The sequence below is a fragment of the Amblyraja radiata genome, chromosome 4 (assembly GCF_010909765.2).
Source record: "Amblyraja radiata isolate CabotCenter1 chromosome 4, sAmbRad1.1.pri, whole genome shotgun sequence".
NCBI lineage: Eukaryota > Metazoa > Chordata > Chondrichthyes > Rajiformes > Rajidae > Amblyraja > Amblyraja radiata.
In genome coordinates, this window is record NC_045959.1 from 103,613,428 (window position 1) to 103,685,516 (window position 72,089).

At 46.8% G+C, this 72,089-nt stretch overlaps 1 long non-coding RNA gene across 1 annotated transcript; it reads left to right on the plus strand.

Moving 5' to 3' along the window:
• The first annotated feature begins 34,337 nt into the window (after positions 1-34,337).
• LOC116971753 lies at positions 34,338-46,745 on the plus strand. Its single transcript, XR_004411612.1, has 3 exons — positions 34,338-34,349; positions 46,567-46,575; positions 46,642-46,745. It is a non-coding gene; the product is annotated as an uncharacterized LOC116971753 (long non-coding RNA).
• Positions 46,746-72,089: the final 25,344 nt, after the last annotated feature.

A 72,089-nucleotide genomic window follows, 5' to 3' on the forward strand; every position in this document is an offset into this window, starting at 1 on the left:
ATATCTCCTCAAGGTATGTCTACTTTGAAGAAGTTCTCCTCCTCTCTCCGGAGACAGTTTCACAACCTCCTCTCTAACTGCACACCCTCTGTGATCCCCCCTGCCCTCCAACTGTACAACCACATCCTTACCCAGACTCGATACCACAGCCCAGTTTCGCTAGCCCTTGCTGTCTCCTCCCCTTCCTTAACCCTCGAGCTGTCTCCTCCCATCCCCCCGCCCTCGGGCTCCTCCTCCTCCCTTTTTCCTTCCTTTTCCCCCCCACCCCCCATCAGTCTGAAGAAGGGTTTCGGCCCGAAACGTCGCCTATTTCCTTCGCTCCATAGATGCTGCTGCACCCGCTGAGTTTCTCCAGCATTTTGTGTACCTTCGATCTTCCAGCATCTGCAGTTCCTTCTTAAATAGTTTTTAGTTTAGTTTAGTTTAGAGATACAGCGAGGAAACAGGCCCTTCGGCCCATCAAGTCCGCACCTGACCGGCGATCCCCGCACATTAACACTATCCTACACACACTAGGGACAATTTTATAGATATACCAAGCCAATTAACCTACAAACCTGTACATCTTTGGAGTGTGGGAGGAAACTGAAGATCTCGGCCACAACCCACGCAGGTCATGGGGAGAACGTACAAACTCCGTACAGACAGCGTCCGTAGTCTGGATCGAACCCGGGTCTCTGGTGCTGTAAGCGCTGTAAGGCAGCAACTCTACCGCTGCGCCACCGCGCCCAAGGTCTCCGTCACTTGCATATAAAATACATGGACGTTGAAAGATATTTTGTCCTTTTGTTCGGAATTTGAATAAATTATACCGCAATTGTAGAGTTTATAACGATGATCTTGATGTAAAAAATAATTCACAAGTAATTTGTATAGAGTCAAGCATTAACAGTGTAGTCTCTTGAAAGTTATCCATTCCAGCAGCCATCTTTTATACCTGACTGGATTAGCTGATACTGTGAAGTGATTCAAGTGAATTCAATTTGCTGAATATGTTCTATTTCATCAGACACCAGGTAATTCTTTCCTAATGGAAGACAAATTGTACCGAATCTATCTAAATAGACAAGTTAATGGTCTTATATAAAGTAGCAAATCAGACTAATCTTGGAAAGGTCAAATCTCTTGTCATGATATCTCTCTTCATGTTAACTCCGTGGAAATGAGCTGGCTATATTTTTCTAGCCGTGCAGGTAAAATACTTTCACGACCCATAAAAATGAACGCATAAAATACAGATTGTGAAAAGATTGGAAATGGTACATTTTGGGGGGGCAGAATAATGTTGATAAATGCAAGCAATACGGTTTTTCGAGCAGGGGAATGAAAATTAATTAGATGCTATTTTTAAGCAAAATACAGGTGCATTTTGATGCCAAGAATGTCAGAATTCTGGTCTTGCCTCCCAAATAATTTGGGTTATTTGCTTTCTATTTGAGGAGACAAAAAATCAGGGTGGCACAGCGGTAGAGTTGCTGCCTTACAGCGCCAGAGACCCGGGTTCGATCCTGACTGCGGGTGCTGTCTGTACAGAGTTTGCAAGTTCTCCCTGAGACTGTTCAGTTCAGTTTAGCTTATTGTCACGTGTACCGAGGTACGGCGAAAAGCCTTTTGTTGTGTGCTAAGCAGAAAGACAATACATGGTAACAATCAATCCATTTACTGAATAGTCTGAAGAAGGGTCTCGACCCGAAACGTCACCCATTCTTTCTCTCCAGAGATGCTGCCTGTCCGGCTGAGTTACTCCAGCTTTTTGTGTCTAACTACTTGGTGTATCACAAGCAATATTGAATGCAGGCGCGTGGAATGTATTCCAGGAGTTGGACATGATTTGTATTTTTAGTGCACATTACATTTAGGAATGATAAACAATGTGATTAGTTTAGAGATTCAGTGCAGAAACAGGCCCTTCGGCCCACCGGGTCCGTGCCAACCAGCACACCAACACTATCCCACACACACTAGGGACAATTTACAATTTCACCGAAGCCAATTAACCTACAAACCTGTACGTCTTTGGAATGTGGGAGGAAACCGAAGATCTCGGAGAAAACCCATGCGGTCATGGGGAGAACGTACAAACTCCGTGCAGGCAGCATCCGTGGTCAGGATCGAACCCGGGTCTCTGGCGCTGTAAGCTCTGTAAGGCAGCAACTCTACTGCTGCGCCAGCGTGCGGCCCTGAAAAGCAATGTTGTTATATGTAAGGCAAAATGGAGAGGCTAACTCTACTGGGTATAACACCAACAATGTTGTTAGGAGTGTTCCGCGGTTAGAATGTGTTAAGAATGTTACGCGGTTTTTATTTTGTGTCTATTTTTTCTTACGAATTATGTCTATTTTTAAAATCTAAATGAAAGTCCCCATCCTCTTGCAATAAGAATAAAATTAAAATTGGGGGTGCCATAACACCTGCTTCCTAATCTGGGCAATTACACTAACATTTGCTGTTGGTTCCTCCCCAGTGCTGTCCCTGCTGGAGTGTGAAACAACAGTGGGACAATATCTCTGTTGCCCAGGGCCACAGCTCCCAAAACACTAAAAGTGTAACTCGGCACCATCTGGTGAGGGAATGACCACCCCGTCCCCCTCTACGCAGCTCTGTCGCCAAACCCCCCCCCCCCCCCCCCCCCCCCGGGAAACACACTTCGTGTCTTCGACTGAAAAAAAAACCAGATCACTTTAAGAAGAGAAAAATATAACACCATGGATGTGGAGAGGATGTTTCCACTAGTGGGAGAGTCTAGGACTGGAGGTCACAGCCTCAGAATTAAAGGACGTTCTTTTAGGAAGGAGATGAGGAGTAATTTATTTAGTCAGAGGGTGGTGGAATTCTTTACCACAGAAGGCTGTGGCAAAGTCAGTGAATATTTTTAAGGCAGAGATAAATAGATCCTTGATTATTACGGGTGTCAGAGGGGAGAAGGCAGGGGAATGGAGTTAGCAGGGAGAGATAGGTCAGCCATGATTGAATGGCAGAGTAGACTTGATGGGCCGAATGGCCCAATTCTAATCCTATTCCTTACGACCTTATGACACCATGACCTGGACTTACCTGCTCGAGTCACAGAGTGACACAGCGTGGAAACAGGCCCTTCGGCCCACCTTGCCCACACTGGCCAACATGTCCCAGCTACTCTTGTCCCACCTACCCGCATTTGGCCCATATCCCTCCAAACCTATCCTATCCATCCACCTACTGAGGCTAAGGATTCAGCTTTCTGGAGATGGATCAATTCTCTGGATTGATCGAACGGGGAAGAATCTAATCTGCTGACTTCTAAACATGCAGGGAAATGCACAGAGGGAAAGATAGGTCAGCCATGATTGAAAGGTGGAACAGACCCGATGGGCCCAATAGCCTACATCTGCTCCTATGGCCTACGAACTTATGAACTCCTTAGCCTCTTGTGCTCCGAGGAATAAAGTCCTATCTTGCCCAATCTTTCCCAATAGCTCGGGCCCTTGAATCCTGGCAATATCCACGTAAAACCTCACTGCACACCAGTAGTTTCTGAAGATGTTAGAGTCCCCCAAACAATGTGGTTGGGGTCACCCATTCAAGTTGAAGATCTGATGTGCCTATTAGCAAACTATACAGTGGAAGTTCTCATCACTGGAGTTAATATAAGATTAAATTTGGCCCCAGAACAATTAATTATCTTATAGAAACTTACAAAATTCTTAAGGGGTTGGACAGGCTAGATGCAGGAAGATTATTCCCGATGTTGGGGAAGTCCAGAACTTGGGGTCACAGTTTAAGGATAAGAAGTCTTTTAGGACCGAGATGAGACAAACATTTTTTACACAGAGAGTGGTGAATCTGTGGAATTCTCTGCCACATAAGGTAGTTGAGGCCAGTTCATTGGCTATATTTAAGAGGGAGTTAGATGTGGCCCTTGTGGCTAAAGGGATCAGGGGGTATGGATAGAAGGCAGGTACAGGATACTGAGTTGGATGATCGGCCATGATCATATCGAAGGGCCGAATGGCCTACTCCTGCACCTATTTTCTATGTTTCTATCGTATATATTCACCATTTAACAGGTGGATTGAAGGGAAATGAATAGAGAAAAATCATGTACCAACTATAGAAATTTCCCCACAACAAAGGCTTTTCACAATTGCCTCAGTACACGTGACAATAAACTAAACTGAACCTTATCAATAATATCAATAATTATGAAAAGGAAAATTGGATTTTTTTTTCTCCATTCAGGTCTTTACAAATGGCAGTTTTTCACACTTTTTAAAAGCAATCAGAAAACATCTTATTCACAAATATCAACTTCAGCTAAATTGGGTTTGGAGACTTATTGTCTGTAACTCGTTTTCAGCCAAGCCACGGCTAACAATGGCCTGTTTCCTTTTTCATTGTTACTTTGTTGCATATCTTTCATTCAGTTGTTCTATATTTCTCCTTATCACCGTCTATATCTCTCGTTTCCCTTTCCCCTGACTCTCAGTCTGCAGAAGGGTCTCGACCCGAAACGTCACCTGTTCCTTTTCTCTAGTTTCTATCCACGAGTAGTTGCTCTACTCAACAGCCAAAAATCTGTAGCCTCCATTTGATCTGGTATTTTGTTGGTTCACATGCTTGATCAATGGTGTTTTATCATTCATGTTTTATTATTATTAATGCTTAGTGTTTACTGAGTCATTTGTAACTGTCACTGTATGTCATGTTGTTACTTGTGGGCGGAGCACCAAGGCAAATTCCTTGTATGTGAATACTTGGCCAATAAACTTACTTACTTACTTACTTACTAGAGATGCTGCCTGACCAGCTGAGATACTCCAGCTTTTTGTGTCCATGCGTGTTTCTTACATGATGCAAAATGCACAATGTAACTTTTGTTCTCTGGTTTTCAGCTGAGATGCATCAGGCAGCCTTAAGGGCCTGTCCCACTTTGCGATTTTATGGGCGACGATGGCTGTCAGTGACTGACGCCCGATGTCACCTGAAAACCGTCAGGTAGTACGAAGGATGTGACACAGCTGCGTCACTCCACGTCACCAATTTCCACGCGTCACCATGGGACAGGGCGCGCGTCACTATGCGTCACCATAGGACAGCATGCGACAGCATACAGCAGCATAGGACAACGCCTGTGATGTCACAACCGTCAAGCGGCGTCAACGATACGGCAAGATACGACAGGTTGCGTCATCTGGGGGCGCGTGACGTCATTTGATTAACCAGCTTCCCTATAAAAGGGGACGCTCCGTGACGCATCTTGACGCATCATGATGCACGACGACGCGCGGTGATGCAAAATAAATTAGCATAGGCAATGACCGTGCGTCACCACGCATCACCACGCATCACCCGCACATCATCGTGCGAAAGGGCATTCGACATGGTAAGGCACGCAGATGTCGGGCGAGGATTTTGAACAATCCTGGGGCGGCAGGGAGACACCGTGCGTTACCGCACGTCACTTCATGCGTCACCACGTGTCACGATCTGACCACGACGCGGCAACCTATTTTTAGGCTGTCGCCTAAAATGTTGCCCAAGTGGGACAGACCCTTTTGTTTAGTTTAGTTTTTAGTATAGAGATACAGCGTGGAAACAGGCTCTTCTGCCCACCGAGTCCACGCCCACCAGCGATCCCCCGCACACTAACACTATCCTACACACACACAGGCCCTCTCATAGATGAACTGAGGCCCAGGCCAATTTCAATTTTTGAGGCCCCCAAACCAAGATCCTTTGAAGCAGACAGGCATGAGGCCCATGCCAAATAGCACTCATTGCACCCCCCCCCCCCCCCGATCGGACCTGCACACACTAGCAACTATTTCCAATTTTACAGAAGCCAATTAACCTTCAATCTGTACGTCTTTGGAGTGAGGGAGGAAACCGGAGCACCCGGAGAAAAAACACCTGGTCACGGGAAAAACGTACAAACTCCATACAGACTGCACCCAAGGTCAGGATCGAACCCGGGACTCTGGCGCTGTAAGGCAGCGACTCTAATGCTGCGCCACTGTGCCGCCCATATTCATTCATGTTTCATTCTGAAACAAATGCATTCCTACCAGAGGACTAGTTAAGTCTCACAGTACTTTACCATAAAATCGATTATCCCCTCAGCTTTAGTTTCTACAGCAAATCGTGTGTGTAAAAGGGACCTCCTTTTGTTTTGCTCACTAACTAGCTCCATGGGTAGTATATATGAAATGCAGATCCTTTGCCAGGAATTTGTCGACACGGATCCTTAAACGAGGGAAAACTGCTTGCCTCTTCCTCCGTCCATCTGTCTGTTTATTCATGTCTGGAAAGAAAACTGAATTCTCATCTGACTGAGTCAAGTGAAAACCCGACTGTACCTGACAAGCTGCAATAGCCTGGCTGTGCTCAAAGCAACAATGCTTCCACTGCAACTGCAGTGTGAGGTGGATGCACAATGTAGAAAAACCATCAACGCTGATCGTCAGGGATTTATTAGTGTGGAGAACGGATTTCTAAGAAAATAAAATATGACACATGATCAGACTTTAGAGAACGGGAACAAACGGGATTCCTGCCTGTATTGATCTTTTTTTACCAAATATGACGTTTGTTTTGTGTGGTATTTTAATTCATCTTGAGAATGTAATGGGTTCGGGAAAGCCACCAATTAGCGAAAGAAAACCCAGAGGTTGCAATTATGAGCCTGTCATCTGCAGCCGACTGCCTAAAATGTATTTGTGGTGTTATTTTCCGCCAGTATTTATAATAAATTAGGACTTTTTTTAAATAATGCATAAGTCCGAAAGATTAGCTAAGCTTCCGGATTTAAATCCATGCTGAGCCTGAATGAGGTTTTTTTTTCTCCATTATATGACCACAGCCCCTGTGATGGGAAAAGCAATGATTATTGATCGGGAATGGGTTTTGCAAACGGTGTACTTGACTGCTATTGGCATGCGCCTCCCGGAGGGGCTGGGGGTGGCAGCGGCCAGCTGGTCCTCATAGACGTGCTCCCTTCCATCTGTACCGCTATATTAGCGAGGTCACCAGGGCTTTGCCTCTTCCCGCATCTCAGGGGGACAATAACATACTAGTTGATTTGTCTGTGAAGTTATACGTATGATTAATAGATGGGATAACTGGTTCTTTGCACTCGTTCGAGCACTTTGGGGGCAATTATCCCGTTCTCGAGCCGGGCAGATTACGGGGCGGATATAATATCCGTACAACATCACAATCGAGATCTTGGCAGAAGCCACCGTCTAGTTTGTCCTCTGGTTGAATGGAGTGTTTTGGTTGATTAGTGGGTGTGTTTTACAGGAACATCGATGATCAACCATATAATTTTTATTTTCATCACAAGTGAGCCTTGTCTCATCACATCACGTGCTGTATGGTTTGCTAATTGTCTCAAAATGTTGCATCACATAATGAGTGATTAGCTGTTGGCAGATTTTTTTAATTGTTCACTAAAAATCTTGGCACGCTCAGCCTGTCCTGAATAATTTAGTGTGCAAAAAAAGTTGGCAGCGGCAGAGACAGAGACAGAATGTGCGCTGAAATCGGCAGCAACCGCTACCTAACTTCCCCGCGCATTGCTGGTGAAGTCGACAGGCATTGATGCAATTGTTAGAATGGATTTACAAGTTTGCAAGTTATGGGCGTAGAGTTTAGGCCATTCGGCCCGTCGAGTCTACTCTGCCATTAAATCATGGCTGATCTCTGCCTCCTCATCCCATTTTCCCGCCTTCTCCCCATAAGGGAGTTTTCATGGATTTTGTGTTTTATGACTGTTGACAAATCAATTTCTCTCCAGGGATAAATATAGTTCTATCATATTGTATCGTATCGTAACCCGTTCTAATCAAGAAATTGTCTATCTCTGCCTTAAAAATATCCACTGACTTGGCCTCCACCGGCCTCTGTGGCAATGAGTTCCACAGATTAACTACCCTCTGACATAGAAACAGAGAAAATAGGTGCAGGAGGAGGCCATTCGGCCCTTCGAGACAGCACCATCATTCATTGTGATCATGGCTGATCGTCCCCTATCAATAACCCGTGCCTGCCTTCTCCCCATATCCCTTGACTCCACTAGCCCCTAGAGCTCTATCTAACTCTCTCTTAAATCCATCCAGTGACTTGGCCTCCACTGCCCTCTGTGGCAGGGAATTCCATAAATTCACAACTCTCTTGGTGAAAATTTTTTTTCTCACCTCAGTCTTAAATGACCTCCCCTTTATTCTAAGACTGTGGCCCCTGGTTCTGGACTCGCCCAACATTGGGAACATTTTTCCTGCATCTAGCTTGTCCAGTCTTTTTATAATTTTATATGTTTCTATAAGATATCCCCTCATCCTTCTAAACTCCAGTGAATACAAGCCTAGTCTTTTCAATCTACACTAAATCTGACTAAAGAAGTTCCTCATCACCTCCTTTCTAAAAGAGCACCCTTTAATTCTGGGGCTATGACCTCTAGTCCTGGATTCTCCCACCAGTGGAAACATCCATTTAATAAGACGTTACCGATTTTCTGCCGTGATTATTGGCAAGCAACGGGCCGGAGCTCTCCCGGAGAACCCATGCGGTCGGGCTGGCTTGCCCGCCAGTAGGCATGCAGTCGGCGGGGTCTCTCCCCTGAACGCTCGCGGTCGGAGGGACCAGGAACCCGCCCGAAGGCTCATCAGTCGGCGTAACCGGGAGTGAGCTGGAGATGTCGGGTGTGAGGAGCGAGGGCCGGTGGGAGGGTGAACCGGGTCAATGCCACCAGCGCCTTCACGGTCGGCTGCTGCAGGAGGCGCCCCCGGGACACAGAGATGGCCGGATGAGGAGAGGAGAGCGACGTTGGTTGGCGGGAACTGCTCCAGTACATCGAGCGCGCGGGCCGACTAGACTTCGGACTTTGAATAATGGCGCCAAAACATGGCGCCGCCTGCATGTGTCATACATGCACCAAGTATTTCACTGTGCAGTTGCACTTGTCACAAATAAAGCACGATTGACTATTGTCTATTGTCTATTGACTATCCGGAGTGATTTATTCATGTTTATTTTAGTGTTCAGCCACAATTTTAATGTTATATTCACCATCTGCAGCCATACTGCTTAAAATATATCGTTCGTAAATTCATAAATTCCTGGAGCAGAATTAGGCCATTCGGCCCATCAAGTCTATTCCACCATTCAATCGTGGCTGTTCCATCTCTCCCTCCTAACCCCATTCTCCTGCCTTCACTCATAACCCCTGACACCCGTGCTAATCAAAAATCTGTCAATCTTCGCCTTAAAAATATCCATTGACTTGGCCTCCACAGCCGTCTGTGGCAATGAATTCCACAGATTCACCATCCACTGACTAAACAAATTCCCCTTCATCTCCATTTTAAAGGTATGTCCTTTTAATGTGAGGCTGTGGCCTCTGGTCCTAGACTCTCCCACTGGTTGTGAATGATTGCAGCAGGATCTGGATCGATTGGCCAGGTGGGTGGAGGAATGGTTGATGGAATTTGATACTGGGAAGTGTGAAATGTTGCATTTTGGGACGTCGAACAAGGGCAGGACCTACACTAAATGGTAGGCCTCTGGGTAGTGTTGTAGAGCAGAGTGATCTAGGAGTACAAGTGCATGGTTCCTTGAAGGTCGAGTCGCAGGTAGATAAGGTGGTCAAAAAGGCTTTTGGCACATTGGCCTTCATCAGTCAGAGTATTGAGTATAGAAGTTGGGAGGTCATGTTGCAGTTGTATAAGACGTTGGCGAGACCACATTTAGAATTCTAGGCACCATGTTATAGGAAAGATATTGTTAAGCTTGAAAGGGTTCAGAAAAGATTTACGAGGATGTTGCCAGGACTAGAGGGTGTGAGCTATAGGGAGAGGTTGAGTAGGCTGGGTCTCTATTCCATTGAGCGTAAGATGATGAGGGGACATCTTATAGAGGTATGCAAAATCATGAGAGGATTGCCACTTTCACTTCACTGCACATCTTGTATGTGTATGTGACAAATAATGTGGACTTGACTTGACTTGGAATAGATCGGGTAGATGCACAGAGTCTTTTACCCAGAGTGGGGGAATCGAGGACCAGAGGACAAAGGTTCAAGGTGAAGGGGGAAAGATTTAATAGGAATCCGAGGGGCAACTTTTTCACACATGTGGGTGTATGGAACAAGCTGCCAGAGGAGGTAGTTGAGGCTGGGACTATCCCATCGTTTAAGAAACAGTTGGACAGTGACATGGATAGAACAGGTTTGGAGGGTTATGGACCAAGCGCAGGCAAGTGGGACTATGGTAGATGGGACATTGTTGGCCGGTGTAGGCGAAATGGGCCAAAGGTCCTGTTTCCACACTGTATCACTCCATGACTCTATGACTCTGGTGGAAACATCCCCTCCACATCCACTCTTTTCAGGCCTTTCACTGTTTGATAAGTTTAAATTAGGCTAATTTAGGTTAATGTTAGTTAATATTGCCACAAAGAGGCAGCAGAACACTCTGGAGAAAGTCGATATGTGACGTTTCGGGAGGGGACCCTTCTTCAGACCCGAAACGTCGCCTACCCATGTTCTCCAGAGATACTGCCTGACATGTTGAGTTTGATTTAGTTTATTGTCACGTGTGTTGAGGTAGAGTGAAAAGCTCTTTAGTCGCGTGTTAACCAGTCAGCAGAAAGACAATCCAGTCGAGCCATCCACTGTACACAGATACATGATGAAGGGAGTTACTCCAGCACATTGTGTCTTTTATTGGTAAACCGGCATCTGCGGTTCCTAGTGACGGCATTTAAGCCAGGCAGGTAAACATTCATTGTTTAGGCTTGGGGTGATGATTTTAAGTCCAATTAGTCTTCAGAAAAATGTTAGTTTTGAAGCTTTGAAACAAGATACTTGTTAACCAACTGCAGATGGGAAAAGTGAAGGATTTGGAAACAGTTTCATACTCAAGAGGGTTTATTACTACACAGGTTCAAACCCGTAATATATAATGTAAACTTTGTCAGTGCTGTAGGTGGCTGCTATTTGTATACATTGTGTATGCAAGCAAAGAATCTCACACATGTGACAATAAAGCATTCCTATTCCTATTCCTCCTAACTTCTTTGCTTTTCATAAGCTTGGGAGTCATGGTTAGATGCCAATGTAAACCTTCAGTATATCATTAGTTTATTCGTTAATTGTAATGGGCCTGTCCTACTTAAACCCCTGTCCCACGGTACGAGTCCATTCCAAGAGTTCACCCGAGTTTGCCCTGATTCGAACTCGGAGATTTACGGTAATGGCCACTCGTCGGTACTCGGGGCTCTCGTGGACATTTTTCATCATGTTGAAAAATCCTCACGATCTTCCCGTGCTTACCTGCCGTTAGCGAGTCTTCCCGAGTACCTGCCGCTCGCGCTAAGAGACGTCCCCGAGCTCCGACGTACCCGCTACGTTCATTCTCCGTGCTTACCACGAGTTTGATTTTTTTTAAACTCGGGAGAGCTCTTCGAATGAACTCGTACTGTGGGACAGGGCTATTAGGCGATTTTTTAGGCAACTACAGGTGACTACAGGGGGGATATTTTTATGTTTTATGTCAAATTCTATAGTGTTGTGTTTATCTTATTTGGGTGCTGCATGGTAACTCAAATTTCACTGCACCAATTGGTGTAAGTGACAATAAATGTCCTTTGTCCTTTGTCCTTGACTAGTTTGTCGCCACATGTTCCCCGGTAGTTCCCGGGAGTCGTCTCCTCAGTCACGCAAAAATTGTCTTTCCGATCGCCGCTAAATTTTCAACATGTTGAACATTTTTTCGGCGACAGTGGGTTTGACGCCAATGAGCGTATCTTGACTTGAGTCCTGACGTGGGCGCTGTCGTAGGTTGTCACCAGGATGGCGTAGGTTGTCGCTCGTTTTTTCAGCGACCTGCTACGACTATGACAGTCGCCGGAAGTTGCCTAAAAAAATCGGCAAGTGGGACAGGCCCATCACTCGCCTCACCAAAGTGGGTAGAGCAAGGGACTGTGCACACAGCCTTGACATGCCTGTGTGCTGGTAGTTATTGAGTTCAGTTCAGTTCACTCATAGTTTAGTTTGTCCTGTGAAAAGCTTTTGTTGCTTGCTAACTAGTCAGCGGAAAAACAATACATGATTACAATCAAGCCATTTACAGTGTACAGATACGTGATAAGGGAATAACCTTTCGTGCAAGGTAAATCCAGCAAAGTCCGATCAAGGATAGTCTGAGGGTCACCAAAGAGGTAGATAGTAGTTCAGCACTGCTCTCTGGTTGTGGTGGGATGATTCAGTTGCTGGGAAGAAACAGTCAATTGCCCAGCAAAATAGTCCGTGCTGCAAATGGGATGTAACAGCCCTTACACAAACCACAAAGAATAGACCGTGTGGAAGATTTGATTGTCATACAGTTCTCCTATTTACATTAATGGATGGATGATTAGGGAGTTGAGACATTCTTATGCAGAAAGGAGCTGCAGATGCTGGTTTACATCGAAGGTAGACACAAAATGCTGGAGTAACTCAGCGGGACAGGCAGCATCTCTGGAGAGAAGGAAAGGGTGACGTTTCGGGTCGAGACCCTTCTTCAGACTGAGAGTCAGGGGAGGAGGAAACTAGAGGTATGAAAAGGTTTGAAACAAACCAGAGCCGGCGCCGATGACCCATGAAAGGTGGAGCCCACAACGGTCCATTGTTGGCTGCAGTTCCTTCTTACACAAATTTGTTTTAGCATTCCAGAGCGGCACGGTGGCGCAGCGGTAGAGCTGCTGCCTTACAGCACTTGCAGCGCCGGAGACCCGGGTTGGATCCCGACTGCGCGTGCTGTCTGTACGGAGTTTGATCGTTCTCCCCGTGACCGCGCGGGTTTTCTACGAGATCTTCGGTTTCCTCCCACACTCTGAAGACGTACAGGTATGTATGTAGGTTAATTGGCCTGGTAAATGTGTAAATTGTAATGTGCAAATTGTCCCCGGTGTGTGCGGGATAGTGTTAATGTGCGGGGATCGCTGGTCGGCGCGGACTTGGTGGGCCAAAGGGCCTGTTTCCGCGCTGTATCTCAAAACTAAACTAAACTAAACTAAATAACAGATAAAGAAAGACAAGCACTTATTCACTCTGTTCTTTATGTACACCAAACCTTGGGAAAGAGAGCAATCGTGCCATCAGTAAGTTTATTGTTTTGTCGTCAGTATACGTCCTGGTGAACAGTAACAGATGGCTGGCATCTGTGGTCAAAGCACGTGACTGAAAATATAATCCCATTGTAGCATGTGATTTAAACTCAATGATATCAAGCCCTGGTTTGTTGCATAAGGTAAGGTTCAGCATTCCCAATCCTGCCTGGAATATGATTTCATCAACGATATGCATGTTTACGCGTTTAATACATATCGCATTAAAGCATCTTCACCACAGATATTCAGATTTCATTCTGCTTAATTTTTCATTACTTAACAATCTCGATATGCAAGCAACCAAATGAACAATATCCAAAACATTGTGGGGTCATTTAAATTCCATGTCATTTTAGTTTAGCTCAGTTTAGAGAAACAGCGCGGAAACAGGCCCCTTCGGCCCACCGAGCCGGCACCGACCAGCGATCCCCGCACATTAACACTATCCCACTATCCCACACACACTGGGGGCAATTTACATTTCTGCCAAGCCAATTAACCTACAAACCTGTACGTGTTTGGTGTGTGGGAGGAAACCGAAGATCTAGGAGAAAACCCACGTAGGTCACGGGGAGAACGTACAAACTCTGTACAGACAAGCATCCGTAGTCAGGATCGAACCTGCGTCTTCGGCACTGCAAGCGCTGTAAGGCAGCAACTCTACCGCTGCGCCACCGTGCCACCCTGATAATCAAGAGCTGGTCAGTATTGGATTTCTCCCTATATGTACATATAAAATTATAATCTCGATCAGGGCGGCACGGTGGCGCAGCGGTGGAGTTGCTGCCTTACAGCGAATGCAGCGCCGGAGACCCGGGTTCGATCCCGACTACGTGCGCTGTCTGTACTTAGTTTGTACGTTCTCCCCGTGACCGCATGGGCTTTCTCCGAGATCTTCGGTTTCCTCCCACACTCCAAAGACGTACAGGTTTGTAGGTTAATTGACTTGGTGCAAGTGTAAATAGTCCCCAGTGTGTCTAGGATAGTGTTACTGTGCGGGGATCGCTGGTCGGCACTGACTCGGTGGGCCGAAGGGCCTGTTTCCTCCCACGCTGTATCTCTAAACTAGACAGCATACTGTCGCAAATGGTACACTGGAATAAGAACTCGTGGGTGTAAATTCCCATCAGGTCAACAATTTCTTTCATGTACACCGTTTAATTTTACCCTATTGTTCCAACGTTAAGACACAGAATTATCCTTCTGAATTATGTCTTTTTTTTCCACAAAGAGGGGGTGAAGGCTATTTTTCACCAATCGAACTGACGCTCAGAAATAGTGCGAGGCCGTTGAAGATAATTGTCCAACACGAGGCAGAGGTTGCAAGTTTCTGACACCTGTTTTCACCGCAGTAAATGGGACGGAAAAGCTGCTGATAATTAAATTCATCATCTGGAGGATTGGGAGAATGTGACCCAATTGAAGTGGGTAGCCATGCACTCCTTTCTTATGCAGGGTGGCAGGGGATTTGTCACCTACTCATCCGCCTTCCAGCTGATCCCACTGACATGATTGCTTTAGAGACCAACCAGCTAGGGATGGCAAGATAGATACACTGCCCGGTGAAATAGTTATCGTCTCATCCGATGAAAGATTGAATAGTCAAGTCAAGTCAAGTCAATTTTATTTCCAAAGCACATTTAAAAACAACTCTCGTTGACCAAAGTGCTTTACATCAGTGCAGGTACTAACGTGCTAAATACAGTGGTACATAGATCTAACAATACATACATAAATACATACATAGAATAGAATATGTTTATTGTCATTGCACAAAACTGAGCAACGAAATTCCATTTGCTTCTCCTCCGTTAAAAGAAATACAACACAACAACCAATACACATATGTACAGTTAATATTAAAACAATAGATACATTTTTAAAAGAGTTTAAAATAATTTAACGGTATTCCTCGAAGTTACTTCTTGCTTCCCAGTGTTCACTATTGGAGTTAAGCTCTTTTACCGCACATGGGTAGAAACTATTTTTTAGTCTACCGGTGCGAGCCTGCAGAGACCTGTGTCGCCTCCCCGAGGGTAGCAGAGTGAAAAGGTGGTTGGCAGGGTGGGAAGTGTCCTTCTTGATATTTATGGCCCTGCGCAAGCATCGGGCCTTGTATATGTCATCCAAGGAGGGTATATGTCATCCATACAGTGCTCCCTCAGAGGACCTCAAGAAACGCTTGTGAGTAGAAATACATTTTAAGTCCAGACTTAACAGAGTCGATGGAGGGGGCGGTTCTGATGAGAAGCGGGATGCTGTTCCACAGTCTAGGTGCTGCAACCGCAAAAGTGCGGTCGCCCCAGAGCTTAAACCTGGACCGCGGGATGGTCAGTAGCCCCAAGTCGGCCGATCTGAGGGACCTGGAGGTGGTGTGGTGGGTTAGCAGATTTTTGATATATGTGAGGGCAAGCCCTTTGTATACATAAAGGAGGAGCTTGAAATTTATTCTGAATCCCACTGGGCGCCAGTGGCGAGAGGTCAGAATCGGGGGGGAAGTGGTCCCGAATAAACGGGAGATTGGTGACCCTCGGACTATCCGTGATCGGACGTTTCCACTGGCGAGAGAGTCCAGGGCTAGAGGTTGCAGCTTCAGAATTAAAGGACGTTCTTTTAGGACGGAGATGAGGAGAAGTTTATTTCGTCAGAGGGTGGTGAATCTGTGGAATTATTTGCCACAGAAGTCTGTGGAGGCCAAGTCAGTGGATATTTTTAAGGCAGAGACAGATAGATTTTTGGTTAGTACGGGTGTCAGAGGTTATGGGGAGAAGGCAGGAGAATGGGGTTAGGAGGGAGAGACTTGAAGGGCCGAATGGCCTAATTCTACTTCTACCCCTTATGACCTCATGGCTTTTCTGTTTTGACCTTGCACTGAATGTTATTCCCTTATCATGTATCTACACACTGTGTTAAGGCGCGATTGTAATCATGTATTGTTTTTCTGCTGACTGGTCAGCGAGCCACAAATGCTTTTCAATGTACCTCGTTACACATGACTATAAACTGAACTGAGCGGAACTTAGCTGGGGTATAAATGCAGAGCCCAGGAAGTGCAACAGGCTTTGAGGGAGGGAAAGTTCAGAGCCACAGTAAGAGTAGTGTCTATAGAGGTTATGCGTCTCAAGGGAAACAATTACTGAACCGTGTCGAATGATGCCCCGGTAGATTTGAGAGTCTGTTCCCTGACGGGATTTGTTCTGCGAACATTTGCGAACGTCACATCTGCAGTGTGTTCTCTGCCATTGCAACATTTACTGCTTGTCTAAATTACGGGCGGCACGGTGGCGCAGCGGTGGAGTTGCCACCTTATAGCGCTCACAGCGCCAGAGAGCCGGGTTCGATCCCAACTACGGGTGCTGCCTTTACGGAGTTTGTACGTTCTCCAGGTGCCTGCATGGGTTTTCTCTGAGAACTTCGGCTTCCTCCCACACTCCGAAGACGTGAAGGTGTGGAGGTTAAGGGCCTGTCCCACTTTCACGACCTAATTCACGACCCTTTTTACTCGTGGACATTTTTCATCAGGCTAGAAAAACACCCCGACCTACTTGATGCCACGAGTACCTACGACTATCATCACGGCCTGCTACGACCTACCTACGACCTCCTACGACCTCCTATGACCTTGTGACGACCATGCTGCCAGTATGAGTCAAACTCGGCAGAGGTCGTGAGTTAGGTCGTGAAAGTGGGACAGGCCCTTTAATTGGGGCTTGGTAGCAATGTGAAAAAAAATTCTCCCGACTGCAGTATAGTGTTAGTGCACGGGGATCGCTGGTCGGTGCGGACTCGGTGGGCCGAAGGGCCTGTTTCTGCGCTGTATCTCTGAAACAAAACTAAATAGAATACTTTGAGCTTCAGGCAAACCTGTGGCCACATGTAGAGTGTGTGAAGGGACTGCAGATTGCTGGTTTAAACAGGGCAGCACACAACAATAAAACATGTCACTGTGCCTCGGTACAACAATAAACCACACTAAACGTACAATGATAGCCAATTGCACCCCTCTTTAGTTTAGCTTAAGATAGACACAAGAAGCTAGTGTAACTCAGCGAGCCAGGCAGCTTCTCTGGAGAAAAAGAATAGGTGACGTTTCGGGTCGAGACCTTTCTTCAGACTGAGAGCCAGGGGAAAGGGAAACGAGAGATATTGACGGTGGTGTAGACAGATATAGAATGGAAGAGTGGTGGGGGTGGGACAAAGCCTGGCAAGTGACAAAACGTGTAGGAAAGGAATTGTAACAAGGTACTGCAGCTTACACCCCAGCGGTATGAATATTGATTTCTCTAATTTTATTTAACCCCTGCATTCCCTCTCTCCCCTCCCCTCCCCCACCCTAGTCATTCCACTGTTCACGTCGTTATCGCCTCTTCCACAGCCAACAATGGACCATTGTGGGCTCTGCCTATCCTTGGACATCGGTGCCGGCTCTGATCCTTTCCCTTCCCTCCAGTTTCCCTAGAAAGCTGAGCGATCACCTGATAGAAGTGTACAATTATAATGGGAGTAGATAGGATGTCTGGCTGTATTCTTTTTCACAGGGTAGGGGTGTCTACAAATAGAGTGCATAGATTTAAGATGAAGAGGGACAGGTCATATAGTCATAGAGTGATACAGTGTGGAAACAGGCCCCTCGGCCCAACATGCCCATGCCGGCCAACGTATCCCAGCTACACTAGTCTCACCTGCCTGCACTTGGTCCATATCCCTCCAAACCTGTCCTATCCATGTACATGTCTAGCTGTTTCATTGGGATAGTCCCAGCCTCAACTACCTCCTCTGGCAGCTCGTTCCATACACCAACCGCCCTTTGTGTGAAAAAGTTATCCCTCAGATTTTCATTAAACCTTTTCCCCTTCACCTTGAACCTATGTTCTCTGGTCCTCGATTCCCCTACTCTGGGCAAGAGATTCTGTGCATCTACCTGATCTATTCCTCTCATGGTTTTATACACCTCTATAAGATCACCCCTGATCCTCCTGCGCTCTAGGGCACAGAGACCCAGCCTACTCAACCTCTCCCTATAAGCTCACACCCTCTAATCCTGGCGACATCCTCGTAAATCTTCCCTGAACCCTTTCAAGCTTGACAACATCTGTCCTGTAGCACGGTGCCCAGCATCGAACACAATATTCTAAACGCGGCCTCACCAACGCCTTATACAACTGCAACATGACCTCCCAACTTCTATACTTCTATACAGGTTTAAAGGGCCTGTCCCACTTGTGATTTTTTCGGCGACTGCCGGCATCATTGACTGATGTGTCAGGTCACTGAAAAATATGCGGGGTGATGCGGCGTGTTGCGGCTCGATGACGTACGATGTGGTGGTGACGCGGCTCGATGACGTACGACGTGGTGGTGACGCAGCTCGATGACGTACGGCGCGCGGTGTTTTTTCAAGTGTCGCAACATTTTTTTGTCGCCGCTGGATTTTGAAATGTTTTTGGCGACACTTATATGACGCCGGCAGTCGCCGAAAAAATGGCCAAGTGGGACAGGCCCTTAAGGCATTTTTATGCAGATGGCGGGTGAGTATTGTAGGGGAAAGAATAGTGAGGGCTAATACCAGTAGATAGGGATGTGGTTGGTGCTAATGTGGTGACAGGGAACCGCAGACAAAGCCTAAAAGTAGAGACTTGAAATGTAGCCTTGATGACACCCATGCTTCAGGAACTTCATTGATCATGTTATAGCCCGCACCCATCATTGTAATCGAAGTCTGAAGAAGGGTTTCGGCCCGAAACGTTGCCTATTTCCTTCGCTCCATAGATGCTGTCGCACCCGCTGAGTTTCTCCAGCAATTTTGTTTACCTTCGATTCTCCAGCATCTGCAGTTCCTTCTTGAACATTGTAATTGAAAATTGGATCTACTGCCATCTAGGTTAGACATCCTTTCCCCATCTACTCTATCTATGCCTTTCATTATTCTGCAAGTCCTCATCTCTCCAGCCTCTCCTTGTAACTCAAGCCCTATAGTCCTGGTAACATTCTTCTAAATCTTGGATGAATCCTTTTCAACTTAATGATGGGGATCGTGCCAGAAGCCTCCTCATGGCGATCCCCAGAAATGACAACACTCTGTGACGCGTTGGGCGACCAATTCTGTCAAGATGTTGGATGACGACAGAAGCCAACAGCGAGCTACGCGTCGTCTGACACACGAGCGAACAAACCTTAATGATTCATTTTATTCTGTTACAAGATACAAGATACATTTACTTGTCACATGTACCAATTTGTACAGTGAAATGTGTGGTCGCCATACAGCCATACGAATAATAAAGAGCACAGGACACGATAGTCTTTAACACAAACATCCCCACACAGTGGGTATGTCAAAGTTTCCCACCGTGAGGGAAGGCTCCAAAATTCAGTCATCCTCCTCTGTTGTCCTCCCATGGTCGGGGACTCCCGAACCCCCCGCTGCCACCGCTACGGGCGGCCCGATGATCAGGCCCGCTCGCCGGGGTGATGGAAGTCCAACGTCGGAACTGGAGGACCCCCTCGGCGGCTTGGACATCCGAATCGGCCACCTCCTACCGGAGTCCGCGGCTCCCGAAGTCCACAGGCCGCGCTGGACGGAGATTCACGCTGGCGGCCCTCGACAAAGGGTCCCCAGGACTCCACGATGTTGAAGTCAGCGCCGCCCGCACTGGAAGCTCTACGAGCCACAGCTCCGATGTTAAAGCAGCAGGCCCAACACTCCGGAGTTTCAACGGCGATCCAGGTAAGCAATCGCCCGTTCCGCGATGTATCCAGCGCTGCGACGCCGTTGCTGAAGCTCTGGTCCGGACCCGGCAGGAAAGGCCGCTCCAATCCAGGTTGTAGGCTGCGAGGAGGGGGTAGGCCGCGACTCAGAGAATAGTCGCGTCCTCACCAGGAAGCGACTGGGAAACAGTTTCCCCCTTACCCTACCCCCCTCCCCCACATAGAAAAGCTAAAGAAATCTCCAAAACAAACTTTAAAACTGACTAAAAAGTTAAAAAAAGAGAGAAAAACATGTAGACTGCAGCAGAGGCTGCCATCGATGTGGCACCCCTAGTGGCCTGTTACCTTTCTGTAAGCTCCCTTCTGTAATCAAGATCTTGTTTTACTGTTCGTAAGGAATAGGAGCAGAATTAGGCCATTCGGCCCATCAAGCATATTCCGCCATTCAATCATGGCTGATCTATCTCTCCCTCCTAATCTCGTTCTCCTGCCTTCTCCCCATAACCCCTGATGCCCGTACTAATCAAGAATCTCTTTATCTCGGACTTTAAAATATCCACTGACTTGGCCTCCACAGCTTTCTGTGGCAAAGAATTCCACAGATTCACCACCCTCTGACTAAAGAAATTTATCTTCATCTCCTTCCTAAAAGAACGTCCTTTAATTCTGAGGCTGCGACCTCTAGTCCTAGACTCTCACACGAGTGGAAACATCCTCTCCACATCCATTCTATCCAAGCCCCTATTCTGTATGTTTCAATGAGGATTCCCCTCATTCTTCTAAACTCCAGGCCCAGGCGAGTACAGGCCCAGTGCCGACAAACGCTCATCATAGGTTAACCTACACATTCCTGGGATCAAGTTTCTCTGTAATCCTGATATCTGAGAATATTAAAGCTGTACCAAAGTCACGCTCAGGAGATCAGCATTGAATGGTCTCCTGGTGTGCACCAGCTTTAATAAATCGCCCACTACTTCGAACAACAACCCCGCGAGGCCTTTCCATTTGCTCCTACAGTGAGTATGTGGAATGAGGAATTGGTACAATTACAGCATTTAAAAGGCATTTGGATTCAATTTGTGATATTTTGAAAAAAAAATATATATATTTTCAATAGCTGCCAACTGAACCCAATGTAAAATGAATAGGAAGGAACTGCAGATGCTGGTTTAAATTGAAGATAGACACAAAATGCTGGAGTAACTCATAGGGACAGGCAGTAAGCATCTCTGGAGAGAAGGAATGGGTGACGCTTCGGGTCGAGACTCTTCCTCAACTGATCAAGAAGGGTCTCGAGCCGAAACGTCACCTATACCTTTTCTCCAGAGATGCTGTCTGACCCGCTGAGTTACTCCGGCTTTTTGTATCTATCCGTGACTCTACACACAAGTTCGGCTTATGCAAAATGCAGGATAATATCATTCATTTGAAAGTGTTCTAAAAGCCATAAATTATAAATTCAAGTGGAACATAAATCATAACTCCCTATAAGTGCTGGCATTGTCAAAAGTACAGTTCGTTTGCAATGGCTGAGATCCAACATTAGTAGAAGGACTAGGTCAGAAGTACTAAGACTGGGAAAAATATGGAAATAGCGCAGGGGTTGTGGGGAGGGGAGGGGGCGGGGGGGGAGGGGAGGGGGGGGGGGGAAGGGATGAATATTGATTTCAATTCAACGTATTATGCAGAGATAAAGACAGAATACATGAATGTGAAATGGGTTTAAATAACTTTGGCATGCCCTGGTCTAATTGTACTCAATTCCCTAATCCAATTAAGCCGCAGATCCTAAAGGATATTAGCACCCCATGCATAGAGAAAATCAACCAGCGCTCAGATAAATGACTCTGTGAGACCCTGCCTCCTAATCGTTAATGTGATCGGGCTTTCCCTGTCTCGTGTTGTCTGCAAACAATCTAGCCGTATTTTGGGGGACGGCACGGTGGCGCAGCGGTAGAGCTGCTGCCTTACAGTGCTTGCAGCGCCGGAGACCCGGGTTCGATCCCGACTACGGGTGCTTGCCCGTACGGGGTTTGTACGTTCTACCCGTGACCCGCGTCGGTTTTCTCCGAGATCTTCAGTTTCTTCACACACTCCAAAGACGTACAGGTTTGTAGGTTAATTGGCTTGGTGTGTGTGCAAATTGTGTAGGGTAGTGTTAATGTACGGGGATCGCTGGTCGGTGAGGCGAAGCTGTATCTCTAAACTAAAACTCAATTAAACTAAACCAAAATGGGTGAACAGAGACTGGACTATGTGCTTTATCCGATGATCAAAGTCCAGTCAAGGTTATTCAAATCATAGCGTCATACAGCATGGAAGTAGGCCCTTTGGCCCAACTCATCTATACTGACCCAACAAATCTGTATTCACACCCACTTCTCCCTTTCTGCCCTTCTACATTCCTTCATCTGGCTTCACAACTCACACATCTTCTATCCTTACCTCGCACTTACAGTTTCTTCATCTCTGGCCTTAATCCAATCATCCACCCATCAAAGGTCCCCTTTGTCTGTATCCACCCATCACTCGCCAGGCTTTGTCCTGCACTAGGCATGCAGGTGCAGCAGGCAGTGAAGAAAGCAAATGGTATGTTAGCATTCATAGCAAAAGGATTTGAGTAGAGGAGCATGGAGGTTCTACTGCAGTTGTACAGGGTCTTGGTGAGACCACACCTGGAGTATTGCATACAGTTTTGGTCTCCAAATCTGAGGAAAGACATTCTTGCCATAGAGGGAGTACAGAGAAGGTTCACCAGACTGATTCCTGGGATGTCAGGACTTTCATATGAAGAAAGACTGGATAGACTCGGCTTGTACTCGCTGGAATTTAGAAGATTGAGGGGGGATCTTATAGAAACTTACAAAATTCTTAAGGGGTTGGACAGGCTAGATGCAGGAAGATTGTTCCTGATGTTGGGGAAGTCAAGGACAAGGGGTCACAGTTTAAGGATAAAGGGGAAATCCTTTAGGACTGATATGAGAAAAACATTTTTCACACAGAGAGTGGTGAATCTCTGGAACTCTCTGCCACAGAAGGTAGTTGAGGCCAGTTCATTGGCTATATTTAAGAGGGAGTTAGATGTGGCCCTTGTGGCTAAAGGGATCAGGGGGTATGGAGAGAAGGCAGGTACAGGATACTGAATTGGATGATCAGCCATGATCATATTGAATGGCGGTGCAGGCTCGAAGGGCCGAATGGCCTACTCCTACACCTATTTTCTATGTTTCTATGTTTCTATGACCTCTCTTTTTGCTTTCCCCACCCCCCTCCCCCACGCCACCATAATCAGTTTGAAGAAACATCCCAACCTGAAACATCACCTATCCATTTTCTCCAGAGATGCTGCCTGACCCGCTGAGTTAGTCCAGCACTTAGAGTCATAGAGTGTGGAAACAGGTCCTCCAGCCCAACTTGCCCGTACCGGCCAACATGCCCCAGCTACACTAGTCCCACCTGCCTGCGCTTGGTCCATAACCCTCCAAACCTGTCCTATCCATGTACTTGTCTAAATGTTTCTTAAACAAATCCCTGCCTCAACTACCTCCTCTGGCAGCTTGTTCCATACACCCACCTCCCTTCCCTGAGGGAACGCAGCCCAGACCATCACACAAACCATCATCCCTTCCATTTGACACTATTTACACCTCACGCTGCCTCGGCAAGGCCAGCAGCATAATCAAGGACGAGTCGCACCCTGGCCACTCCCACTTCTCCCCTCTCCCATTGGGCAAAAGGTATAGAAGCGTGAAAACTCACGCCTCCAGATTCAGGACCAGTTTCTTCCCAGCAGTTATTAGTCAACTGAACCATCCCACCACAACAGGAGAGCAGTCCTGAACCACCATTTATCATTGGTGACCCTCGGACTATCTTTGATTAGACTTTACGGGCTTTAACCTTGCACTAAACGTTATTCCCTTATTATGTATCTGTGCAGTGTGAATGGCTCGATTGCAATCATGTTTCGTCCTTCCGCTGACTGGTTAGCACGCAACAAAGGATTTTCACTGTACCTCGGTGCGCGTGACGATGAACTAAACTGAACTGAACAATCTTTCCAGCTGAAAGATGTCGAACGTTGAATCTTTTTGATTGTATCTGACATCCCCACAACCAAAATCAAAATTCTCCACATTTGCTGCAATGAAGTTAATTCCTTCATTTACTGTCAGGCACTTAGTGGCGAGACTGTATGTTCACAGAAGAACTGACACAAAAGCTTTAATTTAATAATAACTTTTTCTATTAAGCTCCTTTTTACTCTTGACATCTTAATCCGTTTTTTTCTTTTTTTTAACTGCAGCTCTTTATACTTTTATTGTCATTGTGTTATGGGGAATTCATTTGTTTGCTTCAGAAATTGAATTTTACTACTTTCTTCAAAATATAATTGTGATTTCGCTTGATCTTGCCTCTAATGTAATTACAAGCATTCTTTGATCATTCATCATTTCCATGTAATGGTTCTTCAAATTTTTGGCACCGTTTCCATTGAAGGATTAATTTGAAATAAATCAGGAGCCCCAAATTACTTCCCATGCTAATGTTCCCAATAAGCCGCTCCTAATAATCAACACACTGTTCCATCATAAATATTTTTAAATTCCAAAGACAGTATATTTTATTCAGGCATCTTTATATGGGCTCCAAAGACGTACAGGTTTGTAGGTTAATTGGCTTGGTGCAAATGTGAAATTGTCCCTGGTGTGTGTAGGATAGTGTTAGGGTGTGGTGATCGTTGGTCGGTGTGGACTCGGTGGGCCGAAGGGCCTGTTCCCGCGCTGCACCACCGAGCTATGTACAGGTGTCAGAGGTTATGGGGAGAAGGCGAGAGAATGGGGTTACGAGGGAGAGATAAATCAGCCATGATTGAATGGTGGAGTAGACTTGATGGGCCGAATGGCCTAATTCTACACCTATTCCTTATGAGCTTACACCTAAACTAAACTAAACTAAAAATCTGACGATCTCAGTCAGAGAATTTTATATAGTCTTCTTAAAATCACAGGGTGCCTTTTATGTAAGATAAGATTTTATTTATGTAAATTATCAATGTCGATCGATGTCGTACTTCAAGCCGTGTATCCCATTTTAACCTGACATCCTGAGAGGCAGGAAGGCAGAAAGGTACTTAACCCTGGCAGTTAGCCAATGGATATTATTGCATGGTGATCTGACAGAAATACTTGAACGTTCAGCTGAAGTGGTGGGGGAAAGCCTGTCCAACTGCACTGTTCACGGGCTTTCGGCGAATATTTCCGCACCAGACTTCATGGATTATTCATGGAGGTCTCCGAGCTGCACTGAAACCAAAGCTTGGAGGTCATGGGAGGGGGGAAAACAGGAATTTTTAACCAGACTCAAATGATACATTACCCAGATGTTTTGTAATTCAATCGTTTGCGGTTCGGGATCTGTCTGGTTTTCGATGCATTTGTGCTCACTCTTTGCAGAAACGCTAATCCTTTTTCCGTGTGTTAACCTTTATTTCCCCGTCACTCCATTCCGTTGAACTGTTGTACCTTGAACGGAGGTGAGGATCGAACACCGTAGAAAGCATTTTATCGGGATGCATCGCAGTTTGGTTTGGGAACAGCTCCATCCAAGGCCGCAAGAAATTGCAGCCAATTGTGGACGCAGCCCAGATCATCGCACAAACCAACCTCCCTTCCATTGACTCCATTTATACATCACGCTGCCTCGGCAAGGCCAGCAGCATAATCAAGGACGAGTCGCACCCTGGCCACTCCCTCATCTCCCACACCTGGAGTATTGTGTGCAGTTTTGGTCCCCTAATTTGAGGAAGGACATTCTTGCTATTGAGGGAGTGCAGCGTAGGTTTACAAGGGATGGCGGGACTGTCATATGCTGAGAGAATGGAGCAGCTGGGCTTGTAAACTCTGAAGTTTAGAAGGATGAGAGGATATCTCATTGAAACATATAAGATTGTGGGCTTGGACACGCTAGAGGCAGGAAACATGTTCCCGATGTTGGGGGAGTCCAGAACCAGGGGCCACAGTTTAAGAATAAGGAGTAAGCCATTTAGAACGGAGATGAGGAAACACTTTTTCTCACAGAGAGTGGTGAGTCTGTGGAATTCTCTGCCTCAGAGGGCGGTGGAGGCCGGTTCTCTGGATACTTTCAAGAGAGAGTTAGATAGGGCTCTTAAAAATAGCGGAGTCAGGGGATATGGGGAGAAGGCAGGAACGGGGTACTGATTGTGGATGATCACTCATGATCATATTGAATGGCAGTGCTGGCTCGAAGGGCCGAATGGCCCACTCCTGCACCTATTGTCTATTGTCTATAAACCTAAAATTGCATAAATGAATGTCTTTCTCTCTATATAGCAGCAATCTGAAGAAGGGTCTCGACCCAAAACAAGACATATCCATGGTCTCCAGAGATGCTGCCTGATCCATTGAGTCCACAAGTTCACAAGCTCTAGGAGTAGAATTAAGCCATTCGGCCCATCGAGTCCACTCCGCCATTCAATCATTGCGGATCTTTGCCTCCTAATCCCATTTTATTTAGTCTAATTGCAGATTTCCTGCACAATTGATGATAGCTAAAAACTTATTTTAGTTTAAAACAAACTTATAATTAAAACAGTGTAGGAAGGAATTGCAGATGCTGCTTTAAACTGAAGATAGAATGCTGGAGTAACTCAGCGGAACAGGCAGCATCTCTGGAGAGAAGGAATGGGTGACGTTTCGGGTCGAGACCCTTCTTCATTCATTTTTACTACATCCCATTAAATCACTGTCTATATCTCTCGTTTCCCTTTCTCCTGACTCGTCTGAAGAAGACATCTCAACCCGAAACGTCACCCATTCCTTCTCTCCAGAGATACTGCCTGTCCCACTGAGCTACTCCAACATTTTGTGTCGGCTTTATGGTTAAAACAAATATTCTTAGGGGTCTGATGAAGGGTCTCAACCCGAAAACGTCACCCATTTCTCTTCTCCAGAGATGGTGCCAGACCCGCTGAGTTACTCCAGCATTTTGTGTCCAGCTTCGGTTTAAACTTAATCTGCAGTTCCTTCCTACACGCGATCTTCGGAGTGGTCATATCTAATTTTAATTTGTTTTTAATGAAAGTTATGCTGCATCTTCTGTGATCCATCTGCTTAGCTCTCGGTACCAAAATCCTTAGTTTAGTTTAGAGATACAGCGTGAAAGCAGGCCATTCGGCCCACCGATCCACGGCGACCATTGATACTAGTTCTATGTTTTTCTGCTTTCTCATTCACTCCCTGCACACTGGGGGGGGGGGGGGAATTTGCAGAGGCCATTTCATCCTACAAACCCGCACGCCTTTGGGAAGTGGGAGGAAACCGGAGCACCTGGAGGAAACCCACGCGGAGAACGTGCCGTGCAAACTCCACGCAGACAGCACCCCGAGGTCAGGATCGAAGCCAAGGTCCTCTGGCGCTGTGAGGCAGCGGCTCTACCAGCTGCGCCACCGTGACGCCCCTCTTCAACAGCGATGGCTTCCGTCAGTTTGGAGAGTAGCACGAATCACAGTGTACATGTCACTTTGCAAAGTGACTTCAAAGTAATTTGCTGATTAATATAATTGCTGCAGTGAATTGCAATGGTAGATTCATTCCTTTTTATGAAGAGGGATCGACGTATTTTCTTAGATCAGATGTTCCTTGCACTTTGTTAAATTAGTCTGGGGTAGAAATAAAATGGCAATGCAGGCAGCACATATTTTCTATGTCATCACAAAATTATTTTATCAAAAGCGCGAGAAGCCGTGTCATAGAGCAACCAAATCCTCATCATAAATCCACCACCGCTCCCAGAATCTTTGAAAGAATTAGCAAGGAATTGTTTAGTTTGATGAATTTTGTGTCGCAAAGGAAAGCTTCAAGGATGGGTTCAGGAGAGGTCACGGTTCCCCTCGTGAGCCCCGGAGGGGGCATATTTCAGCCGCCACGCCGCTTCAGTGGGACTTGGTTAGCAATACAAAAGGTGGGTGTGGACGGAGGATTAGGGAGATGAAGTTACTGTAGCTACTGATTAGCCTCAGGCTCCGAGGCTCAACATTGGAGGTATCAAAGTGAGGAGCAGTCCCCCCTCCCCCCCCCCACCTTGTCATCTCAGCCCACCACGCCGTCATGTTGTGACATACCTTGGTGAAGGTTATTTCCTCCACTGATGTCGGCGCGGTTAACATCTAGTAACATGCGGAGCAAAGTGGGGAGACAGCTGGTGGCCAGAGCCGCTGTCTCTGTTGCCGCCGTCTTCTTGTGACCTTTGGCAGAGTTAAGTGCCTGCTGTTTTTTTTCCTTTGCCTGGCATATGTCCCAGCTAGCCAGAGCATATGATAGCTCCAAACCTGTGACATTGGTGCTCGCTGCACGGAACAAGTCCCCCTCCCCACGCCAATTCTCAACTTGTGAGGGTTACTGCTCCAGTAATCGCTACAGTTGGTGATAGGGGAAGTTGCATAACTCTCGTGGGAGAGTTCGATTTAATCGCAGATGTTTCAATTTGTGCTATTTTTGTAAAATTAAAAATTAAAATAATTTCAATAGCTGCCAACTGAACCCAATGTAAAATGAATAGACAATAGACAATAGGTGCAGGAGTAGGTCATTCGGCCCTTCGAGCCAGCACAGCCATTCAATGTGATCATGGCTGGTCAATAGGAAGGAACTTCAGATGCTGGTTTAGTTTGAAGATAGACACAAAATGCTGGAGTAACTCAGCGGGACAGGCAGCATCTCTGGAGAGAAGGAATGGGTGACCCTTCAGGTCGAGACTCTTCTTCAGACTGATCAAGAAGGGTCTAGACCTGAAACGTCATCCATTCCTTCTCTCCAGAGATGCTGCCTGTCCCGCTGAGTTACTCCAGCATTTTGTGCCTATCGTCAATGTGAAATTAATATTACTTACAAAAGCTCTTAATATATCAAGGAAATACAACATTTGCTTGATTTATTGAGAGCATTTTAGGTGAATATTCATTTTATATTGGGTTTTATTGAAATTATTTTTAATATGTTTAATTCTTAATTCAAATTGAAACATTGGGTTATAGTTGTTATATATTAACACGCGATGATTCACGATAACACACGACGATTAACACACGATGATTCAAGAAGAGACTCGATCCGAAACGCCGCCTATTCCTTCGCTCCATAGATGCTGCTTCACCCGCTGAGTTTCTCCAGCTTTTTTGTCTACCTTCGATTTTTCCAGCATCTGCAGTTCTTTCTTAAACATGCCATCAAATGCCTTTTTTAACAAAACAATCTTTGAATCAAGGAGTTTAGAGATACAGCGCGGAAACGGGCCCTTCGGCCCACCGAGTCCGCGCCGACCAGCGATCCCCGCACACTAACACTATCCTACACACACTGAGGACAATTCACAATTTTTACCAAGTCAATTAGCCTACAAACCTGTACGTCTTTGGATTGTGGGAGGAAACTGGAGCTCAAACCCACGCAGGTCATGGGGAAAACGTATAAACTCTGTACCGACAGCACCCGTAGTCAGGATCGAACCCGGGTCCATAGTCCATGGTGTAAAAGGCAGCAACTCTACCGCTGCGCCACCATGCCACCAAGTACAAAATGGAAATGTTGCAATCCATGATTTAAGGAACAATTATTTAACGTGGCATCTGAAACTGCCAATTAAATGAACAGTTGCCACATCAGAGTCTGTGGTACATCAGGATTTTATAATGAAAAGACCACCACGTGTGTTAGAATGCAGCTCAGTTCCACTTGAATTCTACACTTACTTTCATTAAGTACTGAAATGCAATAAAGTTGCCGCCCTACAGCGCCAGAGACCCAGGTTCGATCCTGACTACAGGGCATACTGTCTGTAGGGAGTTCGCACGTTCTCCCTGTGACCGAGTGGGTTTCCTCCGGGTGCTATGGTTTCCTCCCACATTCGAAAGACGTACAGGTCTATACATTAAGCGGCTTCGATAAAAATTGTAAATTGTCCCTAGTGTGTGTAGGAGAGTGTTATAGCCCTGTCCCACTGTACGAGTTCATTCAACAGTTCTCCCGAGTTTGCCCTGATTCGGAATCTCGGAGATTTACGGTAATGGCCGCTCGTAAGTACTTGGGGCTCTCGTGGACGTGTTGAGAAATCTTCACGAGTCTTCCCGAGCGTACCGCGTTTCCTGAGTACCTGCCGCTAGCGTAACGAGCCGCTAAGAGACGTCCCCGAGCTCCGACGTACCCTCTACGTTCATTTCTACGTGCTTACCTCGAGTTTGATTATTTTTTAAACTCTGGAGATCACTTGAATGAACCCATACAGTGGGACAGGACTTTTAGTGTGCGGTGATCGTTGGGCCGCAAGGACTCGGTGCGCCGAAGGGCCTGTTACCGCGCTGCATCTCTAAAACCCTAAAAAAAACTAAAGTAAATGCCAATGAGATCTGCTTCTGGATAAGTCACTTTTATGCAGATTTGTGCATTAAAAACAAGTGCTAATTCCTCCGCCTCAGCTCTAAATAATGGCACGGGGTATTCTGCGGGTAACAGCTTTCTACCAACTGATTTAGATGATGTAGAGAGACATTTAAACTTTATTGTGCTCATTAATTCCATTTTGCGCACTTCACATTGCTGGCTGTGTATAATTAAATCCGTATGATTGGTCTTTTATTCATCATATCCACCATCAGCTTAATTATAGTGGATGCTGTTCTGTCATATAAGCGCCACAATGAAACACAATTTATCTGTCATGGGCAGGTTATTCTTTAAAGGGGTCTGCTAACTCCTTCAGGTAACTGTCGCTCAGATTTACTACACAGCATGGTAACAGGGGCCATAATGCTTCATTTGTCAACTTCATTGCTCCACTCAGTTAGACGTGGCTTTTTTTGAAACGGCCAGGACAGATCATCTTAACCCCTTGTTCTGACACCGGCTGATTTATTGGGTCCAACAATGTTCATTCATATGTTGTTGATAACAGGAGCATCTGGTAGGAATTCCAGACGTTTGGACAATACAGAGTGGAAGGCAGTGTTGGCTGTGTTATCAGGCAGTGCGAGGCTGTTCATATGGCAGTCATCTGCTGCAATAAAGGATTTATTAACCCACTTGTTAACACCGGTTAAAATAGGAGATGGAGGATTCTCATGTCACGGTGGTGCAGCGGTAGAGTCGCTGCCTTACAGCGCTCGCAGCGCCAGAGACCCGGGTTCGATCCCGGCCCACGGGTGCTGTCTGTACGGGATTTGTAAGTTCTCCCCGTGGGTTTTCTCCGAGATCGTCGGTTTACTCCCACAAAGACAATAGACAATAGATAATAGACAATAGACAATAGGTGCAGGAGTAGGCCATTCGGCCCTTCGAGCCAGCACCGCCATTCAATGTGATCATGGCTGATCATCCACAATCAGTACCCCATTCCTGCCTTCTCCCCATATCCCTTGACTCCGCTATCTTTAAGAGCCTTATCTAGCTCTCTCTTGAAAGTATCCAGACAACCGGCCTCCACCGCCCTCTGAGGCAGAGAATTCCACAGACTCACAACTCTCTGTGTGAAAAAGTGTTTCCTCATCTCTGTTCGAAATGGCTTACCCCTTATTCTTAAACTGTGGCCCCTGGTTCTGGACTTCCCCAACATCGGGAACACGTGTCTAAACCGTTTATAATCTTATATGTTTCAATAAGATCTCCTCTCATCCTTCTAAACTCCAGAGTATACAAGCCCAGCCGCTCCATTCTCTCAGCTTATGACAGCCCCGCCATCCTGGGAATTAACCTTGTAAACCTTCGCTGCACTCCCTCAATAGCGAGAATGTCCTTCCTCAAATTTAGAGATCAAATCTGCACACAATACTCCAGGTGTGGTCTCACTAGGGCCCTGTACAACTGCAGAAGGACCTCTTTGCTCCTATACTCAATCCTCTTGTTATAAAGGCCAACATGCCATTTGCTTTCTTCACTGCCTGCTGTACCTGCATGCTTACGTTCATTCACTGATGAACAAGATGTACAGGTTTGTAGGTTAATTGGCTTAATGTATCAATGCAAAATTCTCCCGAGTGCGTGTAGGATAATGTTAGGGTGCGGGGATCGCTGGTCAGTGCGGACTGAGTGGGCCGAAGGGCCTGTTTCCGCGTTGTCTCTCTAAACTATACAAAATTCATTAGTGCTTGTTGCTGTGTCATCAATTGCAATTTCTATTCTGCTCTTTGTGGGCTATGTTTTTTTTTGCACAGTATTGTTTTTCTTTCTTGATTGAACTTTTTTCTGTTTGTCCGTGTTCAGAAACCTGTTGTGCTGCTGCAAGTAAAATATTTTAATAGAGTAACTCAGCGGGTCTGGCAGCATCGCTGGAGAAGGGTCTTGACCCGAAACATCTCCTATTCCTTCTCTCCAGAGATGCTGCCTGAACCTGACCCGTTGAGTTACTCCAATATTTTGTGTCTATCTTTGGAACAAACTAGCACCTGCAGTTCCTTATTTCTACAATCTACGTCTACGCCCATGTACGTCTTTGGAGTTGTGAATCTGTGGAATTCTCTGCCACAGAAGGCAGTGGGGGCCTATTCAACGGATGTATTCAAGAAAGAGTTAGATATAGCTCTAAGTGCTAACGGAATCAAGGGATAGGGGGAGAAAGTAGGAACAGGGTACTGATTTTGGATGATCAGCCATGATCATATTGACTCGAAGGACCAAATGGCCTAACCCTGCACTTATTTTCTATGTTTCTATGTTTCTATGAAACTGGAGCACCCGGAGAAAGCCCACGTGGTCACGGGGAGAACGTACAAGCTCGGTAAACACAATGCCCGTAGTCAGGATCGAACCCGTATCTCTGGCTCTGTTGGGCAGTAGGAAAATCAACACCTGCCGTTTCTTCCGACACTGCACCCCCTTTCCCTCTCCCCTGACTCTCAGTCTGAAGAAGGGTCTCGACCCGAAACGTCACCTATTCCCTTTCTCCAGAGATGCTGCTTGACCCGCTGAGTTACTCCTGCTTGTTGTGTCTAATTTCGGTGTAATTTCCTACATTGCGGTTCTTTCCTACACATAAGAATTTCATGGTTCCGTTTTGGGACATAAGACAAGAAACCACTCCTGAATGTTAAAGAAGGAACTGCAGATGCTAGAAAATCGAAGGTAGACAAAAATGCTGGGGAAACTCAGCGGGTGCGGCAGCATCTATGGAGCGAAGGAAATAGGCAACGTTTCGGGTCGAAACCCTTCTTCAGACGGATGTGAGGGTGGGGGGGTCGGGAAGAGGAAAAGAAGAGGATGAGCCAGTGGGCTGAGGGAGAGCTGAGAAGGGGAGGAGAAAGCAGGGACTATCTGAAATTAGAGAAGTCAATGTTCATACCACTGGGGTGTAAACCGCCCAAGCGAAATATGAGGTGCTGCTCCTCCAATTTATGGTGGTCCTCACTCTAGCCATGGAGGAGGCCCAGGACAGAAAGGTTGGATTTGGAATGGGAGGGGGAGTTGAAGTGCTGAGCCACCGGGAGATCAGGTTGGTTTTTGCGAACCGAGCGGAGGTGTTCGGTGAAGCGATTTGCAACCGCAAGAAAGCTACACTTATCGCTTTACCTCCCCCCTTAACTCCATTCAAGGACGCAAGCAGTCTTTACAGGTGCGGCAGATGTTCACCTGCACCTCCTCCAACCTCACCTATTGCATCCGATGCTCTAGATGTCAGCTGCTCTACATCGGTGAGACCAAGCGTAGGCTTGGCGATCGCTTCGCCCAACACCTCCGCTCGGTGTGGAAAGAGGGAGAAAGCAAGGACTACCTGAAATTGGAGAAGTCAATGTTCATACCGCTGGGGAGTAAACTACCCAAGCGAAATATGAGGTGCTGCTCCTCCAATTTGCTGTGGGACTCACACTGGCCATGGAGGAGGCCCAGGACAGAAACGTTGGAATCATGCTTCTGCTGACTGGATAGCACGCAACAAACGCTTTTCACTGTACCTCGGTACAGGTGACAATAAACTAAACTGAACGAAAACAAAAAATTCCACAAACATTGTTTCTAATTTCATTGGAGCGAGAGGTCTGAAGAAGGGTCTCGACCCGAAAAGTCACCTATTCTTTTGGCTCCGGAGATGCTGTCTGACCCGCTGAGTTAATTCAGCATGTTTTGTCTATTTCCAAAATCATTCTCCTTATCTAAGGACTTCCTTATCTAAGCACCTCCTTATCTAAGCTTCTGATCTCTCACTACCAAGTTATGTGTCAATAAATGTACCATTTACTTTAGGAATCACCGTGTGAAGATGGCGGCACTGTGTGGTTTCAATTGCCATACAATATATCAACAGACCACACCTGGAGTATTGTGTGCAGTTTTGGTCCCCTAATTTGAGGAAGGACATTCTTGCTATTGAGGGAGTGCAGCCTAGGTTTACAAGGTTAATTCCCGGGATGGCGGGACTGTCATATGCTGAGAGAATGGAGCAGCTGGGCTTGAACACTCTGGAGTTTAGAAGGATGAGAGGGTATCTCATTGAAACATATAAGATTGTTAAGGGTTTGGACACGCTAGAGGCAAGAAACATGTTCCCGATGTTGGGGGAGTCCAGAACCAGGGGCCACAGTTTACGAATAAGGAGTAAGTCATTTAGAACGGAGACGAGGAAACACTTTTTCTCACAGAGAGTGATGAGTCTGTGGAATTCTCTGCCTCAGAGGGCGGTGGAGGCAGGTTCACTGGATGCTTTCAAGAGAGAGCTAGATAGGGCTCTTAAAAATAGCGGAGTCAGGGGATATGGGGAGAAGGCAAGAACGGGGTACTGATTGGGGATGATCAGCCATGATCACATTGAATGGCGGTGCTGGCTCAAAGGGCCAAATTGCATACTCCTGCACTATTGTCTATTATCTATTGTCTATTTCCCCTCAGTTCTTAGGTTTAGGGTTCGTTCAGTTTTATTATTAGTGCTATATCTTTTGCATTCTTATTTTTTTATGCCCTTGCAAATCAATGTTTCGAGTGTGGCCTCTCAATGTTTGGTACTCTGGCATTTTTCAGTCATAATCCGTATTGACAACATTAAAAGTCCACCGCAGATTTAGGATGTTGATGCAGAAACGCTCCTTCGTGGTGACTTGCATACAAATGAATAGTTTTACTGTAATTATCTTGGAACCATTTAAATTTGCATATTGAAGATCTCGCTCTAAGATGGAGGATTATCTTTAACACTGAAGCCAAAAACTTCAAAGAGAAACACTCATAAATTAATTTAACAATTCCGGCTCGTCGGATACTAAGCCTTGACTGTTAATTTCCATTCCATTTATTTATTCTGTAAATGACAGTAATTAATTAAAAAAAATATATTTAAGCAGCACAATGCAGTGCAAGGCATTTCTCTAAACTAGCCTCTTTTAACAGCTGACATTTTGAAAAAAATCCTAATTGAAAGAAATAGCTGTAAAATCTAATTAATCTCATTATTTTTGTACATGAATGCTTTAATATTTATTCAATTTTTCTTCTGAATCATAATAAGTTTGGGTGAAACCTTACAAATATAGTTAATCCTGTCTTGCCTTTTCTAATGCTGGTTTGTTATGCCACTGTTTTTGTTTGATCAGCAGAGGTTTTCAAGACTGTTGTGTCGATCTCCTGTAGATACATCCATTCATTAGCATAAAACCATATGCCACCGACCTACACGTTACAGAAAATGCCTGTGCAGGCATTCAAAACACCAGCTTGATGCATATTTAGTTTAGTTTAGTTTCGTTGAGAGATACAGTGCGTAAGCAGGCCCTTTGGCCCGCCGAGACCGTGCCGACCAGCGATCCCCGCACACTTAACACCATCCAGCGCATACAATTTACAATTATACCAAAGCCAATTAGCCTACAAACCTGCACGTCTTTGGAATGTGGGAGGAAACCAGAGCACCCAAAGAAAACTCACACAGGTCACAGGGAGAACATATAAACTCCGTACAGACAGCACTGGTGGTCAGTATCGAACCGGGATCACAGCTACTCTACAGCGAGGCAGTAGCTATATCAGCTACGCCATTGTGCCTCTCTTGATTTGTTTTCCTAAGATGTCTTTGCATTGAAATCAAAGAGGAAATTCACTTCCCTCTCTCCTCTCCCCCTCACTGGGATTAAAGAACTTGAGTCTGGTTTTATTTATTTCTCCAGGTTTCACGTCTTGCACATGGATTTGATGAAGTGTTTTCAAGTGTAAAATGTCCATATTAAGCTCATAAGGTCAAAAGGTCATAAGGAATAGGTGTAGCATTAGGCCATTCGGCCCACCAAGTCTACTCCGCCATTCAATCATGGCTGAACTATCTCTCCCTTCTAACCTCATTCTCCTGTCTACGCCCCATAACCTCTGACACCTGTACTAATCAAGAATCTATCTATCTCTGCCTTAAAAATATCCACTGATTTGTCCTCCACAGCCTTCTGTGGCAATGAATTCCACAGACTCACTACCGTCTGACTAAAGACATTTCTCCTCATCTCCTTCCTAAAAGAATGTCCTTTAATTCCAAGGCTATGACCTCTAGTCCTAGACTCTCCCACTAGTGGAAACATCCTTTCCACATCCACTGTATCCAAACCTTTCACTATTCTGTATGTTTCAATGAGGTACCCACTCATCCTTCTAAACTCCAGCGAGTACAGGCCCAGTGCTGACAAATGCTCCTCATAAGTTAACCTACTCATTCCTGGGACCATTCTTGTAAACCTCCTCTGGACCCTCTCCAGAGCCAGCTCATCCTTCCTCAGATATGGTGCTCTCAATATTTTCCACATCAGTTCTATAAATTCATTGCCTGGTGTTATTGTTTAAACAATTATTTATAAACCCTCAAATTTATCTTTGTAGAGTAAAGACTAACGAAAATGTAAAATATTCCGCTAGGATCAAAAACAGTACTCTGATTATGTGGAGATAGGAACTGCAGATGCTGGAATCTTGGGAAAACCACAAAGTGCTGGAGGAACTCAGCGAGTCAGGCAGCATCTCTGGAGGACGTGGACAGGTGACCATTAATGTCAGGACCTTTGGTCAGAGCCTGTTTCTTTACTCTTTCTAATAATGGTCTAGTTCAAAGTATGCTGGCTTCAATGCTCAGACCCGAGACGTCACTCAGTCTGAAGAAGGGTCTCGACCCGAAACGTCACCCATTCCTTCTCTCCAGAGATGCTGCCTGGCCCACTGAGTTACTCCAACATTTTGTGTATACTGGCTTCAAGTACAGTTCCCACAAAGGACGTTTCTGCCATTTATATATTGATCATCATCATAAGACTCGCTGTCTCAAAAAGGCAGCCAGCAACATCCGGGACCCACACCACCCTGGCCACGCTCTCATTTCACTCCTGCCATCGGGAAGAAGGTACGGGAGCCTGAATACTGTAACGTCCAGGTTCAGGACCAGCTTCTTCCCTACAGCCATCAAGCTCTTGAACAAACTCCAACTAAACTCCGAACTGCCTGGAATGCACGAGGGACTTTAGTCTTTGTTTTGTTTTTGCAATATATATATATATTTATTTATTTATTTAGTGCACTTTTTTTTGTAACATTTATTATATTATCTATTGAGTGCTGTGTTTACAAGCCTGTTGTGCTAGAGTTGCTACCTTACAGCGCCAGAGACCCGGGTTCAATCCTGACTACGGGTGCTGTCTGTGTTTGGAGATTTGTACGTTCCCCCTGTTACCTGCGTGGGTTTTCTCCGAGTGCTCCGATTTCCTCCCACATCCCAAAGACGTGCGGGTTTGCAGGTGAATCGGCTTCTAGAAATTGTCCCTAGCCTGCAGGATAGAATTAGTGTATGGGGTGATCATACATGATGGTCAGCGTGGACTCGATGGGCCGAAGGGCCATAAATTAAAATAAACTAAAGGGCAAACACCACAATTGTTGAAATCTGATTTAACTTCAGAGTGCAGCTGGTAGAGCTGCTGCCTCACAGCGCCAGAGACCCGGGTTCGATACTGACCTCGGGTGCTGTCTGTGTGGAGATTGCACGTTCTCCCTGTGACCGCGTGGATTTCTTCTGGGTGCCCCAAGGACGTGTGGGCTTCTAGGTTAATTGGTCTGAAAATTGCTCATAGTGTGTAGGGAGTGGATGAGAAATTGGGATAACAAGGTTTACGAGGTTAATTCCTGGGATGGCGGGACTGTCATATGCTGAGAGAATGGAGCGGCTGGGCTTGTACACTCTGGAGATTAGAAGGATGAGAAGGTTTCTTATTGAAACATATAGTTTTGGCACACTAGAAGCAGGAAACATGTTCCCAATGTTGGGGGAGTCCAGAACATTTAAGAATAAGGAGTAAGCCATTTAGAAAGGAGAAGAGGAAACACTTTTTCTCACAGAGAGTTGTGAGTCTGTGGAATTCTCTGCCTCAGAGGGCGGTGGAGGCAGGTTCTCTGGATGCTTTCAAGAGAGAGCTAGATAGGGCTCTTAAAAATAGCGGAGTCATGGGATATGGGGAGAAGGCAGGAACGGGGTACTGATTGGGGATGATCAGCCATGATCACATTGAATGGCTCGAAGGGCACCTATTGTCTATTGTCTATTGTCTGTTGTCTATAACCTAGAGCTAGTGTGGACGGGGATCGATGATCAGCTGAAGGGCCTGTATCCATGCTGTATCATTAAACTAAACTTGGGTAGCGTACACTCTCGCAGGATGAATATTGATTTCTTGAGCTTCAAGTAACCCTACATCCCCTCATTCTCCGTCTCTCCCCCACCCTAGTCATCATACCAGTTTTCACTGTCCACCTGTTTAGTTTCATTGCCTGTATAACACCTTCCCCACAGCCAACAATGGACCATTGTGGGCTCTACCTTACCTTGATCATCATTGCTGTTTGCATATCCATCATTCATTTGTTCTGTATCTCTCTGTATCGCCATCTATATCTCCCGTTTCCCTTTCCCCTGACTCTCTGTCTGAAGAAGGGTCTCGACCCGAAACGTCGCTGCTTGTTATTTAGTTTTTTAAATTTTAGCTTTAGAGGTAACAAACCCCTCGTCCCACTGAGTCCGTCCGCACCAACCAGCGATCCCTACACATTAACACTGTCCTGCACACACTGGGGACAATTTACACTTACACCAAGCCAATTAACCGACAAACCTGTACGTCTTCGGAGTGTGGGAGGAAAGCGAAGATCTCGGAGAAAACCCCACGCAGGTCACGGGGAGAACGTACAAACTCCGTACAGACAGCACCCGTAGTCGGGATCGAACCCGGGTAACTGGCGCCGTAAGGCAGCAACTCTACCGCTGCGCCACCGTGCCGCCCTTAGAGTTTCTCCAGAGATGCTGCCTGACCCGCTGAGTAACTCCAAGTTCAAGCTTCTTAGAATAAAGGGGAGGTCATTTAAGACTGAAGTGAGAAAAAAACTTTTGTGAATTTGTGGAATTCCCTGCCACAGAGGGCAGTGGAGGCCAAGTCACTGCATGGATTTAAGAGAGAGTTAGATAGAGCTCTAGGGGCTAGCGCAGTCAAGGGAAATGGGGAGAAGGCAGGCACGGGTTATTGATTGGGGACGATCAGCCATGATCACAATGAATGGCGGTGCTGGCTCGAAGGGCCGAATGGCCTCTTCCTGCACCTATTTTCTATGTTTCTATGTAAATGATACACACCATTGGCACATCAGGCAAAGTCGTGCAGAATTTACATTCTGGGTCAATGGCTATATGATGGAAGTGTTGCTCGATATTATGCATCAATGTGGCTTTCTACAATGTCCCCAGGTGTGAGTTTAACGCTTGCCTCAACTTAGCAATCACACCTGGTATAATTGGCATCAACTAAAGGAGGAAGAGTGTGTGCTAGAAATATGCAAAGCATTCAGATTGTGACCTTAATCAACTCTGCCGTTTTTTTAGCTCAAAGCTCCGGTCAACCTTTCAACCCCACATGGCTGACCACACATTCAACAGGAGGGAGTAACCCTGAATGTGCTTCTTAAAGGGATTCCTCCACTAATTACAATTGGTTGCTGGTTGATTTCTCCTGCCTTTTACTCCACATCGACCACCAGTTTAGTTTAGTTTAGCTCAAAGATACAGCGCGGATACAGGCCCTTCGGCCCGCCGAGCCCGTGCCGACCTTCGATCCCCGCACACTGGCAGTACCCTACACACACTGGGGACAATTTACAGTTATACCAAGCCAATTAACCTACAAACCTGTACGTCTCTGGAGTGTGGGAGGAAACCGAAGATCTCGGAGAAAACCCACGCAGGTCACGGGGAGAAGGTACAAACTGTGTACAGACAGCATACGTGGTCGGGAAGGAACCTGGATCTCCGGCGCTGTGAGGCAGCAACTCTACCGCTGCGCCACCGTGCCACACACACAGTGTCTAAAGGTGTACATTGCGACATTTACTAACTTCAAGGTCGTTGCATTGATAAATTGCTCTGGTGCACAGGAACAGTGGAAAGGAATTCATGAAAGGATGACTCATGGCTGAGAGAATGGAACAAATGAATGCAGTAGGTAGACACAAAACGCTGGAGTAACTCAGCAGCTCAGGCAGCATCTCTGGAGATAAAGGATAGGTGACGTTTCAGGTGGGAACCCTTCTTCAGTCTCGTTCGGCTGAGTTTGTGTCACGTGTACCGAGGTACAGTGAAAAGCTTTTGTTGCGTGCTAACCAGTCAGTGGAAAGGCATTGATTAGTACAGATGTCAGGGGTTATGGGGAGAAGGCAGGAGAATGGGGTGGAGAGGGAGAGATAGATCAGCCGTGATTGAATGTTGGAATAGACTTGATGGGCCGAATGGCCTAATTCTGCTCCTATCACTCATGTGCATGATGAAGGGAATAACGTTTAGTGCCAGATGAAGTCCAGTAAAGTCCCATTAGAGATAGGCTGAGGGTCTCCAATGAGGTAGATAGGAACTCAGGACCGCTCTCTGGTGCGGAAGTATGCAGACCTCCGACCCGAATCCTCACCTATTTCTTCTCTCCAGAGATGCTGCCTGACGCGCTGAGTTACTCCAGCATTTTGTGTTTACATATGGTAGACAGGCAGAACCTTCTGTGGGGTGGACAATCAGAACCTTTTTTTCCCAGGGTGGAAATGGCAAAGGCTGGAGGACACTGCTTGAAGGTGAGAGGGGCAATGTTCAATGGAGATGTGTGGGGCAGGTCTTTTTTACACAGAGGGTGGTGAGTGCCTGGAACACGTTGCCAAAGTTGGTGGCCGAGGCAGATCCGTTGGTGGTTGTAGATTAGGCAGGTGGACATGTAAGGAATGGAGGGATATGACTCATGTGCAGCCAGATGAGGGGTATATGGATAGGACAGGTTTGGGGGTATGTGGGCCAAACACAGGCAGGTGGGACTAGAGTAGATGGTCGGTGTGAGTAAGTTACATAGATACATAGAAAATAGGTGCAGGAGTAGGCCATTCGGCCCTTCGAGCCTGCACCGCCATTCAATATGATCGTGGCTGATCATCCAACTCAGTATCCCGTACCTGCCTTCTCTCCATACCCTCTGATCCTTTTAGCCACAAGGGCCACATCTAACTCCCTCTTAAATATAGCCAATGAACTGGCCTCAACTACCTTCTGTGGCAGAGAGTTCCAGAGATTCACCACTCTCTGTGTGAAAAATGTTTTTCTCATCTCGGTCTTAAAGGATTTCCCCTCTATCCTTAAGCTGTGACCCCTTGTCCTGGACTTCCCCAACATCGGGAACAATCTTCCTGTATCTAGCCTGTCCAACCCCTTAAGAATTTTGTGCGTTTCTATAAGATCCCCCCTCAATCTCTTAAATTCTAGTGTGTACAAGCCGAGTCTATCCAGTCTTTCTTCATATGAAAGTCCTGACATCCCAGGAATCAGTCTGGTGAACCTTCTCTGCGCTCCCTCTATGGCAATAATGTCCTTCATCAGATTTGGAGACCAAAACTGTACACAATACTCCAGGTGTGGTCTCACCAAGACCCTGTACAACTGCAGTAGAACCTCCCTGCTCCTATACTCAAATCCTTTTGCTATGAATGCTAACATACCATTCACTGGGCTGAAGGTTTGGGCTGAAGTTGGGCTGAAGGTTTCCACCCTGCATCACTCGATGACTCCATGACTCAATGAGATGAGATCAGCTTATCTTGGCATCATGATCAGCATGAACACGGTGGGCTGAAGGGCCTGTTCCTGTGATGTACTGTTCCATGTTCCATGTTCTGTTATGGTATCATAGGCTTCTCTGAAACCTGGACATCAACATATCTCCGTTTCAATCATGGTCTACTGGAAAAAATACCTTACAGTCCAATCTCTTTTATATTCTGCATTCCCGCTATTTCCAAGAGCAGACCTGAGCTACCATCTACCTCATTGGAGAACCTCGGACTATCTTTAATCAGACTGTACTGGACTTCAGTATTCATGTTATTGCTTATATCACGTATACTGTACACTGTGAATGGCTCGATTTGTAATCATGCATTGTCTTTCTGCTGACTAGTTAGCACGCAACAAAAAGCCTTTCACTGTACCTCAGTACATGTGACAATAAACTAAACTAAGCTAAACGAAAAAAATCAGATTCACTTAAAAAACAGTTGGGTGCTCCGGTTTCCTCCCACACTCGTAAGACGTACAGGTTTGTAGGTTAATTGTCTTTGGTAAAATTGTAAATTCTCCCTAGTGTGTGTTGGGTAGTGTTAGTGCGGGGATCGCTGGTCGGCACAGAATCAGTGGGCCGAAGGGCCTGTTTCCGCACTGCATCTCTAAACTAAACTAAACTAAACTAAAGCTGTCAATGCCTTTGCCAGCTACACTGCACTGGCCCTTTAAGAGTTGCAATCCAGATTCAGGCAGCACAGATGATCTTTAATATGCATCAGCCGCTCAGGATATTAACTCCCTAATACTGCATCCAGCCAATGAACAGAACAATTAGCACTGGCTGGATACTGTAATTCGTCAAGTATAGAGTCAGGGTAATGTTGGCCTGATGCCCCATAACTGTGAACTGGCGTTAGCTAATGGGTTAATCAGGTATACCGTCACACAGTGCGGAGACAGACCCTTCAGCCCAACCTGTCCACCCCGGCCAATACTACACTAGTCTCACCTGTCTGCAATTGGTCCATATCCCTCCAAACCTGTTCTATCCATGTACATGTCTTAACTGTTTCTTAAACAATGGGATAGTCCCAGCATCAACTATCTCCTCTGGCAGCTTGTTCCATACACCCACCACCCTTTGTGTGAAAAAGCTACCCCTCGGATTCCTATTAAATCTTTTCCCCTTCACCTTGAACCTATGTCCTCTGGTCCTCGATTCCCCTACTCTGGGCAAGAGACTGTTCATCTACCCGATCTATTCCTCTCATGATTTTATACAGCCGTGGCAGCCATGATTTAACCAGTTGAGTTCCCATCCGATTTTGATAAAATGACTTTGTTAAAATGTCAATCGTAATATTGTTTCACATTACAAATTTTTTTCAACCTATATTAAATCTTACCCTGTATTAAAATATAAGTTAGACATAAAATGCTGGAGTGACCGGCACGATGGCGCAGCGGTAGAGTTGCTACCTTTCAGCACTTACAGCGCTAGAGACCCGGGTTCGATCCTGACTACGGGTACTTGTCTGTACGGTGTTTGTACGTTCTCCCTGTGACCTGCGTGATGTTTTCTCCGAGACCTTCGCTTTCCTCCCACACTCCAAAGGCGTGCAGATTGGTAGGTTAACTGGCTTGGTATAAATGTAAATATTGTCCCTCGTGTGTGGAGGATAGTGTTGGTGTGCGGGGATCGCTGGTCCGTGCGGTCACGATGGGCTGAAGTTCCTGTTTCCACGCTGTGTCTCTAAACTAAACTAATACTGATTCGTTAAAAATTAAATTAAATTTAAAATTAAATATTAAAAATTATTATTAAAAATTGGACACAAAATGCTTCTTCTTCTTCTTGCGTATTGGCGTGCACAGCCTAAAGTTTTAGGACAACTTGTTTTATTTGAGCTTATTTGATTGTGCACGCCAGGTTGATTGCATTCGTCGAAACAGGGCGGACCACGTGAAGGTTGCAATCTCCCACCCCAACAATCTTCCACCCTCTCACACAAAATGCTGGAGTAACCCCCCCCCCCCCCCCCACCTCACCTGTATCCACCTATCACTCGTAAGGCTTTATCTTGCCTCCACTACTCTTCCAGCTTTACACCCACCCCGCCCCCCTCCCCCACACCTGACCACGTCAGCCTGAAGAAGGGTCTCGACCTGAAATGTCACCTATTCCTTCTCTCCAGGGTTGCTACCTGACCTGCTGAGTTACTGCAGCATTTTGTGGCTACCTTCAGTGTAGACAGGCATCTGCAGTCCCTTCCTACACTTGAAATATAAGTGGCCGAGTGAAGTGATCTTGAACTAAGAAGAATGGAATTTTCTTGTACATTAGGGCTCTGCTTGAACATTTAGATTAGCTGTTTTTATATATTGCATTTTCTCACTCACTCACTCACTCACTCACTCACTCACTCACTCACTCACTCACTCACTCACTCACTCACTCACTCACTCACTCACTCACTCACTCACTCACTCACTCACTCACTCACTCACTCACTCACTCACTCACTCACTCACTCACTCACCTGCTTGCTCATTCACTCACCCTCTCACTCTCTTTCTTTTTTTCCATTCCCAGTACTTTATTCAACAATTGCATATTACAGTGTACCAAAAGTACATAAATCTTCAATGGTCACAATACCTCAAGCAGTCATTATAGTGCAAAGCTACAATGCTCTCGACCCCTCGTGGCAACCAGCGTTCACGGAAAGCCTCCAGACTCCCTGTGGACACCGCATGTTCCCTCTCTAGGGACACGCGAGCACGGATGTAGGCCTGGGAGAGGGGCAGGCAGCCGCCTCTGGCGTGACCATCGACCGCCCGCTGCCTGGACCCGCGAATAACCATCTTGGCCAGGCCCAGGAGCAAACCGACAGGGAGATCCCACCTTCCCGACCGGCTCTCCCAAATCCCTGCTCTGTGCCCAAACACCAGGATCGTGGGATCCTGCAACCAGAACTTGAGGAGCAGCCCCGTTCAAATATGTGTACAGGGGCAGCAACCTCTCATACTCCATATACGCGTGGAACACGGTCTCTTCCTCGCCGCGGAAAATACAGGCGGCCGGCGAGCCCGTGAACTGACTCAAACGTTTATTACGCACCATGCCTTGTGCAACACTCTCCACCCCAGGTCCCCGATGTAAAGGGGGAGGACTCTCTTGTCGAGAGACCTCCACTGGGGACCGCCCCCGCCTTCAGATGGTAACACGGACCGCCAAGGCGTGCCCGGACGGAAGACGAAGGCAAGGAGGTGCAGAATGTGCAGGAGCGTTCTGTGCAGTATGCGTCTCTCTGCATCACGAAACGGCACGCTGGGCATCTCGGAAAGGCGGCTCATGTTGTGTGGAGCCGGCGCCCGGGAAATATCCCAGAGCCTGGGCCCATTGAGCAATCCCGACGGAGCGGGGGTAAGCTCAGTCAGAACGACTCCAAGCACACGCCTCTACTTGACACAGGGTGAGGATCGGCCACCCTCGCAGTTATAATCCCCTCTTCCCCCTGAGGAGCAACGCGCTGGCTGAAGATGACAAGAATCCTCACTCTTTACACATCACGGTAGAAGCTAGGCAGACGCCATGTGACGGGTCGACTGATGATCGCCATAGGGATCTGCAAACCCCCCCCCCCTTAGGCAACGGCCCCGGCAGAACAAATACGTGGCCAGAGCGTGCCATCTGGGAAGGGTGCTCTGGGTACACGTACCTCCGCAGAGTCCTGAGACGGAGAGCCGCCACCTGCGTACGCACGCAAGCATACCAAGGACTGGCCTCCCTCCTCTTACGCGAGACTCAGGACCGCTGCGGAAACCCAGTGCTTCCTCTCTCCCCAAAATAAACCCAATGGCCTCTTCTGTACCGTGGTTTGCATAGATAGAGGGGGCAGGACAAGAGTGGCCAGCCAGTACCATAACATGGAGGCCACCAGCTGGTTTATGACCAGCACCCTACCCTGGAAAGAAAGAACTCTGAGCAAGCCTGACCAGCGTCCCAGCCGGGCGATTACTTCCGTCTCCAGCTCCAGCCAGTTCACCGGCCAAGCATCCTCAGTGGGACTCAGGTAGACCCCCAGGTAGAGGAGGTGCGTGGTGCTCCATGCATACGATGTTATCTCCTCCTGCAGGGAGTCTACCTGCCACTGACCCACTAAAAGTCCAGAACACTTACTCCAGTTAATCCTGGCGGACGATGCAGCCGAGAAAACCCGCTGGCAATCACGCATCCTCCGCAGGTCACCAGGGTCAGTGAACGTGAGGAGTACATCATCGGCATAGGCCGAGAGAACCTCCTCCCACCCCCGGGCCAGGTAGAGCCAGGCCTGTCAACCGCCTCCGATGAAGACACAGGAACGGCTCCACACAGACCGAGTACAACTGACCAGATACGGGGCACCCCTGACGAACTCCCCTCCCAAAGTGAATGGGAGCCAACAACACACCATTAACCTTCACGAGACACTCCACTGCAGCGTACAAAAGCCGGACACGGGCCACAAAATACGGTCCAAATCCAAACGCCTGCAGCGTCCCGATAAGGTAGTCATGATCTACCCTGTCAAATGCCTTCTCCTGATCGAGGGACATAAAAGCAGCTGACTGACCAGCTGACTGACCAGTACCCTGAGATAGATGAATCAGGTCCCTAACCAGGTGGATGTTATCCTGAATAGATAACATCCAGGGACTGTATAGGACTCAGTTCAGTTGAGACACCACGGAGCCCAGGTGATTTGCCATCGCCTGTGCAAAAACGTTGTACTCTGTACAGAGGAGAGAGACCGGGCGCCAGTTCTTCAACATGCGGAGTTCGCCCTTCCTGGGCAGCAGGACAATGACTGCCCTCTACGCCACGAGAGGGGCATCTCCCCGGTCGCCATGCCATGCTCTCCCCCAGAACCAACATGTAGTCACCCCCCAGGATATCCCAGAAGCTCTAACAAATTCTACCGTCAACCCATCCAGCCCAGGGGACTTTCCCCTCCTGAACTGGTCAGGGCACCAGTCAACTCCTCCAATGATAAGGGGTCATCAAAGAGTTCAAACACCTCTCTGTCTACAGTCGGAAGACCCTCCCACAGGACCCGCTGAGCCTCCCCGCTGAATCCATTCGCGGAGAACAGAGCCTGCAAACAGCGTGGGACCTCTCAAGCTGCAGGTCCCTCAGTGCTTCTTTCCTCTGCTGATACTCTCCCCACTCGCAGGAGTCCTCACCAACCCGACCCAGGCGAGACTCCACGTCGAGTTAAGGGCCTGTCCCACCCGCATGCGATTGCATGCGTCTAGCGCAACCAAACGTACGGCCTCGCGGGGCCAGTCCCATTTCGATCGGCGGAGGCGTACGGAGTTGTGCAGGGCTGGTCCCGGCATCGCGCGGGGCTCCAAAAATCTTGCACTGTTCGACAATTTCACGCGTCAACGGCCTATCGGCCTGCAGGCGCATTGAGGCCGTACGCAGCGTCTCGACGCCTTACGCAGCGTCTTGACGTCGTACGCAGCGTCTTGATGGCGTACGCCTAGCGTGTGCCGTTGCGTGATGAAGTCACCGCCCGACGCCGTGCGACATCCAAATTCAGTCGGCCTGCCTTCTGCCCAGCTGATTGGTGAGTTTGACGTAAATTACGTCACGCGCGAACTTTGTGAGTACTTAGCGCGTACTTAGCGCGTACTTACCGCGAACTTAGCACGAACTCAGCGCAAACTCCGCTTCCGTTTGGTCGCGCTAGACGCATGCAATCGCATGCCGGTGGGACAGGCCCTTAACTCTCTCTCTCTCGAGTCGCTGAACCGCCACGTCCCGCCTTCCGGCCGACTCCCACGTGTACTCCGGACAAAATAGACGGATGTAAGCCTTCCCCACATCCCACCACCGCCTAAGGGAATTGAAGCCCCTCTGCCTCTCTCTCCACTTCACCCAAAACCGACTGAATGACTCCCGGAATCGACGATCCTCCAGCAGCCGGTTATTAAAGCGCCAGTACGCGGACCCAGCCCGTGTGCTCGCTGGATTAAAGTCCACTCGCACCAGACAGTGGTCCGAGCAGGGCACTGGCTGCATAGAGGCCGCCGAGACACGAGAGACATGGAGATGTACTCCGGAGATGTACATGCCATCGATACGCGAACCACCCCCTCTCATACCTCCGCAAAAAAGCGTTGGAATCAGGGCAGAGATTCCGCCACGCATCAACCAACTCCAAGGAATCAATCAAATTGCCTGTCCCGCTGAGTTACTCTAGCATTTAGCATCTGTCTTCAGAATGTTTTAATATATCATAATTAACATGAAGGGCAACTAGCAACTGCTTCAGTGCTGAGCAGGTTAAGTAGAATAGTAGCTATGTTACAATTGGATGCAGATACCATTCTAACTATCTGCAACCTTTGGGGGGGGGAAAACAATACACTATTTGCATAATCTGGATACTGTAGAAACAACAATATTGCCATGGTAACGGCAAAGTCTACAGCACAGGAGCTAATCGGGGCCAGGAACTGGAGATGAACATAAATGTGTCTTTGTGTGGGAAACAGCCACCTGCTGAGTGGGTTTCACAAGCGGCATTGATCACTGGAATAAAAACTACGCAGTACAAAAAAATAGAAGCAAGCCACCGGGGCCTCTGAAATGGAGTTCAAGGAGTTCAAACATGATGTAATGACCTATTGGATCAACAGTGAATCTGCTTTAATATGGAACTGTTACAGTGTCTACCAAGGGTTTAATTAGTATTGTGTAGGAAGGAACTGCAGGTGCAGGTTTAAACCGAAGGTAGACGCAAAATGTCGGAGTAGCTGGGCGGGACAGGCAGCATCTCTGGAGAGGAGGAATGGGTCGAGATCCTTCTTCAGATTGCTCTTGTGAAATGGTCTGAAGAAGGGTCTCGAGCCGAAACGTTACCGCATGATGGCAGCCTCGTCAATAGTCTGTCTCAACCATTTTCTTCTTTGTTTTTACTTAGTCTGTTATTAAAAGTATTTTTTAATGTATCGTTAGTTGTATATTATGTAGGGGCAGGGGAAACCTTTCTTTTTTTTATTTCTTTCCTCGACGGAGATGTGACTTTTTCCGTGTCGTATCTCCGTCTGCACTGCGGCCTAACATCGTGGAGCTGGCGGTCCCTTTTCTGTGGCTCGACTCCGGGAGCTCCAACCGCGGGAGCCTGCGGACTTAATATCGTGGAGCTCGCTTAGGTTAGGTTAGGTTAGGGACCGACTTCGGGAGCTGCAAATGCGGGAGCTTCGACCACCCCGATCGCGGGAACTTCGATCGCCCCGACGTGGGAGCTTCGATCGCCGGCTGTGGGAGCTTCGATCGCCCCGACCGTGGATGGTTCAACTCCCCCGACCGCGGGAGAAAAGGAGGAAAGAAGATTAGACTTTATTGCCTTCCATCACAGTGGGGAATGTGGGGCAGCCACTGTGGTGGATGTTTATGTTAACTTTTATGTGGTTGTGTGTCTTGGTGCTTTTTTGGTATGACTATGGTAAACCAAATTTCTTGTATGTTTTTACATACTTGGCTAATAAATTAATCACAACACAATGCAATAGAATAAATGACTCGTGGAGTCATAGAATCATACGGCGTTGAAACAGGCCTTTCAGCCCACCTCGCCCATGCTGACCAAGATGCCCCATCTAAACTAGTCCCATTTCCCCGCGTTTGGCCTAAATCCCTGTAAATGTTTCCTATTCCGTGAATAAGAACTGTTCACCACAGTGGATAGAGTGGGGAGCATAAAGTTCCTCGGTGTGCAAATTACAGACAGTCTCACCTGGTCCAGGAACACCACTGGGACCGTCAAACGGGCCCATCAGCGACTGCACTTCCTGAGGAAACTAAAACAGGCCTCACTCCCCACCAACATCCTCAGGACTTTCTACAGGGGCACGGTGGAGTCTGTACTCACGTACTGCATAAATACGTGGTACTCCACCTGCAACTGCTCGGACAGGAAGGCTCTGCAGAGGGTAGTGAGGGGAGCAGAGAGGATCATTGGCGTCTCCCTACCCTCGGTACAAGAACTGTTCCAGAGCCGCTGTCTGAAAAAAGCTCAGAGAATTGCTAAGGACAAACTGCACCCCCTCCACATACACCTGGATCTCCTGCCATCAGGCAAGAGATATCGCAGCATCAAAGCCCGGACTACCAGACTGCTAAACAGCTTCCTGCCACAGGCTGTGAGGCTGCTAAACAGTCACTCTGTACTCACAGTCACCTGATTCTGCGGCTTGGCACTGGACACTTTAATAACTGGCACTGGCCACTCAAATCAGCTGCCCCGGACATTTTTATGATTGGTTTTACTGTATTTTAACGTTGTGTTTTACCTGCTTTTAACTATTTATACTGTTCCATCAGGGACTGGATTGTTTTTAGTGTTATTATGTGTGAAATGTTTTAAGTTTCATGTGCGATGCTCCGGTATTCCCTGGGAAACGTCTTTTCATTTTGCACTGTACAACTGTTGCTTGCAAGATGACAATAAAGGTTGATTAAAGTCAGCCAAAGTTTGTCCCGAGGTGAAGTAGTTTAAGCTCATTTAGTTTAGTTTAGTTTAGTGAATTCAGAATTGGAAGCTTTAGGAATTGCAGATGCTAGAATCTTGAGCAAAACACAAAATGCTGGAGTAACTCAGCAGGCCAGGCAGCGTCTGTGGAGGGAATGGACAGATGACGTTTTGGTTTGGAACTGGGCGACACGATGGCACAGCAGCAGAGTTGCTGCCTTACAGCACCAGAGACCCGGGTTCCATCCATCCTGACTACGGGTGCTGTCTCTATGGAATATGTAAGTTCTCCCCATGACCTGCGTTTGGTTTTCTCCGGATGCATGCAAAGCAGCATACTCAAAATCCTGTCCCACTGTACGAGTTCATTCAAGAGCTCTCCCGAGTTAAAAAAAAATCAAACTCGTGGTAAGCACGTAGAATGAATGTAGCGGGTACGTCGGAGCTCAGGGACGTCTCTTAGCGGCTCGTAACGCTAACGGCAGGTACTCGGGAAGACTCGCTATCGGCGGGTAAGCTCGGGACGACTCGAGAAGATTTTTCAACATGTTGAAAAATGTCCACGAGAGCCCCGAGTACCTGCGAGCGGCCATTACCGTAAATCTCCGAGTTCGAATCAGGGCAAACGTGGGAGAACTCTTTGAATGAACTTGTACAGTGGGACAGGGCTATAACATGATCCTACGCACACTTGGGACAAATTACAATTATACCAAACCAGTATAATTGTACGTCTTTGCAGTGTTGTGAGGAAACCGAAGCACCCGGAGAAAACCCACGCAGGTTACAATTGACAATAGACAATAGGTGCAGGAGTAGGCCATTTGGCCCTTTGAGCCAGCACCGCCATTCAATGTGCTCATGGCTGATCATCCCCAGTCAGTACCCCATTTCTGCCTTCTCCCCATATCCCCTGACTACGCTACGGGGTGAAACTCCGTACAGACTAGCACCCGTAGTCAGATTCGAACCCGGGTCTTTGGCGCTATAAGGCGGCAACACTACCGCTGAGCCACCGTGCCGCGCTTCAGCAATACCATTGCTAACATCTGTGGCAACATGCGGTATTGGCACAGTTCCCCCCACTGTAAGCAGGAGGTGATATGGTTGTGGGACTCACTGTATCTTGGTCGGCAACTAGGTGTTCCTCTGTTCTGTTTTCTCTTGCAAGCCCAGCCAGAGTGCTGAAGCTATTGGAAGATATGTTTGCAATTTGCTCCAAAGTGGCGTAATTACAAGTAGAATTATCTGCATGGTTGCCGTGTTTCTCTGAGCCTAATTGATGGGTTATCAGGCAACGCTGTCAATGCCTTGGCTGCATTACAGTCATTCTAATTAACGCACTGCAGATTGTTTGCCTCTACTGATTATTGGCAGTCCCTTCCCTGCCCTTAACACTCTGAGAGGATGACCCTCATCCCAGGCAACTGCTCAAACCAACCCCCTCCCATTCCCAATCCGACCTCTCTGTCCTGGGTCTCCTCCATTGCCAGAGTGAGCAACAGCGGAAATTGGAGGAACAGCACCTCATATTCCGTCTGGGGACCTTGCGTCCTTATGGCATTAACATAGAATTCTCCCAATTTGGCTAGCCCTTGCTGTCTCCTCCCCTTCCTTAACCCTCTAGCTGTCTCCTCCCACCCTCCCATCCGCCCGCCCTCGGGCTCCTCCCCCTCCTCCCCTTTTCCTTCTTTCTTTCCCCCACCCCCCATCAGTCTGAAGAAGGGTTTCGGTCCGTAACGTCGCCTATTTCCTTCGCTCCATAGATGCTGCTGCACCCGCTGAGTTTCCCCAGCAATTTTGTGTACCTGCTCAAACCAGTATGTCAGAACAAAGAACTGCAGATGCTGGTTTATACCAGGGATAGGCACAAAGTGCCAGAGTAACTCAGCGGAGAGAAACAGAGAAACATAGAAAATAGGTGCAGGAGTAGGCCATTCGGCCCTTCCAGCCAGCACCACCATTCAATATGATCATGGCTGATCATCCAAAATCAGAACCCTGTTCCTGCTTTCTCCCCATACCCCAATGTTCCGTTAGCCCTAAGAGCTAAATCTAACTCTCTCTTGAAAACATCAGGCAGTATCTCTGGAGAAAAAAAAGGATGGGTGACGTTTCAGGTTGGGACCTTTCTTCAGACTCGCCTGAAGTCTTTAACTGTCGGAACTAAAGTCCCCCTTTCAGTGCTGCATTCTCTCTTAGTGATCATGAGACAAATAGAAAGGGTGAATGCATGGTCAGGTACGTTTTTAGCCCAGTATGGGACATAGACTTAAGGACATAGGTTTAAAGTGAGGGGGAGGGAAAGATTAAATAAGAACCGGAGAAACAACTTTATTTTCTTTCAATAACCCTTTCAAGAGACAGTTAGATTTAGATCTTAGGGCTAAAGGAATCAATGGATATGGGGAAAAAGCAGGAACGTGGTACTGATTTTTGATGATCAGCCATGATCGTATTGAATGGCGGTGCTGGCTCGAAGGACCGAATAGCCTACTCCTGCACCTATTTTTTCTAGGTTTCTATGTTTACACAAATGGGTGGTAGACATATGGAACGAGCTGCCGGAGTAGTTAGTCGAGACAGGTACTATCACGCTTAGCAAACCTTTAGGCAGTTATGTGGATTGGACATGTTTGGAAGGATATAGGGCAAATGCAGGCAGGTGGGACTAGTGTAGATGGGGCATGTTGGTCAGCATGGGCAAGTTGTCGGAGAGTCTGGGGACCAGAGAGTACAGCCTCAAAATAAAAGAAGGCACACTTGGACTGAAGATGAGGAGGAATTTCTTTTGAAATGCGGAATTCATTGCCACCTATGGCTGTGGAGGACAAGCCATTGGGCATTTTTTTAAATGGCGATCGATTTGTAAGGATGGTAAAGGTTACGGGGAGAATGGGGTTGAGGGGGAAACATAGATCAGCCATGATCGAATGGTGAGGCAGACTCGATGGGCTGAATGGCCTGATTCTGCTCCATGGTCTTACGAACTTATGACATGACATTGATACCCAACTCTGAAATTCAGCAGAACCTGAAGGAAGATCAACGAGGCTCAAAATAAGGCTGGAGTAACTCGGCGGGTCAGGCAGCATCTCTGGAGAAAAGGACAGACTGAAAACGACAAAGAAGAAAAAGGACGAGACAGACTGTTGGCGAGGCTGCCATTGTGTGGTGCCACCCTTTCCTCCTTGTGGGGGAAAGAAGGAGAAAACGTCAGGAGCTTGTAACTCGCCTCTGCAGAGGAGGAAAGACTGGAGATAACATCACTGTGTGTAACTTCATAGTCACCAGAGACCAGAAGAGAATCTTCCAACAGTGTGATGGGATTCAATGTCATGCAGCACACACTCAAGTGGACTTTAAGTCAGCAGTAATAATCATTAAAAAAATCAATTGAATGTCCATACAAGCTCTGCACATCTGCTCAGCCAGTCACAGATAATGCTCTTTCATGGCTGTCAACAAATAGTTTGTTTTAGCTTAGTTTAGTTTAGTTTAGTTTAGATTAGTTTAGTTTAGTTTAGTTTAGTTTAGTTTAGTTTAGTTTAGTTTAGTTTAGTTTAGATTAGATTAGATTAGTTTAGTTTAGTTTAGTTTAGTTTAGATTAGATTAGATTAGATTAGATTAGATTAGATTAGTTTAGTTTAGATTAGATTAATTTAGTATAGTTTAATTTAGTTTTAGTTTTAGTTTAGTTTAGTTTAGATTAGTTCAGTTTAGTTTTGTTTGGGTCCGATCCTGATCTCGGGTGCCGTCTGTGTGGAGTTTGCACATTTTCCTTGTGGCCACATGGGTTGTCTCCGGTAGCTCTGGAGGCAACCCAAAGAATTGCCCCTGGTGTGTAGGGAGCAGATGCGAAAGTGGGATACCATAGAACCAGTGTGCATGGGTGATCGATGGAGGGCGTGCACAGGGTTGGGCCGAAGGGCCCGTTTCCTTGCTGATCCTCTACACAGTGACGCAGCGGTAGAGTTGCTGCCTTAAAGCACCAGAGACCCAGGTTCAATCCTGACTACAAGTGCTTGTCTGTACATAGTTTGCACGTTCTCCCCATGACCTGCGTTGTGTTTTCCGGTTTCCTCCCACACTCCAAAGATGTACGTTTGTAGGTTAATTGGCTTGATGTAATCATAATCATCATCACAATCATACTTTATTAGCCACGTATGTTTCGCAACATATGAGGAATTTGATTTGCCGTACAGTCATACCATTAAAAAGCAGCGGAACACACAAAATACATTTTAACATAAACATCCACCACAGTGACTCCTCCACATTCCCCACTGTGATGGAAGGTGAAAAAAAGATCAATCTCTCCCTTCTTTGTCCTCCAGCAGTCGGGGGCCTCTAATCTTCCGTTGACGGGACGATCTCACTCGAGAATCACTGGTCAGCGCGGACTCGGTGGGCCGAAGGGCCTGTTTCCGCGCTGTATCTCTAAGCTAAACTTTAGTTTATTGTCACGTGTAGCGTGGTACAGTGAAAATAGACAAGAGGTGCAGGAGTAGGCCCTTCGAGCCAGCACCGCCATTCAATGTGATCATGGCTGATCATCCCCAATCAGTACCCCATTCCTGCCTTCTCCCCATATCCCCTGACTCCGCTATTTTTAAGAGCCCTATACAGCTCTCTCTTGAAAGCATCCAGAGAACCTGCCTCCACCGCCCTCTGAGGCAGAGACTTCCACTTTTGTTGCGTGCTAAGCAGTCAGCGGAAAGACAATACAAGATTGCAATTGAGCCATTCACAGTGTATAGATACATGGTAAGGGGATAACGTTTAGTGCAAGGTAAAGCCAGTAAAGTCTGATCAAAGATAACACAAGGGTCACCAATGAGGTAGATAATATTTCAGGACTGTTCTTAAGTTGTGATTAAACTAAACTAAACTAAACAATCTCAAACTGAACCAAACCAAGCCAAACTAAACTAAACTAATCTAAACTGATGTAGAAATGTCCATTCCCTGTTCAGTCCATTCAGGATTGTTTGGAAATTAACTTGGGAATGGTGGCACATGTAAGTATATGATGAATATCAGTGGTTTAATAACCCATGGACCGTAAAGGTGAACAGAGTGGAATAAACAAGATACATGTGTGTTAGCAGCACACCATGTCTCTGAATGATTAATTACAATCCTGACATTACGTACAGTTGAAAAAAGAGCTCACAATCATATCGGAGAGCGAGCCAAGAATATGCAGAAAATACATCTTTCCTTGCCAAAGAAATTCCCGGTTGGTATTAGCTGGAATAACGCACTGTGGTCCTTGTTATTTTATTACTTTTGATACCAATATACACGCTCACTTCTTCTTCTTCTTGCGTATGGCGTGCACAGCCTAAAGTTGTATGACAACTTGTTCTATTTGATCTTATTTGATTGTGCACGCCTGTTTGATTGCATTGGTTGAAACAGGGCAGACCACGTGAAGGTTGCAATCTCCCACCCCGCACACACACGCTCACTGAGCCGCTGAGTTACCCAAGCTTTTTGTGCCCATCTTTAGTAATTTTCATTATGCCTTTGCAATGTTTAAAAGGAAGGGAATCAAGGGAAATAGGATTGGAACAAGGATGAAGTGGCACTGTGGTAAAAGGTCAGCCACAAACATCGTTTTTTTTTTAGTTTTTGAGATAGAGCGCGGAAACACTGAGACCGCACCGACCAGCGATCCTCGTACACCAGCACTATCCTACTGACTCGAGACGATTTACAATTTTTGCCAAAGCCAATTAACCTACAAACCTGGATAGACACAACATGCTGGAGTAACTCAGCGGGACAGGCAGCATCCATGGTTAGAAGGAATGGGTGACGTTTCGGGTCGAGACCCTTCTTCAGGCAGATGTCAGGAGAGTGGGCGGTACAGAGATAAAATGTAGTCGGAGACAGTAAGACAGGTGGGAGAACTGGGAAGGAGGAGGTGATGGAGAGAGAGAGGGAAAGCAAGGGCTACTTGAAGTTAGAGAAGTCAATGTTCATACCGCTGGGGTGTAAGCTGCCGAAGCAAAATATGAGGTGCTGTTCCTCCAATTTGCGCTGGGCCTCACTCTCAAATATCAAGTATCAAGTATCCTTTATTGTCATTCAGACTTTTTAGTCTGAACTAAATTTTGTGCCTTTCAGTCATAACATAGAATAAAATAACAGAACACACAATGAACACAGATTTAACATCCACCACTAGTGAGTCCACCAGGCACCTCCTCACTGTGATGGAAGGCAAAAGCCTTAAAGTCCTTGTCTCTTCCCTCCTTGTTCTCCCTCTGCGTTGAGGCGATCCAGGCTTCCGATGTTGTGACCCCACCGGGTGATGGTAAGTAAGTCAGTCCCGCGGCTGAATCCGAGCTCCGCGAACGGGCCGGTTCAAACTCCGCGGCCCGAGGGGCGGTCGAAGCTGCCGAAGCTGCCGCCCTCCAGTCCAGCGGACGAAGCTGTTGTTGCGGGAGCTCCGGAAAAACAGGTCACCAACCTGTGACCTGCAAGCTCCCGACGATGTCGTCCACTGGGTCCGAGGCTCCGAACCTCCGAGGCTCCGAAGTCGGGTCGCCGCCGCTGCAACGCCGGCACGGACCCGAAGTCGGCCAGCCTCGCGTTGGTAAGTCCTGGCTGGCTCTGCCTCTGGAGCCTCGAGGTCGGTCCCAGTTGGAGGCCGGCAGCTCCGCCATTAGGCCTCAGCGCAGACGCAGACGGAGACGGAGATGGGGAATACGACAAGAAAAGGTCGCATCCCCCCGAAGGAAGAGACTAAAACAAGTTTCTCCCACCCCCCCCACACATACACAACTAAAATAAACTGAAATAAACTGCAACAACGGGACAAAAGAAACCTAAAAAAGAAAAGACAGACAGACTGCAAGTGAGGCAGCGCCGCCACTCTGACAATGGAGGAGGCCAGGTACAGAAAGGTCAGTGTGGGAATGGGAGGGGGAGCTAAAGTGTTGAGCAACCGGGAGATCAGGTAGGTTTAGGCAGACTGTGCGGAGGTGTTCAGCGAAACGATCGCCAAGCCCTGCGCTTGGTCTCGCCGATATACACTGTTCACACCTGGAACAGTTGATGAGACACAAAAATCTGGAGTAACTCAGTGGGACAGGTAGCATCACTGGAGAGAAGGAATGGGTGACGTTTCAGTTCCAGATCCTTCTTCAGACACAGGGGGGAGGGAAACGAGAGATATAGATGGTGTTATAGATAATAGACAATAGACAATAGGTGCAGGAGTAGACCATTCGGCCCTTCGAGCCAGCACCGCCATTCAATGTGATCATGGCTGATCATCCCCAATCAGTACCTCGTTCCTGCCTTCTCCCCATATCCCCTGACTCCGCAATTTTTAAGAGCCCTATCTAGCTCTCTCTTGAAATCCAGAGAACCTGCCTCCACCGCCCTGGATGGATATAGAACAAATGAATGATAGATATGCAAAAAAGGAACGATGATTAAGGAAACAGGCCATTGTTAGCAGTGGGCTAGGTGAAAATGAGTTGCAGACAATGAGGTTATATGTTGATGATAGACACAAAAAGCTGGAGTAACTCAGGCAGCATCTCTGGAGAGAAGGAATGGGTGACGTTTCGGGCCGAGACCCTTCTTCAGACTGGTTAGGGATATGGGAAATAAGAGATATAGACTGCGATGTGGAGAGATAAAGAACAATTGTAAGCTGTTTGTAGGGTGAAAATGAGAAGCTATTGCGACTTGGGTGGGGGAGGGATAGAGAGAGAGGGAATGCCGGGGCGACCTGAAGTGAGAGAAATCAATATTCATACCACTGGGGTGTGAGCTGCCCAAGCAAAATATGAGATGCTGTTCCTCCAATTTGCGTTTAGCCTCACTCTGACAATGGAGGAGACCGAGGACAGAAAGGTCAGTGTGGGAATGGGAAGGAGAATTATAGTGTCCAGCAACCGGGAGATCAGGTTGGTTCACGCGGGCTGAGCGAAGGTGTTCCGCGAAACGATCGCCCAGTCTGCGTTTGGTCTCGCCGATGTATAAGAGTCCACATCTTGAACAACGGATACAGTAGATGAGGTTGGAGGAGGTGCAAGTGAAACTCTGCCTAACCTGAAAGAACTGTCGGATCTTCTGACACAATTGGGGGAGTCCAGAACCAGGGGCCACAGTCTAAGAATAAAGGGGAGGCCATTTAAAACTGAGATGAGAAAAAACTTTTTCACCCAGAGAGTTGTGAATTTATGGAATTCTCTGCCACAGAAGGCAGTGGAGGCCAATTCACTGGATGTATTTAAAAGAGAGTTAGGTAGAGCTCCAGGGGCTAGCGGAGTCAAGGGATATGGGGAGAAGGCAGGCACGGGTTACTGATTGTGGATGATCAGCCATGATCACAATAAATGGCGGTGCTGGCCCAAAGGTCCAAATGGCCTCCTCCTGCACCTATTTTCTATGTTTCTATGTTTAAAATGTTGGATCCTCTGATACAAATTATACATGCTTGTTGTCTCTCAAGCAGAGAGAGTTTTGTTCAACTTCAATACACAATGAGAAAATATGCCATTTTCCTTCAGGAGCAGGGAACAAGCGGTACTTCACAGCAGTTTGCGTTTATGAGTCTGATCCACTGTGATTCATAGTCCATTTAAAGCCGACAACATGAGGTGCAAGGCTTTGTTTTGCAATCGAGCAAAAGTAAACAAATTAGATTAACCTGCAGGAGGGCTTTCTAGCCTGGAACATACAATGGATGGGAAATTTAAAAAGAATATCCGAGAAGACAAAGAGACCAAGCGAAGACCAGTGTTGCAGACATCCTTTATTCTCATATAAGAAGGAAACGTCGAGCTAAAGACTCTGAGAGTCATACAGTGTGGAAACAGGCCCTTCAGCCCAACTTGCGTAGTTTGGTTTAAAGATACAGCGTGGAAACAGGCCTTTCGGCCCACCGAGTCCACGCTAACCAACGATCCCCGCATACTAACACTATCCTACACACCAGGAACAATTTACAATTTTACCAAGCCAATTAATCTACAAATCTGTACGTGTTTATTCTTGCCATAGAGGGAGTACAGAGAAGGTTCACCAGACTGATTCCTGGGATGTCAGGACATTCATATGAAGAAAGACTGGATAGACTCGGCTTGTACACGCTAGAATTTAGAAGATTGAGGGGGGATCTTATAGAAATGTACAAAATTCTTCAGGGGTTGGACAGGCTAGATGCAGGAAGATTGTTCCCGATGTTGGGGAAGTCCAGGACAAGGGGTCACAGATTAAGGGTAAAGGGGAAATCCTTTAGGACCGAGATGAGAAAAACATTTTTCACACAGAGAGTGGTGAATCTCTGGAATTCTCTGCTACAGAAGGTAGTTGAGGCCAGTTCATTGGCTATATTTAAGAGGGAGTTAGATGTGGCCCTTGTGGCTAAAGGGATCAGGGGGTATGGAGAGAAGGCAGGTACAGGATACTGAGTTGGATGATCAGCCATGATCATATTGAATGGCGGTGCAGGCTCGAAGGGCCGAATGGCCTACTCCTGCACCTATTTTCTATGTTTCTATGTGTTTGGAGTGTGGGAGGAAACAGGAGCACCCGGAGAAAACACACGTGGTCACGGGGAGAACGTACAAAATCCGTACAGTCAGCACCCATAGTCAGGATTGAACCCGGGTCTCTGGCGCTGTGAGGCAGCAACTCTACCGCTGCGCCACCGTGCCAATGAGAATGGTAACACGTGTGATTTTTTTCTCAATTACCTTCAGGAAATTGGAATCCCAGCAAATGGTAGATGGTGCAATATGACTGAGAACTGAGAGCCACTCACTTGGAACTTATGAAAAGCTCATAAGTGATCGGAGCAGAATCAAGCCATTCAGCCCATCAAGTCTACTCCACCATTCAATCATTGCTAATCTCTCCCTCCTAACCCCATTCTCCTGCCTTCTCCCCATAACCCCTGACACCCGTACTAATCAAGAATCTATCTATCTATCTCTGCCTTAAAAGTATCCACTGACTTGGCTTCCACAGCTGTCCATGGCAATGAATTCCACAGATTCACCACCCTCTGACTATAGAAAATCCTCCTCATCTTAATCTCCTTTATTTAAAGGAATCTCAAGCATTCATTTCCTCTGCTATTGGCAAGTTGTTGGGTGAATTATTTATTGACCACAAAATGTACTTCAGTAACTCACCAAAGTTAAAGCCCTGTCCCACTGTACGAGTTCATTCAAGAGCTCTCCCGAGTTTAAAAAAAAATCAAGCTCGTGGTAAGCACGTAGCATGTACGTAGCGGGTACGTCGGAGCTCGGGGACGTCTCTTAGCGGCTCGTAACGCTAACGGCAGGTACTTGCGACTCGTGAAGATTTTTCAACATGTTGGAAAATGTCTACGAGAGCCCCGAGTACCTGCGAGCGGCCATTACCGTAAATCTCCGAGTTCGAATCAGGGCAAACTCGGGAGAACTCTTGAATGAACTCGTACAGTGGGACAGGGCTTTTACTCCAATGTTACGTGATTATCACGTGCATCTAAGTACAGTGAAGTTTGTTTGTGGCATACAGTTCAGTGACAAAGCTTGGTTTAGGAACAGCTCCATCCACCACCACAAGAAATTGCTGTGAATTGTGGACGCAGCCCAGACCCTTCTTCAGACTGATTCGAGGGGGGGGTGGGGGAGGGAGACATTTGGGAGAAAGGAGAGGCTGGACAAAGCAGGACAGGTAATAGGTTGACACGGGTGATGGGGGGGTGGGGGGGGCGGGGGGGTTATAATAGGTAGATAGTTGGAACAAAGGCCAGAGATAAAATCTTGGCATCATGTTCGGCACAGATGTTTACGAGAATGATCCCAGGAATTAATGGCTGAACAAATGACCACTGGGACTCTATTTGCTGGAGTTTGAAAGGATGGGGGGGTGGGGGGGGGGGCTCATTGAAACGTTCCAGATAGTGAAAGGCCTGCATAGAGTGGATGTGGAGAGTACATTTCCACTAGCGGGACAGTCTCGGACCAGAGGCCATAGCCTCAGAATAAAAGGAATAAAATACCTTTAGGAAGGACCTTTCGGCCCGAAATGTTGCCTATTTCCTTCGCTCCATAGAAGCTGCTGCACCCATTGAGTTTCTCCGGCACTTTTATCTACCTTTAGGAAGGAGATGAGGAGAAATTTCTTTAGTCAGAGGGTGGTGAATCTATGGCATTCATTGCCACAGAAGGCTGTGGAGGCCATCAATGGATAATTTTAAGGCAGAGATAGAAAGAATCTTGATTAGTAGTGTCGATCAGGGGTTATGAGGTGAATGGGGTTACGAGGGAGATACAGTATATCAGCCATGGTTGATTGGCTGAGTAGATTTGATGGGCCGAATGGCCTAATTTTGCTCCTAAAACTTATGTTGGCTGAGAGGCCTTGTTGCTGTGCGCTACCTTTTCTCATTTCTATGATCGGTCTCACCAATTCGTCCACAGTTGTCGGGTGAACATTTTTGAACTCGCAAAACTACAGCGTCACAGAGTCTTGATCACTGTGCAGTCATCTTTAATTCGAGAAGGCAAGCCAAGCTCTCGGGGGGGAAGCAGAACGAAAGTCATACTTTTCCGTCGTTTCCAGGTGCCGGGAATGCAAAAGTAAAGTTAAAAAATAAAGGAATTGTGGTAAAACAAATTGGAACTCACTGTGCACAAATTAATCCCAAATGATTCCAAAATCCCACGGGAGCCTGAGAAATGCCTGGCCAGAAATTGGCTCGCGTTATTTTTCAGGAGTTTGGGTGATGGACTATAACGAACAGTTAATGACCCAGACAATTCACTCTGTCGGCTCCATTTACTTGGAGCGTCTGTGTATTTTAGTTCTTTACTCTTTTAGCGCGGAAACAAGCCCTTCGGCCCACCGAGACCGCACCGACCAGCGATCCCCACACATTAACACTACCCTACACACACTCGGGACAATTTACATTAAAACCAAGCCAATTAACCTGCAAACCTGTATCTCTTTAGAATGTGGGAGGAAACCGAAGATCTCGGAGAAGGCGACTCCAGGCTGTCTCTGGAAGGCCACAGCCAGACATAAAAACAACTTTTTTTCCCATGAGTAGCTCTACTCAAAAACCAAAAACCTGTAGCCTCCTGTTGCTCAGGTATTTTATTTAATTCACATGTTTAAATGATAATGTTTTATTATTAATGTTTAATGTTTTACGTGACATTCCTAACTGTCACTGTATGTCATGTCACTTGTGGGCGGAGCACCAAGGCAAATTCCTTGTATGTGAATATACTTGGCCAATAAACTTATTCATTCATAAAACCCATTCAGGTCACGGGGAGAATGTACAAACTCTGCACAGACAAGCACCCGTGGTCAGGATTGAACCCAGGTAAGGCAGTGTCTCTATCGTTACGCTACCATGCTGTATTGTATGATGTCCCCAAATATCTGATTAGAATGTAATTTCCTACAATGTAGCATTTAACATTTTGACCATTGATAAGTTTCTAGCCATTGAAATTAGCAGCCAAACAACACATGTTTTGTATTCTTTCACAGAATAACAGCCAGCAATGGGCCAGCATGTAGTACAGAACCAAGGACGAGTCGCACCCCGGTCACCCCCTCTTCTCCCCTCTCCCATCAGGCGAGAGGTACAGAAGTGTGTAAACGCACACCTCTAGATTCAGGGACAGTTTCTTCCCAGCTGTTATTAGGCAATTGAACCATCCTATCACAACTAGAGAGCGGTCGTGATTTACCATCTACCTCATTGGGGACCCGCTGACTTAATCGGACTTTGCCTTGCACTTTGTGTCATTCCTTTCATCCAGTATCTGTACACTGTGGACAGCTTAATTGTACAGTTATAGAGTGATACAGTGTGGAAACAGGCCCTTCAGCCCAACTTGCCCACACCAACCACCATGTCCCAGCTACACTAGTCCCACCTGCCTGCGTTTGGCCCACATCCCTCTAAACCCACCCTATCCATGTAACTGTTCAAATGTTTCTTAAACGTTGCGATGGTACCTCCCTCAACTACCTCCTCCAGCAGCTCGTTCCATACACCCAACGCCCTTTGTGTAAAAAAGCTACCCCTCAGGTTCCTATTAAGTCGATCCCTGCTAATTTTAAACCTATGACCTCTGGTTCTCAATTCCCCTACTCTGGGCTAGAGACTCGGTGCATTTACCCGATCTATTCCTCTCATGATTTTATACACCTCTAAAAGATCACCACATCCTTCCGCACTTCAAGGAATAGAGTCCTAACCTGCTCAACCTCTCCCTATAGCTCAGGCCCTCGAGTCCTGGCAACATCCTCGTAAATCTTCTCAGCACTCTTTCCAGCCATACAACATCTTTCCAAAAACATAGTGCCCAAAAGTGAACACAATACTCCACATGCGGCCTTACCAATGTCTCATATAACTGCAAAATGACCTCCCAACTTCAATACTCAATACTCTGGCAACATCCTCGTAAATAGACACAAAATGCTGGAATAACTCAGTGGGACAGGCAACATCTCTGGAGAAAAGGAACGGGTGACGTTTCGGGTCGAGACCCTTCTACAGACTCTTAAATCTTCTCTGCAAATCATGTATAGTCTTTCTGCTGATTGGATAGCACGCTACGAAAAGCTGTTCACTATAACTCAGTACACGTGACAATAATGCACTAACTAAGCGAAACTGCCAAATAATGAAAGACCTGGATAGAGTGGATGTGGAGAGGATGTTTCCATTATTGGGTGAGTCTCGGACCAGAGGTCATATCCTCAGAATATAATGAAGTTCCTTTAGGAAGGAGATGAGGAGGGATTTCTTTAGTCAGGGGGTGGTGAATCTGTGGAATTCATTGCCGCAGAAGGCTGTGGCAGCCAAGTCAATGGATATTTTCTAATGCAGAGCTAGATAGATTCTTGTTTAGTACGGGTGTCAGGGGTTATGGGCAGAAGGCAGGAGAATAGGGTTGAGAGGTGAAGATAGATCAGCCATGATTGAATGGCAGAGTAGACTTGATGGGCTGAATGGCCTCATTCTGTTCCTATCACTTGTGAACTAATGAACGTATGCCACCATCAGGATTCTTTAGCCATGATAAATAAATGAGCAGGAAGGAACTGCAGATGCTGGTTTAAACCGAAGATAGACACAAAATGCTGGAGTAACTCAGCAGGACAGGCAGCATCTCTGGAGAAAAGGAATGGATGACATTTCGGGTTGAGATCCTTCTTCAGGGGGTGGACCCGAAACGTCACCCATTCCTTCTCTCCGGAGTTGCTGCCTGTCCTGCTGAGTTACTCCAGCATTTTGTGTCTATCTTAAAGATAAATGAACAGGTGCCACTCTAACGCAAGTTGAAATAAAATGGAAACAGGAAGCTTCTAATCATAAGGTCATAATCATAACTGATAGGAGTAGAATTAGGCCATTCGGCCCATCAAGTCTACTCCACCATTCAATCATGGCTGATTTATCTCTCCCTCCTAACCCCATTCTCCTGCCTTCTCCCCATAACCTCTGACACCTGTAATAATCAAGAATCTATCTATCTCTGCCTTAAAAATATCCACTGACTTGCCCTCCACAGCCTTCTGTGGCAAAGAATTCCACAGATTCACCACCCTCTGACTCTGACTATGATCAGCCATGATTACATTGAATGGCGGTGCTGGCTCGAAGGGCTGAATGGCCTACTCCTGCACCTATTGTCTATTGTCTAAATAAAAGACTCCTCATCTCCTTCCTAAAAAGAGCGTCCTTTAAATCTTCAAGTGGGAGTGATGGCGAACAAGAATGTTCCCGCGAGTGCCCTGTGGAAGTGACTGCCATCCAGAGCTGTGTTGATGCCCTTTCTCCCTGAACCTATCTGTCTCTGTCCAGAGGCGAAGAGACAGGCAGCTTGAGGGGAGATACGTGATGTTTGCATCCAGTGATGTTTGCATCCAGCACGACAATTGCCAGCCGCTCATGAGTAAAATGTCAATGATCTCAATGTCAGGCCTCTGTGGATTCAGAAACACCCCCCCCCCCCCTCCACCCCCAAATTTTCAGGGGGACAAAAAAAAACTCCACAAGCTGTGATGTTTTTTTTTTTAAATTAATGTAAATGTGAAATAAACGTTTGGCAGAATGAAATATTACAATGCTACTTGTAAAATATTACAATTCTATTTGGCAGATTTATCTTGGCTATGAGTTCTCAAATGTTTTCTAACAATATTAAGGCATGCATTTTAAAGCGTTTGAAGACAGTACAATGGGTTCAACTCTTTTTTTTCGGGCTGTCTAATTTTGTTTTTTTGATTTTAATTATCATTTATACGTTCGCGGGGATCAAGGTTGTCCTTTCATTGGTATTCTCGTGAAGTGATGAGTCCGCTCTAATCCCTGCAACACATGGCGTTTCTCCCCCCCCCCCTCTCTCTCTCTCTCTCTCTCCATTCTCTCTGCTCCCACCTGTTCCATGGTCCAGTGGAAGTCTGCAAATCCCATCAAGGGACCGCAGCCGGCGTTTGCTGGCTTGAGTCCATCACATGTGCAGTCAGCCTGTGTGTGTGTGTGTGTGTGTGTGTGTGGGAGCAGCTGTCTGCAGACGATCCTGTTATCAGATGACGGATGGCTTCATATCAGGTGTTTAAACCGACGGGCCGATCCATCTGGTAAATAATTCTGTGAGTCTGCTACCTTTAATGAATGGACAAAGTGACAATGCCAATCAGCGCAGAACCCACCCCCCCCCCTCCCCTGCACTCTCCGTCCTGCACTCTCCCTTACACGAGTCCTCTACGTTAAACCTGCCCGCCCAGTCTGAAGAAGGGTCTCGACCCGAAACGTCACCCATTCCTTCTCTCCAGAGATACAATACAATTTATTTGTCACTTGAACCTCATAGAGGCTCAAATGAAATATTGTTTCTGCAGTCATACACACAAGAAAAAAACACCCAAGACACAACACAATTTACACAGACATCCATCACAGGGCATCTCCTCCTCGCTGTGATGGAAGGCAAAAAAACCTTATCTCTCCCCTGCACTTCCCATTCCCCTCCCGATGCTGCCTGTCCCGCTGAGTCACTCCAGCGTTTTGTGTCTAGATTAGTGTCGTTTCCCGATTGAAGAGGGGTCTCGACCCGATGCGTCACCCATTCCTTCTCTCCGGGGATGCTGCCTGCCCCGCTGAGTTACTCCAGCATTTTGTGTCTATCTTCGATATAAACCAGCATCTGCAGTTCCTTCCTGTCACACATAATCAAAGACTTGTTCCACCCCACTCCTGTCAGGCAGAAGATACAGGGGTTTGAAAGCGCACACCACCAGATTTAGCAACAGCTTCTTCCCCGTGTGTTATCAGGCTTCTGAACGTTACCTCCATAAGCTAGAGCACTGTCCATTCTCTCTTTATCTTGTTCGTCACTTCACATCCTGAATATGATATATATTATATATTACTATCTGGAGGAATACCTGGCATATCAGACCACTCGTACATTTTATCTACAAATGTTTATATTCCGTCATGTCTCCAACAGCTCTTACAAACGTCTGCAGGTGCACTATAGACAGAATACTGTCAGTTGCGTCACAAACTTGGTTTGGGAACAGCTCTGCATAAGACTACAAGACATTGCAGAGAATGGTAATTTAGTTTAGTTGAGAGACAGAGTGCGGAAACAGGCCCTTCGGCCCACTGGGTCCGCGCCGACCAGCGATCCCCCCCACTAACACTATCCCACACACATTCGGGTCAATTTTATATTTAGACCAAGCCAATTGACCGACAAACCTGCACGTCTTTGGAGTGTGGGAGGAAACCAAAGATCTCAGAGGAAACCCACGCGGTCACGGGGAGAGCGTACAGACTCCGTACAGACAGCACCCATAGTCGGGATCCAATCAGGGTCTCCGGCGCTGCAAGTGCTGTAAGGCAGCAACTCTACCGCTGCACCACCGTGCCGCCCTTAATGGTCTTTCCATAAGACAAGACACAGTCCAATTCTACCTCATTGCAGACAATATAGACAATAGGTGCCGGAGTAGGCCTTTCGGCCCATCGAGCCAGCATCGCCATTCAATGTGATCATGGCTGATCATCCACCATCAGTACCCCGTTCCTGCCTTCCCCCCCCATATCCCTTAACTCCGCTATCCCTAAGAGCTAAGAGCTCTATCTAACTCAGACCTGGGACTTTTTCTCTGGAACTGCAGAACTGAGAACCATATTCCACACTCTGTATCTCTCCCATCACCATCCATATTGTACTTGGGTTTGGCTTAATTGTATTAATGTACAGTATGAGATGATATAGCAAGCCAAACAAAGTTTTTCAGTGTACCACGGTTCATGTGACAACACATAACCTCAACCTGCACCTTCTGCTCGTCCATTAGCTGAGCCCTCCGCTTCACCGAGTTGTTCTGTTGCAACGTTATCTGTGAAGGTTTGCAGGTGTGTGTATGTGATGCACAATGCAAGTGTGAACGCAGCCAGGTGCAGGAAGCCAGTTGATTCACCCTGTGTAACAAAGGGCACACGGGCCATTCTGAATACTTCACAACACATGCGTTTAAGATTCTGCATTGTCACCATGTAGTGAAAGGTGCCAATGTTATAGAAATATATAAGATAGACACAAAAAGCTGGAGTAACTCAGCGGGACAGGCAGCATCTCTGGAGAGATGTTTCGGGTCGAAACCTTTCTTCAGACATATATAGAAATATATATGTGGGCGTGTTTGCGTGTGTGTGTGCGTGGGTGTGTGCGTGGGTGTGTGCGTGGGTGTGTGTGGATGTGTGTGTGTGAATGCATATATTTTCTTCATATCTGTATATCATATATGTATATAATATACACAATTATATTATATCATACATATATATAATCTTCATACCTACACACACGCGCACACACAAATACATATATTTCTACATACATACATATATATACACACACCCACACATATACACATACACATATATACACAGTATATGTGTGTATATACACATATAGAAACATAGAAAATAGAAAATAGGTGCAGGAGTAGGCCTTTCGGCCCTTCGAGCCAGCACCGCCATTCATTGTGATCATGGCTGATCATCCACAATCAGTAACCCGTGCCTGCCTTCTCTCCATATCCCTTGATTCCTTTAGCCCCCTGTGTTCTAATTAACTCTCTTTTAAATTCATCCAAGTGAATTGGCCTCCACTGCCTTCTGTGGCAGTGAATTCCACAAATTCACAACTTTCTGGGTGAAAAAGTTTTTTTCTCATCTCAGTTTTAAATGTTCTTCGACTATGGCCCCTGGTTCTGGATTCGCCCAACATTGGGAACATTTTTCCTGTATCAAGCTTGTCCAGTCCTTTTATAATTTTACATGTTTCTATAAGATCCCCCTCACACACACACACATATATATCTACACTCACAGTGATGTCGGATAAATTGTACAGGTGGTCTGATATGCCAGGTATTCCTGCAAACATTAATCTACCTTGCTAGATATTATAATGCATGGATCCCGTGAATCAGTCTCCAAAGTATTCATATCTTGAGCAAAACACAAAGTGCCGGAGGAACTCAGCGGGTCAGGCAGCATCTGTGGAGGGAATGGGCAGACAACACTAAGGATCAGGACCCCTCTTCAGACTAATCCCAATCTGAAGTGTCATCAGTCCATTCCCTCTACAGATGCTGCTTGACCCACTGAGTTCCTCCAGCACTTTGTGTCTTGTTCCAGATTGCAGCATCTGCAGTTCCTTGTTGCACCATTCACATCTAGAGTACTGGAAGGGTGTAATACATGGGCCCTGACTACTGCAGTTTAGTTTAGTTGAGAGATACAGTGCAGAAACAGGCCCTTTGGCCCACCGAGTCCGCACCGACCAGCGATCCCCGCACATTGACACTATCCTGCACGCACTAGGCAGCACGTCAGGAGAACAAGGACAGCTGACATTTTGGATTGGGACCCTTCATCAGGCCAAAGAAGACCTCCTGAGTCTGATGAGTGGTCCCGACCCGAAACGTCACCTATCCAAGTTCTCCAGAGGTGCTGCCTGACCTGCTGAGTTACCCCAGCATTTTGTGTCTTCCTTTGGTATAAGCCAGGATTCGCAGTTCCGTTTCATTACATTTTCTAACAATTGACATCTTATTTCCAAAGGCAATGTCAGGGATATTTACTCCATAACCCTTTCACTCTGACACAGTAGAATAATAACTTAATCGCAGTGTGATTTAGTGCAGGGATTGTTGGATTAGAAAGAGCACAGGAGCCTGCCCACAAAATAATTCGCCCTTGCAATAATTTGTCTTAAGTTTAGTTTAGTTTAGAGACACAGCGTGGAAACAGGCCCTTCGGCCCATTGAGTCTGCACCGACCAGCAATCCCCATACACTAACACTATCCTACACACACACACTAGGGACAATTTACACTTATACCAAGCCAATTAACCTGCATGCCTGTACGTCTTTGGAGTGTGGGAGAAAACCGAAGATCTCGGAGAAAAACCCACAGGGAGAATGTACAAACTCCGTACAGACAGCACCTGATTCTCCGGAGCTGCAAGCACTGTAAGGCAACAACTTAACCACTGCGCCACCGTGCCGCCCTTTCCAGCACATACAAGCAACACTATGGAAGCAAGGAACTGTAGATGCAAATTGCAATCTACAAACTACCGGATTTAGCAAGGAAAGACACAAAGTGCTGGAGTAGCTTAATCGGTCTGGCAGCATCCTTGGGAAAGATGAATAGGTGACGTTTCAGGTCAGGACTCTTCTTTAGACTTTAAAGACACTGAAGAAGGATGCCGACCCGAAATGCCGCCTATCTATGTTTTGGAGAGATGCCGAAACGTCACCTATCTATGTTCTCCAGAGATGCTGCCTGACCCATTGAATTATTCCAGCACTTTGTACCTTTTCTGCAGGCAACAATGCTGGGTGAAATTAACGGTGCAGTCGTGCTTTATTTGTCACCTATGCAACTGCGCAGTGAAATTCTTTTTGCGTGCCTTACACATGCGGGAGCCGCCATTTTTGCCGCCATTATTCGAAGTCCAAAGTCCAGTCGGCCCGCAGGCTCAAAGCACGGATGTTACTGTCAAAAGGAAAAAATTAGAAAAGAGAACGAGCAGACCGAGAGAGCAAGGACGCCGAAGAGAGAGAGCAGGAAGCGAATGAGAGAGAAGAGCAAGAAGCAGAGGACGGAGAAGCGAAGAGAAAGGAAGACTGAGAAGCGAATAGCAAGCGGAGAACGTCGAATAGCCTCCCTCTCCTCCTATCTTCCTCTCCTCTCCTCTCCTCTCCTCTCCTCTCCTCACCACCTGTGTCTTGCGGGTGCCTTCTGCAACCGACCTTGTAGGCGCTGGAGGCATAGCCCCGGATCACCCTCGTGTCCGTCCCGATTACGCCGGCCAACGAGTCTTCAGGCGGGTTCCCGCTCCCGCCATCCGTTAAGGCTGCAGTTCGTTATTAAGTGGTGGCACGGTGGCGCAGCGGTAGAGTTGCTACGTTAGAGCGCTTGCAGCGCCAGAGACCCAGGTTCGACCCCGACTACGGGCGCTGTCTGTACGGAGTTTGTACGTTCTCCCCCGTGACCTGCGTGGGTTTTCTCCGAGACCTTCGGTTTCCTCCCACACTCCAAAGACGTACGGGTTTGTAGGTTAATTGGCTTGGTATAAATGTAAAATTGACCCTAATGTGTGCAGGATAGTGTTAGTGTGCGGGGACCGCTGGTCGGCGCGGACCCGGTGGGCCGAAGGGCCTGTTTCCGTGCTGTCTCTCTGAACAAAACTAAACTAAAGTAGGATCACAGAGCTGCCAGATATCAATCACGGTTCGCACAACCTTGAATAAGTTACTGCTTGTGATGTTTCGACAAGTAATGAGTGGGAAGTGATTGACCACCTGAGGTTGCGGCACTGATGAAGAAACATCAGAGGAAATCACAATCACAGATAAGTGAGCCTTGTGTATCCATTGCAGCTGGCTCGCTGGCTGATGGACCATTCACTGTTGCCAGCTTCTCAGCTGTGGCAGCATTTATAACTAATGTATTTGAAGATTAGAATCAAAAAACGTGGAAGTAGCAGGGGCATGTGTGTCAAGATAAATAATGCCCAAGACTGAACGAACACGAAGAGTCGTAATGCCAGCAAAGACCGACAAAAAAAAAAATATTGTCACTTTCAATGCACCTTGCAGCATGTTCTGTCTCCGTGACTTTTTAAAGAACATTGAACAGAAAATGAAACAGGGAAAGCAAATAGTTGTTCCGTTTTTGAAAGTACGGGAGTGAAAATCGGATTCCATCTGCTGGTGTTCGACAGCAACTGTGCCTCTACTCGCTGGAGTTTAGAAGGATGAGTAGGGGGGTACCTCACTCAAACGTACCGAATAGTGGAAGGCCTGGATGGAGTGGATATGGAGAGGATGTTTCCACTCGTGGGAGAGTCTCGGACCAGAGGTCACAGCCTCAGAATTTATTTCGGAAGGAGATGAGGAGGAATTTCTTCAGTCAGAGGGTGGTGAGTCTGTGGAATTCATTGCCACCGACGGCTGTGGAGGCCAAGTCAATGGATATGTTTAAGGCAGAGGTAGATAGATTCTTGATTAGCACGGGTGACAGGGGTTATGGGGAGAAGGCAGGA